This window comes from Coptis chinensis, chromosome 8, assembly GCF_015680905.1.
Source record: "Coptis chinensis isolate HL-2020 chromosome 8, ASM1568090v1, whole genome shotgun sequence".
In the NCBI taxonomy this organism is placed as follows: domain Eukaryota; kingdom Viridiplantae; phylum Streptophyta; class Magnoliopsida; order Ranunculales; family Ranunculaceae; genus Coptis; species Coptis chinensis.
Genome location: NC_141463.1, coordinates 53,398,301 through 53,470,072, shown reverse-complemented (window position 1 = coordinate 53,470,072; position 71,772 = coordinate 53,398,301). Strand labels below are relative to the sequence as shown.

General features: G+C 35.9%; 8 protein-coding genes across 10 annotated transcripts; 3 read left to right on the top strand and 5 right to left on the bottom strand.

The window, feature by feature from the left end:
- Positions 1–1,957: 1,957 nt before the first annotated feature.
- Positions 1,958–2,623, bottom strand: LOC147481920 (uncharacterized). Its single transcript, XM_086579126.1, has one exon. The coding sequence runs from the start codon at positions 2,621–2,623 to the stop codon at positions 1,958–1,960; it is 666 nt and encodes a 221-aa protein (XP_086435252.1).
- A 4,243-nt stretch (positions 2,624–6,866) lies between these two features.
- LOC147481919 (alcohol dehydrogenase-like 7) lies at positions 6,867–7,908 on the top strand. The gene is made up of 4 exons (XM_086579125.1): positions 6,867–6,915; positions 7,006–7,142; positions 7,228–7,274; positions 7,773–7,908. The coding sequence occupies exons 1-4, from the start codon at positions 6,867–6,869 to the stop codon at positions 7,906–7,908; spliced, it is 369 nt and encodes a 122-aa protein (XP_086435251.1).
- A 24,114-nt stretch (positions 7,909–32,022) lies between these two features.
- LOC147481918 (uncharacterized) lies at positions 32,023–32,607 on the bottom strand. Its single transcript, XM_086579124.1, has one exon. It carries the CDS (start codon positions 32,605–32,607, stop codon positions 32,023–32,025), a length of 585 nt encoding a protein of 194 aa, XP_086435250.1.
- Positions 32,608–32,685: 78 nt separating this feature from the next.
- On the bottom strand, positions 32,686–33,612 carry LOC147481917 (uncharacterized). Its single transcript, XM_086579123.1, has 2 exons — positions 33,062–33,612; positions 32,686–32,914 (listed from the first exon to the last, which is right to left on the bottom strand). The coding sequence occupies exons 1-2, from the start codon at positions 33,610–33,612 to the stop codon at positions 32,686–32,688; spliced, it is 780 nt and encodes a 259-aa protein (XP_086435249.1).
- Positions 33,613–33,771: 159 nt separating this feature from the next.
- On the bottom strand, positions 33,772–34,164 carry LOC147481916 (uncharacterized). The gene has a single exon (XM_086579122.1). It carries the CDS (start codon positions 34,162–34,164, stop codon positions 33,772–33,774), a length of 393 nt encoding a protein of 130 aa, XP_086435248.1.
- Positions 34,165–35,428: 1,264 nt separating this feature from the next.
- Positions 35,429–36,169, bottom strand: LOC147481915 (uncharacterized). The gene has a single exon (XM_086579121.1). It carries the CDS (start codon positions 36,167–36,169, stop codon positions 35,429–35,431), a length of 741 nt encoding a protein of 246 aa, XP_086435247.1.
- Positions 36,170–40,957: 4,788 nt separating this feature from the next.
- On the top strand, positions 40,958–41,811 carry LOC147481914 (uncharacterized). Its single transcript, XM_086579120.1, has 2 exons — positions 40,958–41,149; positions 41,233–41,811. The coding sequence occupies exons 1-2, from the start codon at positions 40,958–40,960 to the stop codon at positions 41,809–41,811; spliced, it is 771 nt and encodes a 256-aa protein (XP_086435246.1).
- Positions 41,812–43,551: 1,740 nt separating this feature from the next.
- Positions 43,552–69,693, top strand: LOC147481913 (uncharacterized). 3 transcript variants are annotated; one of them, XM_086575828.1, is made up of 19 exons: positions 43,552–43,930; positions 44,026–44,105; positions 46,686–46,736; positions 49,015–49,542; positions 49,658–49,912; positions 52,340–52,405; positions 56,453–56,632; positions 57,480–57,531; positions 57,621–57,905; positions 58,986–59,096; positions 61,608–61,799; positions 63,288–63,563; positions 64,537–65,160; positions 66,222–66,476; positions 66,589–66,718; positions 66,790–66,850; positions 66,960–67,028; positions 68,383–69,030; positions 69,138–69,693. In XM_086575828.1, the coding sequence occupies exons 1-15, from the start codon at positions 43,670–43,672 to the stop codon at positions 66,655–66,657; spliced, it is 3,285 nt and encodes a 1,094-aa protein (XP_086431954.1). In that variant the 5' UTR covers positions 43,552–43,669; the 3' UTR covers positions 66,658–66,718; positions 66,790–66,850; positions 66,960–67,028; positions 68,383–69,030; positions 69,138–69,693. The 3 variants fall into 3 exon arrangements, with proteins under 3 accessions (XP_086431954.1, XP_086431953.1, XP_086431952.1); XM_086575827.1 differs by having other exon boundaries at positions 43,553–43,930; positions 66,222–66,718; positions 68,383–68,628; positions 68,720–69,030; XM_086575826.1 differs by having other exon boundaries at positions 43,553–43,930; positions 66,222–66,718.
- The last annotated feature ends 2,079 nt before the right edge of the window (positions 69,694–71,772 follow it).

Genomic DNA, 71,772 nt, shown 5'->3' with positions numbered 1-71,772 from the left:
TTGAGGTCGCGTTAAGGATATATTCGAAATAAGTCAGTGTTTTATCATAGACACTAAAAGTGTATGATTTGTAATAGGGAATTAGCTTCTACAAATCACCTATTTTTTAGCAAATTTTTTTTATTTGATCAAATATATATAAGAATTGGAACACTAAAAGTGTTTGATTCGTAATAGGAAATTACCTTCTACAAATCACCCATTTTTTAGCAATTTTATCATTTGATCAAATATATAAGAATTGGAAATATACTCAAACTCTCCAAATATAAGAATTAGAAATACACTCAAACTCTCCAAAGATGTTCCATGTACGTGGGATTGTAGGTTTTTAGAAAAGATTATCTTTCATATTAGAATGCCACATAGGAGAGAGAAAATGTTATCTCTCATATTAGAATGCCACATAGGAAAGAGAAAAATCTCTTTTAGAGGTCTCTACTTTGGTATATAGATAGTAGAAGTAGATATACTTAACAATATTAAAATAATTAATCTGAGATTCGTGACCTTGCTAATCGCGTCCAACTCATTGAGTAGGACCTGGTTGAACTGTCCTTCACTAACACCACTCTTGCAAATTTGAAAAATAATAAATAATATATATATATATACGCACGAGGGGGTTCGGTTTACAATAGATTTGGTACAATACTTCTTACAATAGATCAGGACCCAACACAACTAAAAATCTAGCGGTTTTAAATTTGTGTGAGCTGGCACTCATTTAGCTTGAAAGAAATGTGTGGGAACGGCTCCAGCCAAGCCGAGAAGAAAAAAAAAAAACCCCCACGTAGTTCTTTTACTCTTTTTCCTCTATGTTTTTGGCCTTTAGAAACCTTACACTTCACCTTACTGAGAAATAATATCACCATCGCAGCTCTGTCTCTTTCCATATATTGACACCACTGTCGGGGTAAAGCGCCTGTTATGACCAGCAACAACGCTACTCGACATTGACGACAAAAAGAGATTAAACGAGTAACATAGAAAAGGTATACTTCTCTCAGCCCAATTCACTTTCTCTCTCTTCTTCGTTTTTCGTTTATCTTGTAGCTTTGTCCTTTTCTTTTCATTGAAAACTACCATTGCAGCAGGAATGAAGAATGTGATTATGTGAAACTGCTTATTGCGCAAGATGGGTTTAAATACCATTGTAGCAGGAATCAAGGAATGGGCTGAAATATCGATTGAAATACTAAGGTGGACAATGGGTTGAAGGATTTATGATTTTTAAGTTCGGACTATTTCTTTGGAATAATGGGTTCCAACATTGTAAATCATTTTTTTTTCGTTCAAATTCTGTATTTTGGGGCTACTGTTATGTATAATTTTTTATTATAAAGATTTCTTTTGTCCGTGCACAAAGTACTTGACGAAATGTCATTAAGGATTAATATGATAAATGGGTGTTGTATTTTTTCCAGCTGAATCATTGTGGAATTATATTTAGCTTTAATTTCCAACTGTCAATTTTACAAAGTAATGAACATAAAGGATTGGAGTACACTTTCAGTAGCCATGGGAATGTTGATTGGATGTTGCTTTCACACATCTAAATGGATATGATTTCCTGCTTGTTCATTATACACACCTTTGTGGCTTTGTTATAAAGGCACACTTTCTTTATACAAGCAGTCAACTTGAGAAATTTCAAGAACCAACAACTTGCACACTTCGTCACTACCATGAAGGAGATTGCTCCAAATACACGGCTACTATACTAAAATAGAAAACCATTTACTTGACAGTAGCAATTACAATAAATTATTTGATTAAAATTCAAATTACTTAACAGTAGAAATTACAGGCAATTGCCTGAGAAAAATCCAATTACTTGACAGCAGCAATTACAAGCACTTACTCAAAATATAGCAAATAAAATGACATGCAAATTCCAGAAAACAAAAGCTTCTCAATACTAAGTTATGCCACCACTAGCAACTAGTCATAAAAATCACTTTGTAGCAGCTCCAGGATCACTCTGAGGAACCGACTTTGCTCTTTTTGATGTTGCATTTTGAGGACAATTATGGCTGTCATGGTCAGCATAATTATTGCAAGAATGACACTTCCTTTTGTTTTTGTTTGCTGCTACTTCAATAGGATGCAAATATTTGCCATGTTTTCCTATTGGCCCATCATCTTTTTGTTTGCCCCTACCTTTCATTTGTGAAACATTGGGATCTAAAAGTACTAGAGGCGGTTGAACTGGACAAGGGCCCTCCCTTGAAGAACATGGAACATCTGATTCTTCTTGAACATCTTCTTCATCAACATCTTTATCAGGTATAATTTTCAACATTTGTTTACCGAATTCTCTTAGACCGTCCAAAAATATTTTATAGCTTGTTGGAGTTCGAGATGCAATACACGCCAACTTAGTTGCTTCTTGACACAAATAACCAAGGTTCATGGCATCAACTTGTTCATGACAAATAGACCCTTCCTTCCCACCTCTCCAAAATCTATTAGCCCCTTTCAACCATCTTTTATTAATGAGACTTTCAGGGATTTCATAGACATCAAGTTTTGATAACACCTTTAGTATGTGGGCACAAGGTATTCCAACAAACTCATAACGATTACATTCACAAATACCTTCAATGTCTGGGGATTCCATTGCACAACCTAATGCTCACTCTCACCATCAGTCTTGCTTTTAATGTACTTCACTGCATATGTAAGTGGTTCAGTAGTAACAATGTCAGCTTCGTATAACTGAGCATTCATAAATTGAGTCCTAAACTTTTCAAACATCCTTCATGTATATATCTTGGCTGCATGCTACAAAATATAACTTCTCCCAGTGACAATACAATTCTTTTGTTCTGACTCATAATCTTCTGTTCTCTCATTCAATTCCATAGTCTCCAAAGCTTATTCATATTTTTGAACAAATTCCATTAAATTAGTGGTGCCTTTTATATGATTTTTGAAAAACCCGTTGATTCCCTCACTACGACTAGTAATGTTCATACTAGCAAAGAAAGTAATTTGATTGTACACAGGAACCCATGCCTCACGATCTTCAAATATTCCAATGAGCCAATGATGGTCACTTAATTCATATTTACTCATCAGTGTGTTCCATCTTCTCTCGAAATCTTCAATCCTTAATGTCCATTTTAAGCATTTCTTAACATCTCCTTTAAAATCTGAGCTATGGTGGTACAAATGTTCCAACTTCTCACCAAACTTTTTTTTAATATGCCAATAGCATATCCTATGACGTGTGCTAGGGAACACTTTAGGTATAGCAGCTCTCATGGCCAGGTCTGAGTCAGTAATAAAGGAAATAGGTGCTTTTCCCCCCATTGCTTCTTTCCAAGTTGTAAATAGCCATATGAAACTCTCCTCTGTCTCGTCTTATAGTAACCCACATCCAAACTAGATAGTTTGAAAGTGTTGATTCACACCGATGAATGGTGCAAACGGCAACTTGTACTTATTAGTCTTGTATGTAGTATCAAATGACACTATATCTCCAAACTGTTCATACGACATGTGAGACTTAGCATCAACCCAAAAGAAATTAATTGATCTCCTTTGTCCATCATACTTAATAGCATAGAAAAATTGTGGATTCTCAATTTGCCTTCTTTGGAAGTGGTTAAAGACCCACTGAGCATTCCCAACATCAAGCTTTTGCCTTATGTCACGAAGATGATTCCAACAATTATGATTTGTGAAACCAATGACATCACCTCCAAAAATCGTTGTAACCTTCTTTATTTGCATATTTTCCCTTTGAAAAAGTTTCTCCATGCCTTTCGCCGCAGCTGGCATCATTCGGTTTTGTTTAAGGAATATATTTTTAGACGGCGAGACAAATGTGTGATTGTGTTCATCACAAAACTGTCCAACCTCCCACTTCAGTGTGGTTCGCCTAAGCTTAACGTACATAAGGAAACTATTGAAATTTTGCTATTTTTGCTTTCTTTTGTGCTTTTTTTTTTTGGTGATAACCCTTCCATATATTAAACCAAGGCCCAAAATACTATCGAGATTTTGGAAATATTGCCGATATATATATATATATATATATATATATATATATATATATATATATATATATATATATATATATTATATATATCATTTTTGGGTACACGAGATGGAAATATTCGATATATCTCCACCGAATATTGAATATTTTTGCCGATATATATCACAATTTCTAATATATTGATATATATCGACCGATATAAATTGTTGACTTTGACCAATTTATTAATATATCAACGATATATCAACATACAAAACAAATTTTTGATCGGTCAACAGAAGGATATATATCCACTAATATATCTGATATATCTCAGTTTTTGAAGTACACAATATATTGCTTGAATTCGATATTTTGGTCCCTGTATTAAACTAGTGGTGCCAAATGGGTCGGGCCGGGCTAGCCCAGCCCTCAAACAATGAAGCCCTCATGCTTTGAGGGCGGGGCCAGCTAGCCCTACCCTCATTTACCTCGAGGGCCGGGTTGGGTCGGGCCAATGCTTAAATCCCAAAGCCTTTACCTGCCCCTCAACCCTCTTGCGAGGGCCTGACCGGGCTTGAGGGCCAAACGTGAGGGCCGGATACTATGTTATGCATTTGATTTACAAAATAAATTTAGAAACATTAGTTAAAAATGATAAAATCGAATGCACTTCACAATTAAACCTTCAAACTACTAAAAAAATTTGTTAAAGTTGTATTATTCAATTAAGATCATTTAAATTCATTTCATAAAATATTATAATGAAATTATAAAGTTGGCAAACTTAATAGATAAACGTTCTTTTAAGTGATTTTTAGCATATTAATGCTAAAATAAAATATATTGTAAACAAATTTATTAAAATATATATAATAAATATTGAGGGCCGAGCTTAAGGGAGGGCTTAAGTTTCAAAGTCTAGGCCCTTACCCTCCCCTCAAAGGCTTGAGGGCCGGTAGGCCCAACCCACGAATGTGTGAGGCCCTCATTTTGAGGGCTTTTTCGGCCCATGGACCGGGACGGGCGGGCTAAGGGTTTGAGGGCCATTTTGACACCCCTATATTAAACTGCTCTTAAAGGATTTACAACTTCATAGTTCCACACAGGTGGAGGACCAATACCGGCTTGCTTTAGAGCCCATTTACATAATCCAAAATTTGTACACAACTTATGAGCTCAGAAATTACCACATTTCCTAATCCAACAGAAAAGAAAAATAGAGTTACTAGAGTTTACAGAAGCAGTCTTAAACAATTTAAAGCTCCTAATGGGATCATTTCTTTAAACTGCCATCCCGCTCCAGCTCCTTCCTCTCTTAGCTTCTACATCAAGTATTTGTTGTCTCCCAAAATCAGCATGTGTTGAATCTTTAGGTCCTTGTATAGTCCAGCTGCACTCTCCCTTGAGAGCACTTTTAGCCTTGAATCTCTTAGACACCATTCCCAGCAATTGACCATCTTGCCTCTTACACACACAAGATTGAATAAAAGAATTGTAGAACTCAAGGAAGAAAAACATATAGTTGTAATAGGTTTTGAAGATTTGATAATTTGATAATTTTTTGTTTGAAATATTTTTTGGGTTAAGGCATACCCACACCGGTTACATTGAAGGACCCTAAGCCCGAGGGCTTACGTTGCCCAAAGACTCATCAACCCCGAAGGGAACCTAGCCCGAAGGCTCTCGCCAATACACCATTTTGAGTAGACCTAACCGCTTTGTCCATGAAGACTTGCTTTCGCTTCTTAATCCACCCATCATAGCAACACCCAGTCTCTAGCGTGAAGGTTCACCTAGCCTAAAGGCCTATCACATAATTACACAAGAAAGAAATCCCAACCAACATTTGGTGGGATTCGAAATTGCAACCTCAATCTCCCATGAGGAGAGAGATACACAACCAATTGAGCTAGAAGCTCTTGTGTTGAATGAAATAAACTACAATGGCCTCTTTATCTCAATTAGTAGAGTACACCATAATTAACATGGACATTTAAATTGGACCAACCTTTTTTCTACCACTAAATACCCTTCATAAAATATTCTAACAAATTATTCAATGCCTTTAAGAAGGACTATTTCGTCATCTCAAAATTGATTACCATTTATACCCTTAAGATTATATAGTACTTAAAGGACGTATGTGTAAATTCAAGTTGTAAACCAACTAAACGCCACTATTCAATTGATCGCTACTTAGCCTAAACATTAATTGCCAAATTATTACCATTAATACCGAAATTAAATGAAAGGAAACCAGCCGTCTCTCTCCCAAATCTCTCCTAATTTGCTCTCTTAAAAAAAACTAAAACTGAAAGCCAAAAAAAAAAAAAAAAAAACATATATCCTTGATCCAAGAGGAAGCACAGGTACAAAGTCTGCATACAACAGGAGATTATGATGATTTATCTTTCATTGCATAAATACTCATGGCTAACATGAAGATTAGAGATATCAACAATGGCAATGAAGAAGTTAGATACATGATGATCAACAGCGATAAGGTTACTAGAGGTTTCTAAATATGGTTATTGGTATTTGGGAATTTCATGGGGTTTGCAAATTTAGTATTTCTGTGTATACTGTCATGATTTAGCCACAACTACATATTTTTTTTCCCTATTATTGAAAATTTCTCTTCAATTAGTTTATTTCATTGCTTCTCAATCTGAGCCGGAAGTTTAATATAACCAACTTTGGTTTTTCTTTTCCAATGCAATTTTTTTATTTCTCCTACTGAAAACTGCCTTCATATTAATTGGTGGTAAAGTGAAAGACTGTTAAATATTTATCGCCTTCCTCTGTCTCTCTTGAAACTCCATCTGCAAGAAGTGGAGGTAAGAGACTGTTTCTAATCGTATCTGAACTCTGAAGAATGGGGAGCACATCACCAAACACAACAGGAAAATCTATAAGATGCAAAGGTTAGACTTCTCTCCAACTCTTCACTCAAATTCAAGCCAGTACGCGTTCTTTCATAATTGAGTAATAATATGAAGTTTATAAAAGTGCAGCTGCAATAGGTATAAAGGCAGGGGATCCTCTGGTTATAGAAGAGATTGAAGTAGCTCCACCTAAAGCTTATGAAGTTCATATCAAAATACTTTGTACATCTCTTTGCCATTCTGACATTACCGGTCGGAAAATGGAGGTAAGTTGAACATACAATTAGCAGATAGTACTGAATTTTTGCTTCTATTTTTTCACAGTGAATTTCCTTGATGTGTTCCTTTTAGGCACCTGTAGGAGTATATCTAACGATTTTCGGGCATGAAGCTATTGGGTAACTGCATTTAATTAAAGAATTTCCCTTTCTCTTCCAGTTAGCTAGATAGCCTGCTGTTCTTCATCAAATGACCAGTTGTGATTCTGAAATAATCACGACGACGATGCATTACAAACTTCATCTTTATCGACATTGAACAAAAAGTTATGTGGAAAGTGACCTTCATTTTTATACTTTTGATAGTATGACAAATAATAATTTGCTATAGTCGGCTAAAACTACTGCTCAAGTCTTTAGAAAAACAAATGCAAATGTAGACTAATAGTGAAAGTTCACATTTCCTAAATACTGATTTCTATGGCAAATCATATGTATATGTCAAGACTGATTGAACTGTTATGATTAAAGAACTTAAGACCAAGTCTGACTTAACAAGATTACTGTTTTATTACTTAGACATGTTAAAGAATAAATTAGTCGATTATAAGGCTATTATCCTTTTCTCCAAAAATATCGTTGTCAAGCCGGTAATAATGGATCTTTTTCAACATATAGGGTGGTGGAGAGCGTGGGAGATTATGTAGAGGAAGTGAAGGAAGGAGACAGAGTTGTTCCTTCTTTTCTAGAAAATTGCAATGAATGCATTGATTGTAAGTCGGAGAAGAGCAATATGTGCCAAAATTCGATTTAGAACAGTGCTAGTATGCCGAGGGATAGGACGAGCAGATTTATAGATTCCAATGGTAAGAGAGAAATGAACGGGATAAGCAACTATTAATATCGACCCTCGATAAAACCGATGTGAAAGAGACAAAGACACCTCTCATTGAGCAGAAAGGTACTCTTATCTCTTTGGCTTCAAGTGTTTGTTTTCCCTCTATAGGAAACCTATTATAGCGATATTGTGTTTTTGTCCAGAATTAAATGTTTCTTATGTCCTTTAATTTCTTATGGTGATGCAGGCAATCTATATAATTCTGAGGAAGAGATGAAACTCAAACAAAACCTTGATGGTGACACTAGGATGAGAACCGATAAACAAAACTCGATCCACGAAACCACTACTTTATACAAGACAGCAACTGACAAGAACTTAACAATAGAACTTGAGGAGAAGAAAGGTAGAATGTCATGTTTGTAATTCCATTTTAAGTAGTTGGTTCTGTATCAATGTTGTTGAGTATATTGCGGTGGATATAGCTCATGTAGTGAAGATCAACACAGAAATTGCTCTAGATAAGGCCTGCTTACTTAGTTGTGGTGTCTCAACTGGTAAGATTACTTTAAACACATTGTCAATCATCTAATAGAAAGAAATATTTCATATGGTATTCGTCTGGAGTTCGATCGATTTTTTTTTTTACACAAGCATTTTCAATTGCAAATGTACGTGATTAATCAAAATTGCAAAGAGATTATTGTATGAAATGAACAAGTGATCTTTGTTGAAAATACGATGCCTCGGTAGGTCTCCAGCATTTTCCATACAGATTATTTGATAAATCTATGAATGGAGATCGTGCAGGACACGGTCTTTGCTTGGAAAGTGGCGACATCCAAAAGGATTCAATGGTCGCAATCTTTGGACTTGGAGTTGTTGGAGTGATGGTAATATAAAATGACATATGGAAGTATTTGCTTGGAACAACACATAGTTCGTACGACTTTGTAATGGATATGATTAACATTAAAGAATTAAGACATGATTTCCCAAAATATCTATTCTTCTGGTAGGAGGCATGAGTTTGTTCACATGCTGATCTTAAACACGGCTGAGAAATAGAACTTTTGGCTGATTCTGGAAGTTCTATTTGAGGTCGTGTCATTGTAGTTTTGTTTTTCTTTGTATATATCATATTCTCAGTACTGTATATTGACCATGAAATTCCTGATTTTTTATTTTCATTTATTTAATTTTGTTGCATAGGAATGGTAATGATCAATTGCTACCCTTAACGTACACGTACTTGCTGCAATATTACATTATGTTGTTTTTTTTGTTCGTGTCACTCGAGAATCTAAAAAATCTTGCCTGGAGTTTGAAGCAAAGAGTGATGATTGTAATGTCATAGATGTTGAGTGGCAATCTTTAGCAAAAACAAATACTTCACACAGTCCCTTCCATTTTGTTCATTCTTCTCTTGAGTCGTCGAGCTGAGCTTAGGCCAGAACAAAAGGTATTTCTCATGCTTTCGCATCTCTTTTGTCTGTTATTTTTAACTTCATATGTAGCATCTCTATAGCATTTTCAAGGAATAAAAACTCTTCAATCACTCTTGACATCGTCGTGTTTAGTTGTCGCTTTACACTACAAATGAGCAGCTAGCACCATAGGAGATCCCACAGCACATAGTATATACCATATGCAGAATGCACCACTGGAGATTCTCAACAAGTTTCTTTTTTATTGTATAGAATTCAATATACTCTGAGAATTATAGTATTTTTTTTTAGTTAAGAAAGTTTAGTAATTAGTATATGGTATCTTTCTGGTAAGCTTTTCTATATATATGAGTTCTTTAATGCATATGACTATATGAGTTCTTCCTCTATATATATATATATATATATATATATATATATATATATATATATATATATATATATATATATATATATATATTTTGTTTTATTTTATTGATAGACGACATGAAGCTGGTAATATTTAAGATTGCCTTTGTTTTCTACTGGAGTTATTAATTCATTCCTTTCATCATCAATGAATGCAGCTTGTGATGTTAGACATTTTCATCATTAGGGACACTAGCAAGAAAAGTGCAACTTAGACCAGATCCTTTTATCATTATATTCCTAAGTATTCCACCTCCTAGAATTCATGGCTAGAAACTATATGAGTACAGAACAGGGAGGAAAATCATGAAATAGAATTATTAAGAAACCAAAGTTATGGTGATGATGCAAAGCATTTACTAAATCATTTTAAGCTGGTTAACAGACACCAACCAAATTAACAAAGAGTATCTGAGTAAACCATTCTTTCTCTCCTTGAAGTTTGATTAGACCCACTACAAATAGAGGTAGGTCCTGGACAATTGTTTACTTGAAAGAAGATATGTTTGCACACAATAAATGCTTTCGATTGGGTTGTAATTGGATCGGTTTTGGATGTTATCTTTGAGTTCATACAAACACTTTACTACTTTAGTACCTTTGTAGGACCTGGAACCACACTTGCCTAATATTTATCCAGTCCGTTGACTGCCATATTATATATGCTGCAATTATTGCAGAATCATTATAAGCAGTACTTGGGGCAACCTTTCCCGTTAGATTCTTATCAAACCTTAGAGTGAACTGAATGTTGCAGGGCTCATAACTCTAGAAACTTTTGAAAAATTATGAACCACTTCACTTGTTATGACGAAATTCTCTAATGGATTTTACTTTTATCACAGGTTATATTAGCTACTAACATAGCATAATCTTCAGTCACAATACCTAGAGTAGCATTTGTTATTGATTCATGTCGATCTTTACAAGTCTATTCGGACGGTATCAGAAAAAAAAGGAATCAGCTGAACTTACCTGGGTATCTAAGTTTCAGGTACCCAAAAGAACTTATTATTCAGTTTGAGATTTGCTTGGAAGACCTGATTAATCAATTTCTAGGATTTGTTGTAGGCTGAGCGACGTAAAAGAAGGGCAGGGCGGACTTGTGATGACCATGATCCACCATCTATATTGAGATTATCCTTGAGGCAGCAGGTTCTTATGATTTGCTGTGCAGAATCAAAAGCCATTAATGATCCCAAAGGTATATGGCACTAAGTTTTGGTTAAGAGTATGGAACATTGAACTGCAGGTAGAGTCGACCAGACAATATCTTCTTTCAAACTGAATGTTATTATTTGTAAGTTGTAACAGTGGTCGTCAAAATCTTCATTGCTACGTTTTAAGCTATGTATATGTTATTTCATCATTCCCGTAGTCGACGCGCGTGCTGTTACAATTATACAGAGCAATAATTTTGAAATATGCTTACAAGCACAAGTTCTGAAATGCAAATTAGATTGACTTCTACCATGCCTGAATTGCAGATACATGTTTAAGAGAATTAGAGTTTGAAGGTAAAATAGCATCTCTTACTCCAGGGGTACTTCTAAAGCTTCTCTAGAGCATAAACTCAGTAGCAAGAGATTGTATGGTTTTGATATTTATTTTGTTTTTCCTTAATATTTTGTTGCAGAATGTGGCTATGTTTGGACGAGTTTCTGTTTGTGATTGCCTTTGTTTCGAGATAGGTTTTGGTGCTTAAGTGGGGAGTTTTTTTAACATTCAAGTATGCAAGGTTTTCGACTTTTGTTGTGATTATAGCTTCATAACTATTTTGGGTGTGTAACTGGGGACTTTGATAAGTAAAGGATGTGGGTTTTATTGTTTGTGATATGTTTTGTTCTCGTGCTTCACTGGGATTAGTTGTCTCAATCATGGTGAAAAACTTAGCATCTTATTCTTTTCATTTTTATCTTCTGTAAAAGCCCTTTTATAAAGTATATATGTTTGAATGCTTGAATTTTGAATGACCGGTTGACGATTCCTACTAATCCATTAAATTACTTTTTGCAAGACAAGCTGAATGAAAGAGGGACTGGACTAGAGTTGTTGTTCCTCGATGCAGTCTCTTTTGATTAAGCGGTTAATAGCGATCTTTTAAATATGCTCTTATAGATTCATACTATAATGAGTTATCCATTCCATTAAACTTTTTATCATCTCTCCATTTTCGGGGGCTCAAAAATGTCAATGTTTGACGCAGTTCAAAATTCCAATGAGTTGAGTGATATTATGGTTTCTTTAATTGGTTTGTATTGTTTTTACTTCTACCGTCGGATTAGTTATAACTCTTTTGAGCAGATAACCCTTGGAAATGAGATATACCTGACGACATTGGACAAAACTTATGTCTTTGTGAGTTATAGTTTTCTATCAATTCTCAATTAGACTTTTCGTACACCTTTTTTATAGGAACCGTTATTCAGAATGCAAATATTTCTACAAACCGCGAGAACCCACGCGCACCGGAATCAATGGGGTTCTCACGATTTTGGATTAGAGAACATACCTTTTCGATCCGGTTTAGATAACTCTGAGAATCCAAGCTTAATGAATCCGAAATCAATCCCTTGATCTTTTGATGTATTCCTTTAGAACAGATTGAACGTTGTGTGGGCAACGATCTACCAATCCCCTTCTTTCTCACAAAGCTAGATCCAATTTTGGATCTATCTTTCCTTGCCTCTTTTTCTAAACCAGTGTATAGTCAATTTCGGCCAGAGAGAGAGTATTCTATTTATAGGCTACAATAGGGACCATGAGGAGAAATTAGGGTTGGGCCTCCTGACGGGATTGGGCTTCCCAGAACACACGGCCCAAGTCCATCAACAAATGGCTTATTCCACTAAAGGCCATTGTTGCACTACCGCCCTAATCCCAAATTACGTGTCAGCGTTTATGGGCTCCATATTATATGCTCGTTGATCTCCCCGTGTTTAAGACATCGAATGTCCGTTGATTAAGTCAAGTTACTGACAACTATATTAATCAACTTCTTATGTCCTTGAGTAGTACCACTCAATCTCATTGTCATGTTGAAATAAATCCACCTGCAGGGTTTACATGACAACCTTTTTGTGCTCCTCAAGGGGACATCATCAACCCGACTTCTTGCGGGACACGGATTCCTTCTATAATCAACAGCACACCTTACATACAATGTCATTACCCAATCCATCGAGTTTGTTGATTCACAAATAAATCTCACTCATTGATGATTTAAAGCAATATACAATGCATGTAAGTGCCCGTTATTATATTCGAATTAAGAGGACAAGCATCCATAATAACAGAGGCGTTTGTTCTCTTACACAGTCAGTATAAAGAGAAACAACCTCACTTAGTCCTGTTCAATACACACAAAGTGTACTAGTGTAATCCTATAGTCAAGATAGACTAATACCAGATTATACTACAACCGTACTAATGGTTTGTCTAAATCCATCTAGGTTGTGAACGATTACTTATACTTTATAAGGTATTGATGATATGATCTTCTGTGTGTTCACACCATATCATCCACAACATAAAGTATTAGACACATGCATATAACTAATAACATATATAATATGCATAACATTTGCTCATATGATTCTCATTCAAAATATAAAGAATTAGTGTTAATACAAAAGTAATGATTTTAATATATAACCCTATCATTTTTATCATCTCTCCATCATCCCAAAAGGTCAGGGGCTCAAAATGTTAATGTTTGACTCGATTCAAAATTCCTTTGAGTTGAGTCGATTGTGTTAGCTGATAATGATTAGGTTGGTTTCTCCCATAATATGTTCTACATGAACTCTTAAAGTTATTGTGCTTACCAACGTTGTGGCTCAACTTTTTATTTACATGATGTATTAAGTCATTCACTTTTATACCTTTTGTGCAGCAGATTTGAAGGAAACTCTTTTGAAGGTTAAAAACTATCAAGGCTTTCAAATTTGACATTATTGAATGATCTGTAAGTGGTCAAATGTGAAAAAACTTGGCATCTCTGAATTTTAGTATGCTCTTATGTAGTACTTGATGCTCAGTTTGGCTTTTGATGGCATAACCCCTCAAAAAACGCAAGAAATGTGCTAGAATTGTTTAAATCATATTATGTGATTTATACGTCACATGTTATATTAGTGCTTTACACAACTATGTAAATGAGGATGCTCAAGGGCTAATCCATGTAAGATTTTTAATCTTTAATAATGGGTTTGGCCTTCCTTAACCCAATAACTTTCTTAAAAAAAAACAGAGTAATGCCATGTTAGAAATCATGGTTCAAATAATGACTAACATGAGTAACACACGTGAATGATTTATACTTTGAACATTTGCTTTTTGTCTAGCTTGGCAACCCTTGATGGTGTTAGCCTTATTTAATTAGCAAAGAGAAGTTGACCCAAGGCCAACGGTTGAAGTTGATCTATGGGAGTATGTGACAATAATTCAAGTACAAGACAAAAAGTCCATACACAAGACAATGATCCAAGAACCCTTGACAGGGTTATGTACTCTTAGCTCATTTTTTTGTCTGATCTTGCTCTTCATTCGATTAAGTATGTATTGTGTTAACCTTAAGAAGGCACATCCGTTACATAGTGTCTTGATCTGTTTTTCTTTTGTATATGTCGTTGTTATTTGCAAACTGTGTAATGCCATTAACTTCGGAACCGTTTGGTGTCTAACATTCTGTCTCTACAATATTATTATATTGATATCAATATATCAAATTATCAATGTTTGCCTTTCCGCTTCAGTGCTTTCTTCCCTGAATACCTAAGCTTTGACACTTCAATTTTTGATCCGTTAAGGCAATTGTTCCAAGCCATCTCTCCACTCAATCTCCCAATAGGCCTTTCTTTTTCTTTTTCTTTTTAAATGTCTTACAAATAAGTGCATCCAATCTCTAGGTATGCATGCTGATTTTGTTCATATTTTATATCATTATGCTTAATTAGAGCTGGTGTTAATTTATCTCCCATTAAACTTTTATATCCTTTTCTGCTTAACTTTATCATGTTCTCAACGAGTTGGGCATCTATGATCGTCTTCAGTGGTATGAAATGTTAGTAGCACAATCAATGTGATTAAATAGTTATACAAGTTTTGTGTATGAAACTTCTAATTACTTTAGCTTTAAGCATTCAAATAATAAAAAATGTGTCTTCTTCTACAGAGCGTGTTGAATTTTATCGCGTCCTTTGTTTATATTGGTAAGCGATTTGCTTCTTGACATTCTTTAAAGGTGTTTTTTTTGTCTTAAGCTTTCTATCCTTTCATAACTATATGGAAGACTAAAATGAACATAAAACTACAAGGAGTTTTGAACTTATATATATATGAGCTGTGATATTAATATGAGTAACAATGGAAGTGTAATGTGTATACTAATGCTGATAACAGGCAAGAGCAGTTTGAGAATTTTGCTGTTGGAGTAGCTGCACATGCTTAGATAACTGCAACGTCAAAGCAATCTGTTATGTCTAACAATGGCGAACAAATATCCAAGCTAAGATATTTTCTTGCTTGGTTTAAATGCATGCAAGACACTATTGTAGATTAGGAGGTTGTGATCTAAGGTATCTTGGTTTCTCAAGGATATCCATGGTTCAGTTTGGTGGATCAAGGCACTTTGATGTTGTTCAATTTTTCACGACCTTAAGGTTCATAATATAGTAAAATGTAATATAAATCCAATTTGAATTCAAATGACGTAGGAAGTATTATATTCTTTTTCTAAATTATGACACTGAAGAGTACACAAAGCTGAGTTCCTTCAATGGTTTTTGCTTATGGTTGCAGTGGCAGATGGGATGATGTTTATCTTCTGAGGCATTCAATTTTAATCATTTAAGGTTAGTTGCATTAAGTCTCTCATGTAAAGTTCAGTTAAATTATGTGTTCATTACTACATTTAAGGCTTCGCTATTGGGTGTCTCTGAGGTTTTCGATTTTCTGCCTCAAGTATTTGGTTTGGGATTCTGGGGATTTTTATTGAGCAACTTTATATATACTGGTTAGTGATTTTCTACTTGAGATTCTTTAAGGGTGTATTTTTAGCAAAAACTTCCTATCCTTTTTGTTCGAACTACGCAAAGATTTTCCAGATAGTGGAAGAAGAACTCGAATCCTTTTAATTATGTTTGATTTGGTTATATAGACTTAAAATTGTGAATAGGCATCTAATGCAGTGGGAAAAAAAAGGTTTGTTTGAAGGGTTTGGTATAGTAAATATTGAATCAGTTAATGCTAATATAAGAAATGGTTTATGGTCATCTTGACTCAAAATCACATATTGAACAGGGTTTATTTTTTGTTTGGGAAATAGAGTCGATGATAAAATTTGAGCTCCTTAATTGTAGCTATTGGTTTCGGTGCAGCTTAAACAATAACTAATATCTCAAATATACACAATTTATGATTTTCATTTTACTATATCATGGCCATTAGCCTGTTCTGCTCATGTTGCTTCTTTTTCCATATGTGCTAGAGTTTTTCCCGGACTAGATGTAATAATGATATTCAAATCAGTAGTCGAGGATCTATTTACTTAATATGTTCTATTAGCAGTTGAACTACTTGCCAATGCACTTGCTATAGTTGCTGTAAGACCCGTTTCTCATTTATTGAAAGGTATATAAATTGTTTTTATCATGCATTGATTTAACAATGGTTTTCTTTGTGTTATACAAAGAATAGGTCTTTTCTCATCCTTAGGAGATTCAAAGCGGGATGAATTGGAATGCAACCTCAAGCTTGCACCAATGTATATAGCAAGTCCAAACTTGAGTGACGGCTATCTTTGAATGAGATGCACCCTGTAGCAAGAGTTTAATTTAATGATGTGTCAGTATATATTTTATGTATCTCTATTGATAAAATACACCATAATTAACCTGGTCATTTAAATTACACGAGAATTATTCACATACTTACATATATACAAACTTTGGGCGTTGAGATGCAAAAAGACACGATCTATGACAATTTCGCAGAAGACATTATGGTTAAATATGGAGCAGCTTAACTCTCCTCTTGATAATTATGTATCGTTCATGTGCAGAGCACGTGCATTTTGCTAGTATATATAGATATCCAAACCATACTTGATTAATAAAGAATGAAACTAGACTTCTAAATCTAACCTAGACTTCTAAATCTAATTAAACTCTAAATAGATGTCAAATTGGTCTATTTTTTTTTTGAATAAAATAAGATGTTGTACTATGCTGAATATTAAATTTAGTTTATGCTGCCTTTGTATTGTGTTATATTTTTTTTTTTTTTTTAATAAGTTTGGAGTTTGGGGCAAGGACCAAAATATCAAATTCGAGCAATATATTGTGTACCCCAAAAATTGAGATATATCAAATATATCGAATATATCGGTGGATATATATTCTTTTGTTGATCGGTCAAAATTTTGTTTTGTGTGTCAATATATCGGAAATATCGTCGATTATATCAGAAATATCATCCTCCACGTACTGTGTTATTTTTCTGTGTCAGTGTAGAATTAGTGGAGGCACCCCAAGAGCATGGATAGAGATATGCAACTAGGGGTGGAACTTGGGTCAGGTTAGCCCAAGCCCGGTGGGCTAAAACCCGACTTTTGTTGGTCTGGGCTTGGCCTTGTAAACTCAAAGCCCAACTCAATTTCAGGTTGGGTTCGGGTTAGAATATAAAATTACTGAAAAACTCGAGCCCGTGTGCATATATGTATGTATATATTTCATTCCTTTTATTTTGTTATAGGGTATGCCCGTGCCTACGGCCCGCGAGACCTCGACGCGCCTGCGATATTACCCCGACAACTCATCGCGCCTTCGTCGCAAGGCGTACACGCATCTTAGGCGTAAAATATTCGGCACAAGACCAGCGAAACAACTCAATTTATAAATACAGCCGCAAGGCCATCCCAATTACCCATTATCTATAAGCCCAAATCAATTGGAGGCGCTAACAGTTTATGGGCTAGCCCAACAATTTATAAGTCCAGCTGCAATTGTTGACTTTTGGATAGATCCCATAGTATTGATTACACTTAACAAAATTACACAAACTCTCCAAACACTTGGATCTGCCATGTCACAACTTAGAAAAGACAATGACAACCATTGGATAGAGTCTCTGTGGGCTCTACACCATTGCTTTTTATTAGATAGATTGTTATATTGTTTCCTTATAAGGATTTATTCTTGTCAAAAATAAGGTTCATAATATCAATTTAAGAGAGAATAATTGAATCAATCGGGTTAGTTTCCCTTTCAAATAATCAAATACCTTTGATTTAGTTAGAATATTGCAATTTCGGTGTTATTTACCTCTTAATTTATTTATTTAACAATGAAAAGACGTTGAGTTATTCATTATTTAACATTGAAACCCGAGAAACCCAACCCAACCCGAGTTGGGCTTGAGCTGAAAATTTAAGGACCGACTAGGGCTTGGCCCCGAGCTCAGGTTGAAGCTTTTGAAACTCGGGTTAGGCCTCAACCTGACCCAACCCGCCCTATTTCCACCCCTATATGCAACTATATAAGGATGCCTGAGTGGAAGTATGTCAGGATGATACATAATATATAGCATTCTGTTGAACACCGTTATTAGTTGGTTCGCACCATTGTTACTGGAAGTTTTGGTCTGCCGAAGTAAGGATGATACATACAATGTTTCATACAAACCTGTCATTCGTTGTCTGCAACATGTGAGAAAGATCAATGTATCTACTTGGGTAGCTGCCTCTAAACTAGGCTTCTTGTCATACAAATCCAGAGACATGGTAATTCAAAGACATAATTCCAACAAGTCATGGCATTCCAAAGACAAATAATTCCAACAATTCAGTAATCCGAAGACATACAATTCCAACAAGTCATTGTCATCCAATGACAAAAATTTCACCAAATACATATAGTTAATTACATTAAGCAAGAAATAGTTAATTACTTGTCCAATTCTAAATCACGAAGTTGCAGTAACAGGTCGTGGCATGCACTAGCACTTTCCTGTGCAACACAAAGTTCAACAACCAAGGTGTTCTGTACCGTACAATCGATCGCTTCACAAATACGTAGACGCCTTCCAGATGCAGAATTAGACCCTTGTTCACATCTTTCAGAAGTAGAAATAGAACCTTGTTCTGAGATTGGTGTTTTACTATCAACCCAATAGACAAACCCACAACCTTTTGATTGATCATGTAGTTAAATGTTGGAAGTTTACAACCCAATTAGATAAACATGTTTAATAAGAAATAAAAATAAAATGATACACAATTTATTCCTTACAATTCTGTCATACACAACTGATCTCAGGCAAATACAATATCGATGTTTTTTGTTTTTTCCATTCCCAGTCACACCAAATACCTTACAAAGACCACCTCCACATGGACATAACATGGCTTTTGTTGGCCCATAGGAAAAAATCACAACTTGATTTTTGGGATTTATTTAAAGATTTAAGCATCCTAGGCTTCTAAAATAACCCAAATTACATGTTAAAATCACCAGTTATAATCCAATATATAATTCCTCAATAACTCAAATTAGTAACAATAAACAAAAATGGCTCACCCAATTGGGGTAGTTGTAGTACTGCCGACCTGGATTGTCCTTGCTTCTTGATACGTGTAAACATGATGCATCAAGAGGACAATAATATCTTAAAAATTGGGGGGGGGAGGATTATGTTTTCCTCGGCCATCCTTTTCTGACTTACAAAAAAATCAAACCCTAGTAAAATTAAATAAATAAATCTAACTCACAAATATCAAAATCATTTATTGAAATTAACACCTGAGAGCGGAAGAGCAAACAACCAGAAGTGTACGTTGGTGTTGTGGGTAAAGGAAAGTAGTAGTGGAAAAATTGAAGGAAAAAAAAAACAAACTTTATTAAACAAATGGCACAAAGAGATCGTGACCAACCTTATCGAAGATGTTTATGCTAGCTGATATAGAAACAAATTAACAATGACAAACAACCTTCATATGTATTTACAAGACCAAACCAACCACTGTACACGTAATCAACTAATATGACAACAATCATGAAAAAAATTATGAACTGAGACAAAACAAACAAAATTATTTAAGGATAAGTAAAATCAACTAATATGACAAGAAGGATGGATAAAAGTATGAACCGAGAAAGAACGAACAAAAATTATTACTAAACATGCATATATTATTAGTTTGCTAATAATATAAAAGTAATTGAAAAAACAAGGCGTAACAACTCAACCTTTAGTACAAAGTTAGTTTGCTAATTCAAACATTGCCGAGATAATTTCAATTACTAACATGCATTACATTCCTAATTTCAATTACAAATCATCTGAGAACATTGTTTCTCTATCAGAAATGTCATCCCACAACTCCATCCTTCTTCGTCTAGGCGTCTACCATTGGCCAAGAGGAAAGTAAAAATGTAGCATGCACACAGGTTTCCAATTGACATCCCATAAACCTAAACATTTCTTTCTATATCCACTCATAATTAGTGCCTTAACCTATGCATACAAGCAGTCCAATAACCCATGTACCTTGATTGATACTGTTTTCTTCTCAATGTGTGTCCAGATCCATTTATACTATAACAAAAAAAAAAAAAAAAAAAGTTATACGTAACTTTTAATCCTTTCTACTTTTCTCGATGAAAACAATATAGATCAATAGAGCTTCTAGATTTTGGAAAAACAATAAACTATGATGAGTAATATTAACCAAAAAAGAAATAAACAACAATTATTAAAACCAAAGGCCAACAATCAATCAAATATATAGGGCTTCTATATCAACGCACAAACCAACATCTACCATAAAATATCCACTGGAAACTGATACAATCTTGAAGTGATAGTATCAAAAACACATAACATTAAAGCTTATTGAGGAGCATTTGACCTCCTAATCCACACACAAGTGCAAACTGCAATAATATTTTTCTCTCCTCCCAATGGATGAGATACACTACAATTTATAGCACTAGCTACTTAATAACTAACCACTAACCTACTTACGAGATAATGCTTAAAATGAAGGAAACTAACCAACTGACTAAACAAGACCATAGACCCATGATCCTAGATTATGCACACATAACAACTCCACCCCATTTGGAAAAACAACCTTGTCCTCAAGGTTGAAAACACAATTCTTCTTCCTCGATCCCACAAGTAGCGACAAGATGTTTCATCATCTTGGCAAAGTATGGCAACAACAAATAGATTGGTGGGGAATGACACTACAAGATTAATTTATGGAAGGGACAGGAGACTCCCTACCAAATTGTACCGGGTGAACCATTGTACATGCTCACAATGTTTCTTCTTAGTGCACAAATTGTTTCTTTTGTAATACCCACCTACGTAGGATCAATATAGCCAAACGGCAAGCAGTTCAGCCCCATGTCACACAACCAATAGTTCCATAGTTCATATTGCTTATCAAAGTACACCCACACCAGATCAACATAAAGGATGTTCAAAGGTGTTGTGTTTACAACCGTTTCATCAAAGATCAAAGAGAAATTGTTGAGATACTACGTTATGGAATTCTAAAACTTGGGAGGATTTAGCTTTGCCTTTTCTTCGAAGAAATCCGTTAAGTACCACGTTCGTCACTTCTGAAATTGATTGATTGTCTTGATTGATTCAGCACAGTAACCTTCAATACTTTTCTTCAAGCTTGCCAGGATATCTTTCATTTCAGTGAAATCTTTTTGACTGCATATCATTTTTCTTTATTTGCCCACGCTCTAAAGATCGTATGGTAGATGGGAAGGGATAAATTGGGTAACGACAACCCAAGAATGGAACTGCTCCGATACCATTTGATACAATCTTGAAGTGATTGTATCAAAAACACATAACATTAAGGCTTATTGAGGAGCCTTTGACCTCCTAATCCACACACAAGTGCAAACTATAATAATATTCTTCTCTCCTCCCAATAGATGAGATACACTACAATGTATAGCACTAGCTACTTAATAACTAACCACTAACCTACTTACGAGATAATGCCTAAAATGAAGGAAACTAACCAACTGACTAAACAAGACCATAGACCCATGATCCTAGATTATGCACACATAACAGAAACAAACCCCCAATCCCATCAACCAATTAATGCTTAAACCAAAATGAAATCTTAAACCAAACAATCCCCAATCAAAGTCATAGTTTCTAAAAGAAATCGAGTAAAATAGTAAATTTAACTAATTGCCACAAAACAAAACAAAAAAAAAAAAACCAACTGATTCATGAAGAATTTGGGTTAAAAAGAGATAGAGGGAGAGAGAGAGTGCCTTTTGCGAGCAGACGATGGGTTGACGAGCCAATAACACTCGATGATTGGAATTAGGGATTTGAGAATGTAAGAACACTAAACAAAACTATGGAAATTTTGTGTTTTTTATTTTTTGAATTTTTCATTAACTTGTTTGGCAACTTGTTCACTAATTGTTTCGATTTTACCCTCGCACTACATGTGGCTCAGAAGGCTGCACACCATATCTGTAGTGCGGCATGCGTACTCTAGAAGCTCTAAAACCCTAAAAAGTCCCCAACCAAAAAACTTGTTCAAAAAAAATAGTAACAAGTCATAAAGAAAAAGAAGGGTAAACTCGTCACCAAACGGACAAAATTCTCTATTTATGGTAAAAACAAAACGAACCCAAAAGCCAAAACAAAAACTCGTACTCTTAAAAATGGTTTCAAGAGAAAATGAAAAAGAATAACAAAGTAGAAAGAAGGGTAACAAAGAACATAAACATCATGGTTCTAAAACACAAAACTTCAACATAAATTTTCGTATTATAGTAAAAAAAAAGTTTCATACTTGTTTTCTAGTCTTACAAAGAGAAAAAGAAGGCTAGAAACACAAAGAAAACTCAGAATCGGCATGAATCAGTTACGAAGATCAACAAGGTGAATAGCATATATAACCTAACTCATCTCCATATAAACATCAATAACACTCACATAAAACAAACCGATTCAAACATAACTACCACAAACCACCCTAAAACACAAGATCAACAACATCGAAACCACATAAACACAAAAACAAGTAAACCATACATACATCGTAATGATAAAAGTTATTCTATTTCAACAGGGCCGGCTCAACCATATAGCAAAGTAGGCCTCTGCTTAAGGCCCCACAGCCAAAGCCCCATATAATCCACAATTGCCCACTATTGCTTTATTAGTGGGGAAATAAAGAAAAAAATTAAAACCAAAACCCACTATTACTTTTCATTTATTTTTAACCGTTGGATAAACGTTTTTACATTAGCAAGTTGGAAACTAGAAAATCACGTTAAAGTAGTGTTAAACACTTAAACTCCTTCAGTTCTCTCGACTTCTCCAACATAAAATAGCACACCTCCATAACTAATTAAAGTTTTTCATCACCCCATAACAAATAATCAAATATAACGCCAACAATTCAATCTTACCTATATCATTTTTTTTGCCTTCTATATGTTTTTTTCCTATAATCTCGCTCTCTCTCTTTCTATATTTGTTTTATTTGGTGTAGAATTATTCTGCACTCTCTCTCTCTCTCTCTCTCTCTCTCTCTCTCTCTCTCTCTCTCTCTCTCTCTCTCTCTCTCTCTCTCTCCACAGTTCTTTGTTAAATAAATCTATTGAAGTTTCAAGTTTGTGCGAAGACTATTCAAGAAAGAAAAAAGAAAAAGTTGGGATCATATGAAATAACGTAAACAAATCAATAACATGTTGTGAGAAAAAAAATAAAAAAAGATGTAACAATTTTTATTTGTTAAAGTAGTGTTAAACACTTAAACTCCTTCGGTTCCCTCGCCTTCTCCAATAAAAAATAGCACACCTCCATAACTAATAAAAGTTCTTCATCACCCCATAACAAATAATCAAGTATAACACCAACAATTCAATCTTACCTATATCATTTTTTTGCTTTCTATGGTTTTTCCCTATAATCTCTCTTTCTTTCTATATTTGTTTTATTTGGTGTAAAATTATTTTGCATTCTCTCTCTCTCTATTTGCAATTCTTTGTTTAATGAATCTATTGAAGTTTCAAGTTTGTGCTATTCAAGAAAGAAAAAAGAAAAAGCTGGGATCATATGAAATAATGTAAACAAATCAATAAGATATTGTGAAAAAAAAATAAAAAAGATGTAACAATTTTTATTTGTTAAAGTAGTGTTAAACACTTAAATTCTTTCGGTTCCCTCCTTTTCCAACAAAAAGTAGCACACCTTCATAACTAATTAAAATTCTTCATCACCCCATAACAAATAATCAGGTATAATGCCAACAATTCAATCTTATCTATATTACTTTTTTTGCCTTCTATGGTTTTTTCCTATAATCTCTCTTTCTTTCCATATTTGTTTTATTTGGTGTAGAATTATTCTACATTCTCTCTCTCTCTTTATTTGCAATTCTTTGTTAAATAAATCAATTGAAGTTTCAAGTTTGTGCGAAGACTATTCAAGAAAGAAAAAAAGAAAAAACTGGGATCATATGAAATAACGTAAACAAATCAATAAAATGTTGTTAGAAAAAAAAATAAAAAAGATGTAACAATTTTTATTAGTATATATTAATCATAGAAGGTCCCCTATTCGAACTTTGCTTAGGGCCCCAGATTATCTTGAGCCGCCCTTGTGTTTCAACTAAAGAAGAAAATGGTTCACCTTAACAACACACTTCTTTCGAACTCTTCCCACTCCCAGTCTAGTAGGAAACTTAAAACCTTTTAGAGAAACCAGTGGATTCGCTCCATAAGTCAATACTTGCGGCAAAGTCGGTTTCTTTTCAAGTTCACTACTTAAATGAGAAAAAATACTTCGAAACATTTCAGATGAGAAAAAAAAAGGTACAAATTAGAAGATAGAAAAAGAATAAGAGAGAGTGAAGAAATGAGGAAGGCTTTAAATGGATAAACTGATGAGACGGTGAGAAAAGTGGTCGCGATGTTGTGAAAACCGAACCGGAATCGGCTGATTTTTTGTTGAAATGGTTCAACCATTGTTTCGACTGGGTCAGACCAATTCAGACTTATTTAACAAAAAATTTAACAAATTATCTAATTACAAAATAAAATGAATAAATACATGTTTCAATTCAATATTAATTATTATTATAAATCAAAATGGAAGTATTTTACAAAAAAACACATAAGAGCAAGTCCAATGGGATGCTATATGGGCTCCTAAAGGGCCATATAGCACCCCAAACACCAAAATGTCATTCCAATGGGACTACACCCACTTCAAACAAAAAATGTTCTTTCTTCTTTACATGTATATATGTAATAAAAAATAAGGGTTTCGTGTTAAACTTCTTTTTTCCTTAACATTTTTCTCTTCATAATTTCATTTGAGTTTATGTTATTCTCATAGTTAGATGAGCTTATTTAAAGGGTCATACTATTGACAAACCCCAAATTGTGTTGGGCAGACTCCGGCCCAACTCGGCCCAAACTTGGGGTCTGTAATTATGTTGGGCACAACATAGAGTTCGATACACCACATCCAAAGCCTATTTTCAAATGAAACCAGAAAAACCGATGAAAGCAGGTCTTCTTCTCTTGCTTCTGAACAGATTACACAGAGGTGGCTTGTACAACAACAAAGGATTGGAACTGTAGTTGATCAGGTATTGCTTCAGAGAAAATTTGACCGATCTCGTACGTTCCATGTGGCAAGGAAGGATGTTAAGCTTGCATTTCAACTGGCACAAGGTACAATATATAGATTCTCAAATCACCAGGTCTGCTGAATCTAGTCATGCTAGAAAGTTGAAGGAGACTTCCAACATTTGTTTAGGAGAAATTGATGCAGATCAAATGTTTGTCGTTGATGGTAGCTTGCACCGCTACTGCCTATCTTGCATGAAACATCATGTTGAAGTGAAGTTACTTCATGGCATTTTACCTAGATGCTCCATGAGAATTGCAATACTCAGCTAAATCGCTACTAGAAAAAAGACAATAGATAGCTTTTATTTGATTGCTTTTGTAAAAAAATGCTATTAATTTTTTTGACATAGCGCTTCAGTTCTCCCCACAATTGTTTCCACCACGTTTAATTGCATTTTTAGACATGTATGCAATAATGGGGTACCAAGTAAGTTAACATGTGTGAGTTTTGGTGCTAACACGTGTGAGTGAGGTATATAGTGTTAACATGTGAAACACATAAAACAAGATCTAAAATAAAACATGTTGCCTCTTATAGTCGATAGGTATTCCACTTCCAATTATTCAATTTTTGTGGTTTTATTTTTGTAGATAGATTATGAATCAAAAGTTTGGAAATTGGAGTTTAAAATCGTGTGAACCCATCAAAGTGGAGGGATTTGGAATTAGATAAGAAAGTGTTTGGGCTAATAAGTCTGCAAACAACGAAGCAAAGTATGAAAGAATATGAACCCTCTGAAGGAAGTATCGGTCAAAGGTTTGTTTTTTTGTTGATTTGAACCAACTTTTCTATTGAAGATTTATTTTTATCATTTTTTTTTAATTGGGGATTTGCTCCTCTCTTTGTTGGTGTGGAAAACAGTTATCTATTCATCATAAACTTGTTTTGACATTTGATTGGTGTTTGGTTTCTTTTAGATCAGTTAGGGTAATGTCTCCATCTCTTTAATTTCAGTCCTTAGTTTACTTATACTTATTAGAATTTCTACGGTATTCATCTCTCTTAAGACCTACAAAAAATTGCTTCAACTAACATCTAACCAGTCCTTACTGAAGGTTGGGCAGTACGCACGTTAGTGTCACCTATCAACTCCATTTATTATTTTTGTCCAAACATTCATGAATCAATCCCAAAGTTCACATTGTTTTGATGCCCTTATTTTTAGTTGTTGAAAAACTCTTATGTTTGATATGTATGAGACTTGGATGTAGTTTTGTTGTAGAAGAAAATGGGAGCTGAAGTAGTGAGTGCAGAGTCTTGTGTCAACTTGGGGCTCTCTCTTTTCTCTATAGGTCGGGTAAATTATCTTATGTTTTGAGTTTAGTATTGTTTTATGAAATGGGTAGCTCCTAATTTATATATTTGGTTAATTTTTGAGCATTTAATTAACATACAATTGATTTTAGTTCAGTTATTCATAGGTTGCTTTGTACTGAGGTTCATGCATTAGTTTTTTCATTTGATGCTTAGTGGTATGAATTATTGATACTACCCAGTTTATGATTTAAGCCTTATTATCATCAATTTTTTTCATTTTGATATTTTCTGTGATTCCATGGATTATACATTTATAGCTATTTGCAAAAATACCTCGACGATTACCGACCATTAATACATAGAATCACATAAGCACATCTTGAGTTGGTACGGAAATGGGATCTCCAACAGTTGGAGACAAGATATCCATATGAGAAAATATAAGTAAACGAACCTCCGCTTGAGCCTCCAAAGATAAGGGTATATGAACAACAACTTGTTTGTTTTTCCACCTGCCACTAAGCATTTTGTATAAAGTTCATAGAAGTGTCTGCAAAGGTATACTTTCTTTGATATTCGATACTTTTAGGTGTTTGGGAATGTGGCAAGCCATTTAATCGATAGTATGAACTATTGAATTCTAACACACTTGAGGTATATTGTGCTTCTTGAGAGCACGGTTACAAGTGTAAAAAACAAGTTGTCAGTTTATTCTGAGGAACATAGTTCACTTATTCCCAAACTAAGCACATAATAATTAGGTGTACGTATAAAAACTTTTAGGCTTACTGATTTTAGTAATTCGTAAGTACGAGACACATCTTTTGTTATGCTTTGTGGTCTGCCTTTAATTTACAGCCCCTCCTCCACGTAGCATCTTGAAACTATCCTCAAATTATGGAGGAACTTAATAAGAAAAATGAGTACAAATCTATGGGAATAGTTGAACACAACCTTCAATTTTATTTTATTTTTTGGGTCCTTTTCCCCTCTCTTGCTAGACAAGTGTTAAAGGGGAGCTGAAATGGGAATTCATATTAAGGCAAACTAGACGTGGGTTTGTCCTCTCTAGGTGCAACACTTGTTAATGTTTCTTATTTTCAGGAATATCTTTGGACTAGTTTGTGTTTGAGGTACCCACTACTACAATAAAGTAAATAATCTTTCTCCGTCATCATTGGTGGTGATGAAGTGACTATGGGGAATCCATTTCCAGAAATGCGATATGCACTACAAAATAGTTCTAATTTTTAATATATGAGCTAGGTTCGTTTTCTTATAGAAATGTGAGATGCACTACAAAAGATCTAATTTTGTGTGATTTGTCTGTTCAAGATTGCTTTAAGCAGCTAAAAGGTTAAATGTGGAAGCGTCTGATGCCCGGTCATTAAGGACTCACTATAAGTTGCTATCCATTCCATTTCCTAGCCTCTAGTGCTAATATCTCATTAGTGTTGAGTATCACTTTAAGCATAAATTTGAAATATCTAGTACTTCATGGAAATGCTTGTATTGGGAGAGTTTTACTGTGAATGCTTGCATGAGTTGGAGAAATTTTCTCGATTGCTAATATTGTTCTATTTTTTTTTTTTAATATTGGCGTAAAAGCAAGTTTTTCGAACATGGAGTTCATACCCCGAATGCTAACCGCCACATGTAGTCCTCCTAGTGGCTTGGATATTAGTCTTTTATAGACTCTGTAGTTTGCTTTAGATTAAAAGCACAATTGTCTCCATGATGCTTGTTATATCTAGTTCAAATAGCATCCTTCAAGTTCCAATGAGGTTATTGTTCTTCCCAATGATCCAGTGTTATTTCCCAACAAGAATGACCCGCCACTTATATATGCTATATTTCAGGGAGAAATTTACTATTTGATCTCGCTTTTAGCACTGGTTTTCTGCGGAATTTGTGAACGAAGGGGGCTGAGAAAGGATAAGAATAAGCGGTTGGCGGTTCTACATAATTTTCTGATGATGATGTTTCACAAGGACTCAGGTATACCTTTTCATATATATTGTTGACCTCAACTGGTTAGTTTGTTTGAAAATGATTGTTGGTGGTAAGGGATAGTCAAGAACACTTCCTAACTGAGCTCTCCTATCAACTCTTGGCCAGTTTATATTATACTATGACTGAAAGGGTTGGTGTGCAGTACTAAATGTGTTTTTTTATGATTTAGGTTTGCCTTATGGAAGATAATGTCCAGCAAGCTTTGGACTATATTGAAGGGCTTATTTGATTAGCTATTTGCAAGTCATATCCTCTAGAATAATCACTGCTACAAAAATGGCTGTAGATAGTTTTTATTTAATTGCATTTGTAAAACACGCTATGCTAAAAATAGGCATTGCACTTGCTAAAGCTAGCACTATCCTTTCGCGTTTGGTGTTCCTATATGATCTCTTTGTTATTTTAAATCTCTATTGAGGTTAGTGTAGACCTATTGCCTATTCTATTATGTTTTTTTTTTTAAATTATAACATTCCATTGAATTAGAATAAGCATGAAAATTTTGCATAGTACAGATCTTGCATGTTGGATAAAGATCTTGCATGTTGTATAAGTAGTTTTCATGGATTAACCGTGTTTGTATTTATGTATTATGTGTATAGTGTGGAGATATTGTAATTAAGTAATTCCCTATCATTATAGGTGAACTATGTAAAATGGCAAATTAGGGGGCTAAAATACAATGGATCCATAAGCTCGAAATGGAAAAGCGTTCAATAATTGAGAGGTTGATGGTTCAAATCCATCTGGATCCAATTCCTAATTCATTCACTAATTTAATAATTTTAATATGCATTTGAATTTTCTGATTTTATATTAATAAAAACAATAGCATTTTCCTAACACTATAGAAGTTTAATAGCATGAAATAAATGCTATCGTTTTGAGGTAGAAACGCTATGAAATCTATTACATTTTTAACAAATGCTATAAAAATGCTATCATTTTGATAGCAGTTTCAGACAAAACGCTATTAATTTGATAGCGTTTTAGATACAAACGCTATCTTAAAAAGCATAGCATGGCCATATATAGCGTTTTGCAAATGCTATGAAGTAAAATTCATAGCATTTTTCCTATGCTATCTACGCACTTTTCTGCAGTAGTGAATATACCTAGCTATAGAAGATTCTTGACTCCCGATTTGATTAACAAGATGAACCAACACATGACAGAGGCGTCAATTCCTATAATGGGTAAAATATACTGCCCATATCCAATAAGTGCTCTGTCTTGGTGCATTTCCATCTTTATTCACCATTGTTGAGTGACGAGTTTGATCATTGCTTTGATTACCTTTGTGAAGGAGATGACCAGGAGGATACCCATGAAGTGCATAGCAACGAGCCTTCACGTGTCCGAGCTTTCTACAGTGATCACAAATTAAATGTGGTCGCTCTGTCGAGTGTGCGGTTCCAGATTTGTCACGTTTATCTCGAGTAAAAGAATATTTATCTTGAGTAAAAAATGGGAACGATTGCTAGAATTAGTGAAGAAGGCAGCAGATTCTGTGGCAATTGTTGTTGTACTGGCAGCATCACGTTGTCTCTCTTCCTGAAGAACTAATGCATAAGCTTTAGTCACAGAAGGCAAAGGCTCCATCAGTAAAATCTGTCAATCCCAGTAAGAATTTGAAAAGCTTCTCTTATTGTTGCTGATCAGACCATGTCTTCATTGCACCACATATGCATGTGGGTAATGGAACATAGGATGAAAGTTCATCCCAGTAACTCTTGAGCTTGGTAAAGTATGCTGCAACTAACATTTGTCCTTGCGAAAGTGAAGCAATTGAATCACAGATTTGGAAAAGGCGTGGTCCATTACCTTGAGATCGAGTATTGGTCTGGCAGATTGGTCCAAACTTCATGGGCAGTGGCAGCATAGATCACACTATCGGCAATGTCGCGTGTCACCGAATTGAGTAACCAAGAAAGAACCATGTGGTTACAACACTACCAAGATGATAAATCTATAGAGGTAGAAGCAGGCCGGTGCTTTGATTGTTCCATCAATGAACCCAAGTTTGTTCTTTGCGCTAAGAGTTATCCGTCATGGCATAACTCCAAGTAGGGTAGTTATCGGCGCCATTAACAAGTTCATAAATTAGTATTTCTTCTGGATTGTCAGAATGGTGCAAATAGTATACAGTATACGGATTAGTCGATACCATGACAAATTTCTGAAGATGAATGTCAGTTATCTTTTATTCATAGAGATCAAAGGGATTTATAGCTTACACATTGTTATAATAAAGGAAGGTTCTCTTACTGTAGATCCTTGAAGGTAAGGGCAATGGGAGGTTGTAACAAGTTACTCTTCATCTAGTTGGGGGTGCCCAACACAAAATATGTTTTTTAGGCAATGGCAAATTTGTAATAATAATTTTTTTTTTTTTTTTTTTTTTTGGAGTCTGCCAAACAAAAAATGGATGGTGCCCATAGCGAGTACCTATTTAAATGAGGTATGAGATTCTCAAGTTTGAGAATATGAAATGTCAAATTGTATTAAGTGATGAATAAAAAGATATAGGTTTCTCTCATACGCAAATCAAATTACATTGTCAGTAGATTGCGTAATAAGTTAATGAAGATAATCAATTTATTGATATCACGTGTTAATAATTTATTTCTTTCAAATATTAATGCTCAATGCTCATTTGTTTTTCTCTAATGACCCATCAATTTTACATGCCTAAACTTACAATTTTGCATGGAATCAATTGAAAGTAATTCTTAAAAGTGATTAAATTAAATGAATCAAAGAACTTTTGCTTTATAATATATGTAATTAACTCCCATTTAGATTAGTGAAAAAAATAATAATTAACTCCCAATTTTAGGATTACCATCACAAAGAAAGAGAAACGTGAAGTCTTCAGTGGGTTTATTGAGTAGGTGGGTGCATGATGTTTTAAAGAGTGGGTTTAGTTATAAAATGGGTGCAGTTCATAATAAGGTGGGTGCCAGTATCACCACCCTTTTTTAATTACCTAATTAAACCATTATTTATTGATTTGCTAAATTAATAGAAAATTTAACTATCATTATTTATTGATTTAATAAATTAATGAAAAGTTTTAATTACCAATTAAACCATTATTTATTGATCTGCTTAATTAATAGAAATTTTTAACTATTATTATTTTTTGATTTAATAAATAAAAGTCTTAATGACTATTAATTGATTTGCTAAATTAATGGGAAGTGTTTTTTTTTTTGAAGAAGCTAGAGGTTAGGCCGACCTCGACCTATATTAATGTAAATCATGTTCTCAAGTACAGTTTCCCATGTGCATCCTCCTTTACAATATCTGATAGTGCATAGTCTATAGGAGGCAGGAAATACAAAAGAGAATCCTCATGTTCCTTGCTCAGCTTAGAGAAGTAGTCGGCGACTCGATTTGCTTCCCTGAACACATGCTTGAAGCCTACCCATTCAAACTGTTGTTTCAAACAATCGATAGCAGCCACTAAGTTAAGGCAGTACCAAGGCGGCTCCTCTGTACTAGTTATAGCTCCTACTGCACCCGTAGAGTCAGAGCATACACTAATTTGTCTCGCTCCTATTTGAAGTGCTCCCTTCATTCCAGCCTCAACTGCTAACAACTCTTGGGTGATTACCAATCTTTTAGTCGAACTCCCTGTAAAAGCAAGCTTAACGGCACCAAACTCATCTATGATAGCTCCGCCAAATCCATTAGAATATTCTGATACAGACCCATCAGTGTTGACTATTAATTCACCTGGCTGTGGCTTAGACCATTTGCACCAGATTGGAGCGCGTGAAGTGAATTGAGCTTGAATTCCAATCCTGCCAAGTAGAACTTTGGAAGCCACTGTTTTAGGCATTTCTGTCAGCATAGTTTGAAGATATGTCTTTATCTCCTTCTTGATTTTCGCACATACTTGGGCCTCAAAGTGTCTTTTCTATTGGAACCTCCTCAAATTCCTCTCAATCCATATGGCGTATATAGTGGCAGAGGTTACTGCTCTAGTAATTTCAGATTCGATAGAGGCATTTCGACATATCCTTAGGAGGCTATACCACTCGGCAGTTGATGCTTTCACCTGAGTGTTCAATCCCAGCCATCCTTTCACCCTCGACCAAACATCTTTTGTATATGGGCAATCAAAGAAGAGGTGTTTGGAATGCTCCCTAGAAGCATTGCAGAAACAACATAGCGAGTGCTGAATAATATTCCTCTTAACCAGTCGATCTTGAGTGGGTTAGCAATTTGCAAACAGCTGCCAACCAGTAAAATAGTGTTTTGGTATAACCAACTTACCCCAAACCACTCGATACCATTTAACTCTTGGTCTGAGCTGCTTTAGCTCCATGTACGCTGATTTGACCGTGAATCTGCCTACAGTAGTCGGTGTCCAGATGACTTGGTCCTGCTGAAGCATATGGTTGATTTCAGTGCCTTCTATCTTCTTTTTTAGAGCACTATCTGGCAGACTAGAGACAAGGTGGTTCCATCTACCGTCAAAAATGAGTTCACTGACCAAGGCAGTGTGAGGGACCTGTAGCAGTTGTATTGCTTCAGTCCATTTTATAAGAGTGTCATGGCACCAAGGGTAATGCCATATATATGTTTGCTCGCCTCTCGCTATCTGGTGCCGAACAAGCTTCTGCGTAGCTTTGTGATTCTTTAAGATAGTCTTCCAAACCCAAGAACAATTAGCTTGGATTTCCATCATCCAGAAGTGTTGCTTCCTGACATGATGTTCAACTGTCCATTTGACCGATAAAGAGTCCTCGTAGCTGGCAATCTTGAACACAAGGCCACAGTAGGCAGCCTTATTCCACATGATGGGGTCCACAATTCCTAATCCTCCCTGTTCTTTATCCATTCTAATGAGAGAGTGGCTAACATGGTGTATCTTCGGTGTCATGTCTGGTCCTGCCCATAGGAATTGATTACAAATCTTAGCAATATCCCTCAAAGTTTTTTTTGGGTAAGATAAACGTTCGAGCCCAGTAAACATGAAGAGAGGATAAAACTGATTGAATCAATTGTAGCCTCCCGCATGAGTGAGAGATTTATTCTTCCAATTATATATCTTCTTGGTAACCATTTCTGTTAGAGGCAGACATTCTTTAATCCCCATTCTTGCTGCAGTGAGTGGCAATCCTAAATACGTTACAGGAGGCTGTACCAGCTGCACTTCCATAATATCCGCCAATTCCTGAGCTTCATGATTACTCATACTTCTAGCAAGGAGGGTAGTCTTTTGTCTACTTAGCTTTAGACCAGTGCACTCAGAGAAATCATCAATAGTCTTTTTCACTGCTCTTACTGTCGTATCATCCCCTTTACAGAACACCAAGACATCATCGGCAAAACACAGATGTGTAATGTCTAGTTTCTTACATTTAGAGTGGTAAGAAATTTCTTTTGCCATAACACTACTATTTAACATTCCACCAAGTACCTCCATAACAAGGACAAATAAGTAGGGTGATATAGGGTCCCCTTGTCTGAGCCCCCTACATCCAGCAAAGTAGCCCTGCGGTGTACCATTAACTATAATAGAATAGTATGGTGTGGAATATCACATCTTTGTCCACTCAATGAATTTCTCATGGAATCTAAATCTTGTCATTACTTTCTTAATAGTCTGCCAACTGACTGTGTCATATGCTTTGGTAATATCAATCTTGATGGAGCATCTTTAAAACATATGTGCTCGATTATAGCTTCTGATAAGCTCATGAGCCAGCAAGAGTTTGTCTTGGATCGATCTGTCAGGGATGAACGCAGATTGTTGCATGGAAATGATGTCAGGCATATACGGCTTCATTTGATTAGTGAGTAGTTTTGATACACACTTATAGATGACATTGCAGTAGGCAATAGGCCTGAACTCTTCTACTCTTGAGGGAGTTGCACATTTAGGGATGAGGTAGATGTGGGTAGAGTTGACTCCTCTATTAATAGCCTTTAATGCAAACACAGATGTAACAACTTTAACAAACTCCTCCTTCACATGCTGCCAATTCTTTTTGAAGAAAAATGCATTGAAGCCATCAGGCCCTGGGGCCTTGTTATCTTCCATTTTAAACAAAGCTAGCTGTATTTCTGCCTCAGTAAAATCTTGCACCATTAGCTCTGCCTCATATGTAGTAAGCACCCCTTAGGAAGTGGAGACCCTCAAAGATTGCAGAATCACATAGAACAGGAGCTGGCTGTCCCAACAAGCCTTTGTAGTAGTCAACAAATGCTTCTGATACTCCCACATGACCTTCCCTTCTAACACTAGTGGGATCTTGAACTGCCTATATAAGATTCCTGCCTTTTCTCTCTTTAAGCATCTTGTGGAAAAATTCAGTGCATTTATCCCCGTACTTCATCCAATCACATTTGGTTTTATGTCGGAAATCCTCCCCTTCCATAATAATAAGCTGACAAAGAGTGGTCCTGGCTTCCTTCTCTTGTATGCATAAAAGACTATCCATGGGATTGCTTTGTTGAGCTTTCTGGATGCTCTTGAGCTCTTTCCTTGCTGCTTATGTATGCTTAGTTAAATCTGAGCAGTATAATTTTGCCCATCCTTTAAACTTACTCTTCAGCTTCTTCAAGTTTTGGGTTAGGATGTACATGGGACACCCAAACACTACTTCATTCCAACATGCCAGAAACGTGGCCAAAAAGTCAGGATGTAGAATCTAAAAATTACTGAATCTGAAAGGGAGACTTGCAGAGACATTATTCAAGATAGTAATGATAATAGGTGAGTGGTCAGAAGTGCCAGGTGGCAAGAATTCAGCAAATGAGAAGGAAAAAGAAGAGCTCCAAGAGCTATTGACCAAACACCTATCAATTTTAGACCACTTACTGGCAAAGTTGGTCCAAGTGTAGAAACCCCCGGTAGCTTTGATGTCATACAGTTCAGATTGGACAAGACAGTCAGAAAAGGGGCCTGTCTCCCGAGCATGCACCGCCTCTCCTCCAATACGTTCAAAGGAGTACAAAACATTGTTAAAATCCCCATCAACACACCACTCACCCTGAACTCCAGAATGAATAGAGCAAATATCACTCCATAACCTCAGTCTGTCAGCACTCGAGTTGCTTGCATAAACCATAGTTAAGAAGAACGATTTCATAGTAGGTAGCAGCTCAATCTTACAGTGAATAAGCTGATCCGTTTCCATAATTTTCAACAAGGAGATAATGCCCGGATCCCATGATAGCCATACTCGACCACTAGGACTACTGATGTAATTGTTAACAAAAGCCCATGAAGGGCAACAAATGTTGCTGATGGACTGAAACTTCTCAATCTTAACTTTAGTTTCCAACATACCAAAGAGGCACAATTTATTCACATTTCTAAAACTATTAATGTATCTAGCTTTATTAGTGTCATTAAGTCCCCGCACATTCCATATAGCAAGCTTCGACATTACTAATGTTTGTGTTTTCCTTTCCTACTCGAGCCCTTGTTCTTTCCCTTTCCGTTTTTAATGGAGCTGTCCTTAGCCTGTGACCTTGTTATAACTTGCAAAGGAAGGATAGCCGGTGTGGCTGCATGCTGTGGCTGCTCGTCATTAAAGAGTTCCTTTTCTGGTTTGGAAAGGTCGTCTTCAATGATTCCATCTTCTAGCACTGCTACTTCATAAACTACTTGTTCATCCTGAAATTGAGATTCTTCAACAGGTGGAGAGACTTCACCATGAATGATCAACTCAGTACTCTGTACAATATCTTCTACAGAGTTTTGGAGGATGGCAAATCTACCTCCACTAACATCCAGTGCAGCAGCCTCTGGATTGATGAACCTCATAGTATTGCTAGACTCAGGGATGGATTCAACTATTTCATCTGCTGCGATTCCCTGCATGCTGGTGTTAGCTCTAGTTAAAGGGATTAGCACGCCCAAATTTGGCCCCTCAGTTACTTCGCTCAGGGTATTTTCAGTGTGAGTAAAGCCCACATAAGGAACTAAAGCCCTACTATCATTACAACCTGTCAAGCTCACATCCTCAGTAGTAGTAGCCACCACACTACTCTCTCCCTCTGCTCCATTTTCATTTTTCTTACGCCGATCCCTAATGATATCACCTTCATGAGGACACTCTTGGTCAGTAGTGTCTTCATTTGTTTGTGCATGGCCATTCTGCTGTGTGTTTCATCTTCTCCAAACTCTAGCGTTTCTTCCATTACACTTGTCATCTGTGTGCCCAAATCAGTTACATTTTGTACAAGATACTGGCTTCCATGGGTATTCAAGTGGGATAACAACCTCTCGATTTCCAACTTTCACTGTAATGACCTCCTTGTAATCATGATTCACTGGGAACTCAATGCAAAACCGAGCAAATGATAGTCTTTTTCATTGTGCAATTGCAACATCCATAAACATAGGTGTTCCTCCTACTAGACTCGCTAGATATGACAACCCATTAAATGTCCACATCTCCTTAGGAACATCCATCAACTTGACCCAGACCAGTGCTGAAGCCACCTTATTTCTGTAATTATCCACTTCCACAATCCAAGGTTTAACAACAAACACTTTCCCAGCTATAAACACAGGACCTTCTTCCAGTACCATTTGTCGATCTTCGATGCTAGTGAAACTCATATAGAACAACTCCTTGTCAATGGTAATCTCAAATGAACCCTTTAACTTCCATTTCTTTTCCAGAAACTCCTTAACCATCATGAACGGCAGTCTTGAGTCCGGAAAATACCCCACCAAATATTCATCCCACTGTTGAATACCTTGTTCGATCAGCTCTTGGGGGAATTGCGCTACACTATTAACAGTGACAGGAGTGAAAGATTTAAACGCTACAGTCGCGTCTTGAGCATCGTTTCTATTGAATAGTACACTCCAAGAATTTGGACGATTTCCAGCTTATCTATGTAGATTTGACGAACGAGGGGGGTTGCTAGATAAGGCCATGATGAAGTAGGATGAACTGAGTCACGAAGCTTTTAAATTCCTTCTCTGAACTTGCACTGTTAGCAATGAAGGATTTTACCAGATAAGGAACGAAGCTGGAGGCTGGTTCGGATAAGCGAGGGAAAACTCTATATTTTAACTAAAACAGGAAAGGAGAGGTGTATCGGATCACATTAGCAACTTAAGTTATGTTGCTACCAATCGCCCTAAGAAAGGACCCCATTTTAGTTAGCCACACTACTTGGTATCTCTATTAGCCACACTAGTGTAGAAGTTAATTGTACGGTTTGATTGGCGTAGTGTTAATTACCATCATGGCCACACTGGCATAGTAATCTCTATTAGCCACATTGGCGTAGTGCTAATTACCATCAAACTCCAACACAGTAATCGAGGCGTTATATGCAATCCTAACCACCACTCAGCCCACCTTTGGATGGAATCCAAGCCGTGGATCATAAAACTTCCCTCCCTTGTTGTATTGATACATTCACCAAAATTTAACAAAGATTTTTTAATTTTTATTTCTATTACACTCATCGAAAGTTCACTCCTCACATTTTTATATTTTCAAAATACATGCACGTGGCATTTTACTAGTAATATAGTATAATCTACACTATATGATACCCAGGTCTTCCGGAATACCCTTCCCAATATCGAGTAGGCAATTTAAGATCTCCTTATTTACTTAATTTAGAAACACCACCCTTACTAAATTTAGAATAAGCCCCACTTTTATTAACAAAGTCTTTTTTTTTATTAAAAATTTAGAAACACCTCTCTAATGTCACTTAAATTAAATAATTACCCCCATTTCCCACATTGAAATTAAAACAAGTCCTATTTTATTATTGATAATTTAAAATAACCTCCCTAATATCACTTAAATAACATAATTATCTCCCATTTTATTTTTTTAAAATAAATAGATAAGTCTCCTATATAATTACAATTACCATTTAAAATTAGAATCTAAAGAAACCATGCTAACTATCGATCTCGAGGGACGTGTTTCAAGACTAGCTTAAAAAAACCGATGCGTAGCGGGGCTTCTGGAATACCCTTCCCAATATCGAGTAGGCAATTTAAGATATCCTTATTTACTTAATTTAGAAACACCTCCCTCACTAAATTTAGAATAAGCCCCACTTTTATTAACAAAGTCTTTTTTTATTAAAAATTTAGAAACACCTCTCTAATGTCACTTAAATTAAATAATTACCCCATTTCCCACATTGAAATTAAAACAAGTCCTATTTTATTATTGATAATTTAAAATAACCTCTCTAATATCACTTAAATAATATAATTATCTCCCATTTTATTTTTAAAAAATAAATAGATGAGTATCTCCTATATAATTATAATTACCGCATTTACAATTAGAATCTAAAAAAACCATGCTAACTATCGATCTCGAGGGACAGGTTTCAAGACTTAAAAAAACCGATGCGTAACACGGTTTGCATACTTGTAGTCAAGTGAGCGGAGCGAACGTTCTGGGCAGAAAGGGGGTATATGGACAAAAATGTGTTTGGTTGGTTTCTATCTGTCTGTCCTCATCTCATCTCTTCTCTTCATCCCTCTCCCTCTTCGCCCCTCTCTCTTTCCCTTTCCCTCTCCACACACTCTCAATCTCCACTCCTCCCTCTCCCTCTCCCTCTCCACAGTGGCGGAGCGAGGGGGGCCCCAGGGTAGGCCCTGACTCATCCTTAACTTTCGGCAAACAAAAAAAAGTTTTACTCTTCGCAGAAACTAAAAAGCCATATCCGAATAAAGACTCAACTACTTAACAGTGTAAAGTACTAAAGTACTTGTGTTAACAGTGTTCGCCTCGAAGTCTTGAACTAAAAACCCATAACCGATAAAAGACAAAAAATAAAAGCATGGCACACACTGACACACGCACCGAAACCAAACAAACAATGAAACCCCCCAATATCTTACTATAGTTTGACTCTTTGCCTCTTTATCAAAAAGTTAAGCAAAACCCACGACCCCACATACCCCACTTTTCCACAATTTCACCTTTCTCTCTATTATTCTAATTAGCTATCCATAATTTCTAAAGTTTTCTAGGTAAGCCTAATATTATTAAATTTCTTGTCTTATTTTTTATCTTTTCATTTTAAGTTGATTCCTAAACCATGTTTTTTAATTTTTTTTTTGTATTCTTTTTGTGAATTCATTAAACCACATATTTTTATTTAATTTTATTTTGTGAATATCATAATAACATTGGTAGTTTATTTTAATTAGTGCAATTTCAATTCAGTTGATTAATTGTTTATTTTAATTATTTAAATAGATATGTAAAAGTATTTGATCAAAGGAAAGTCGTTGCACACTTAACCTACTCAACCACGCACCTAATAACACAAATAATGTTGCCAGTGTTGAAGTAGGATCCTCCTCAAAGCGAAGTCACCAAGAATCTGAGGATGGTGGTGTTGAACAACCCACATCAAAGCGGGTTCAATGTGAAAATCCTGAAAAACCTGACTTGTCTAGTCTTCAGGGAGACCCTGCACTGAGGAAAAAGATTTTAGATTATCATCCTAATGATCAAGACTCGGTGAGAAGAGCATATTTGCTTAGGGGTCCTTGCCAGCCTAATCATGCTTTTCCTCTAAGAACAAGAGGTAAGAGAATCTGGCACTTTCAGAAAGAGTGGTATGAGGAGTTTAGTTGGTTGGAATATAGTATTCATGAGGATACCGCGTTTTGTCTATATTGTTATCTCTTTAAACCTAATAAGGGGGCATAAGGAGGTGGGGATGTTTTGTCTCACAGGGGGTTTACTAATTGGGAAAGAAAAACCAAATTAAAAGAGCACGTTGGAGGACCAAATAATGCTTATAATATTGCTTATAGGGCAGCACAGACTTTGTTAAATCATGAGCAGCATATCGAGACATTTCTTCACAGACAATCTGACCAAGCTCGAAGGGATTATCGAATACACCTAACTGCAATAACTGATTGTAGTAGGTTTCTTTTGAGATAAGGTTTAGCTTTTCGTGGTCATGATGAATCAGATGAGTCAATCAATAAAGGTAATTTTCTTGAACTTATACAGTTTATGAAAGATCATAATGAAGTCATTAAGAAAGTTCTTGATAATGCTTCTAAAAATCGAAAATTGACATCGCCTGATATCCAAAAAGATATTGTGAATTCGACTATTGTGGAAACTACAAATGCTATTCTAAAAGATTATGGAAATTCATTGTTTGCTATTTTGGTTGATGAAGCACGTCATATATCAATTAAGGAGTAAATGGCAACTGTTTTGCGTTATGTCGATAAGAAAGGTTGCGTGATTGAGAGATTTTTTGGAGTTGTTCATGTTAAGGAAACTAGTGCATTAACACTTAAAAAGGCAGTCGATGAGTTGTTCTCTAAGCATAGGTTGAGCATATCTAGACTGTGTGGACAAGGGTATGATGGGGCCAACAATATGCAAGTTAAGGTGATTTGAATGGCCTAAAAACACTTGTAATGAAGGAGAATAAGTCCGCATTTTATGTTCATTGTTTTTTCCATCAACTTCAGTTAGCCCTTGTAACAGTTGCAAAGAACTATGAGTCAATCGCTAACCTTTTTAGTATTCTCTCTAATGTGGTAAATAATGTTGGAGCATCATGTAAGCGACGGGATATGTTGCACGATGCAGTGAAGGCTAAAGTTGTTGCAGCATTACAAAGCGGAGAATTTTCAAGTGGCAAAGGGTTGAATCAAGAGACTAGTCTTAAACGATCTGGTGACACTCGATGGGGCTCACACTATTATACACTTCTTGGCACGATAACCACTTATGGTTCAGTAGTTGATGTGCTTGATAATGTAGCGGAAAATAGTTCAAACTCGGAACAAATAGGTGAGGCTTACGGATTATTAGATTCAGTGCAGTCTTTTGAATTTATCTTCAATTTGCATTTGATGAAAGCGATACTAGGAATTAGCAATGATTTGTCAAAGGCTTTGCAACGTGAAGACCAAGACATTATCAATGTCATGGATCTTGTTAAAATAACAAAGGTACGCTTACAGATGATGAGAGATGATGGGTGGGATAGTCTCCTGACTGAAGTTTCTTCACTATGTGCCAGACGTGATAGTAAATGGAATTAGCGGCCTAGCAAAAAAAATAGTTGAGACGAAGAAAGACATTGTGTACCCACTTGTTTATTTGTTAATTAAGTTGGCGCTGATTTTACCTGTTGCTACTGCCATTGTGGAGAGACATTTTCTGCTATGAATATCATAAAGAATCGTCTGCACAATCGGATGGTTGAATGATTGTTTAATAACATACATTAACATACATTGGAAAAGAAGTTTTTGATAGCATTGATACCGAGTTGATCTTACAACGCTTCCAGAAGATGAAGAAGGATGACGAAAAAGAAGGCCACCGAGGACAACTATGAACAAGTACTTGTTTAGATTTGATTTTTTTTTTCTAATACATTAATATATATATATATATATATATATATATATATATATATATATATATATATATATATATATATATATTATATATTTTTTTTGTATGCTTGGTTTTGTTTTGGTCGCTCACCCTCACTTACTATCATCCTTCGGCGCCGCGGCCTCTCCACTCTCCGCTCCGCCCCACTTCTTAGCGAAGATACTAGTAGCAAAGATGGGCGGAGCCAGGAATTTGTTCCAGGGTGAGCTGGCGGTAAACTCCAACTCATATCAAATAGTGTGTACATGTGATTATTAGTTGGTTTTATTTTGGTTAAATAATTGCATATCAAATTGTTTGACAAATTGTTAATTTCTCTAGTTAAATTAATATTTTGAAAATCAAAAGTATATATATATTTTAGATAACAGACATTTCCTTATTTTGAAAGTGTTGGATGACAAATCGTACCTACTAGTTTGGTTAATTAGACTAAATAAAATTGTTAATATATTTTTTGCTTTAAATAAGGTGTTTAACTAATAGTCTTATATAGCCCATAATATGTTTTTTTTCCCTTCTTCATTTGTGAATAAATAATATCACTTGGGCGTAATGCAAAATACGCTTGTGTAATGCGACAACAAAGAAAAATTCACTTGTAAATTTGTCATGTCAGCTGTTCTAAATTCTAACGGCAAAATAAGCTTGCGTAATGTAGCAACAAATAAAAGTTCACTTGTTCTAAATTCTAACTACCAAGATGTTTTGTAGTAATTTAGTTTATACAAAATCTAGTATACGCCTGTTGTACCTGTGCTCCAGCATCTGGGCCCTCTAATAACCAAGGGGGTGAGGGTGTATTGCCACACAAGGAGCATGCAAAATGACCAGACTTATCATATCACTTCTACTTTTCATTCATTGGAGAGACCCATGTGTTATGCATGTGTTATGCATTTGTTTTTCATTCTTTGGAGGACCATGTTTTCGGTTTTTAGGTGAAGCGTAAGTCAAATTAACATGTCAATTACCAAATTACCTTTAGACCCAACAAACTAAAGCCTTTATCTATGGGCAAAATAGACAATTCATGAATATAAAAGAAAGCAACCCAAAAATACCTTTAGACCCATCAGACTAAAGCCTTTATCAATAGGTAAAATAGGCAATTCATGAATATAAAAGAAAGCAACCCAAAAATATTTATGCCAAAATCCAAAATTTAGGGTGAGCCAGGGCGTACCCTGCCCCTGGCTCCACTTACTAGTAGTAGAGAAAGAGGAGATGGACGTGAAATCGATGGGCACGGTGGGAGAGATGATGAATTGGGCCCAAACAAAATTAAGTACGAAAGCCCACATTCTAATTACCGAAATTCACAGCAATGATACCTGGAGTCGCACTAAACTCGCTCTATATAAAATAGGCTAAATAAACCAAATTATAAACACATCGAATAATCTTTTAAGAAGACACTAACAAGTAACTACACGCTTACACCAATTGCTCAAATGTGAACGCAGTGTTAGAGAGAGAGAGAGAGTTTTTGGAGACATGTCAAGAAGCTTTCACAGCCCTACTGGAGGAAGTCCATGTGGAAGTTCAAGATTACAGCAATTTGGAGGAGGGGTTTCACAAAGGTTGAGATCTTCATCTTTGAAAAAACCGCCTGAACCGCTTCGAAGAGCCGTCGCTGATTGTTTATCTTCTTCTTCTACTTTTTCTTCTCCTTCTTCTTCGCTTTCCTCTTCCTCTTCTTCTTTTCTCCCTAATAACCCTTCTACTGTTGCTTCTGAGGCTGCCAAGACTCTTCGGGTTCGTTCCAATTACTCATTTATATTCGGTTTCACTATTGTGTCTGTTAATTTACGAATTAATTTACCTTTATCGATTGTTATTTTATCTGGCAGGATTATTTGGGAGCCTCTTCAACGACTGACCTTGCTTATAGTGTGATTATAGACCACGCACTTGCAGAGAAGGAACGCAGGTACCTCTCCTTTTCTTACCTTTAGATGAATGCTTTTCATACTTGATAATTCAGGTTAAGATGTAGGCATGATCTATATGTTCGAGTCATTGTTTCATTATATGTCAATAAACTACGTGATCTGAACCTCACACATGTTGCTAAGTCTACTAAAACATCGTTTTCTAGAGTTCTTTGACCCAGATTTCCTGTCCCACAAGGTAGATTTAAGTGTCTGAGAGAGGGTGAGGTCGTGAAGGTTATGACTATAGTTGCTCTTGAGCTCGATGAAGATGACCTTTGCATTTCTGTATCTCACAAATCTTAACAACTTCCAGTAATTGGAATATCCATTGCTAGACTCAATTCTTTCACATTATTTGTCATAAAAGATTGCATAATCTGCGTCAAGGACCTAAGCTTCTCGGGAGTATAGATTGAGTAGAAAGGCAAATAAGATTAAAATCTCACGAATATATGTTGAGATATAGAGAATGTAAGGTTTTTTGAGTGGCTGGTAAAATTGTTTCTGTTTATAGTAAGAATTTTTGGTGGAACAAGGCAGTGATACATGTAGATGAAGCAGTCATTTAAGACTAATAAGGCAACTTTGGAAGTAAAGGAGGTGCAGCTTGAATGGATGTTGGTAAGATTTAGTTCGTGGGAACCTAATGCAATCATTTTCTCATTGGAGTGGTTTGAACACAGGGTTAGATGGAATTATTGATTTACTTGATTGGACTTCCCTTCCATATGTGGAGTGTCCATATCATCACACAATTTGAGAGCTGTCAAGGTGTGGTACGAGAAATTGAGTCAAGAGAGTTTTTTTTTTTTTTTTTTCTTCTTTTTCGTTTCTTTTGATCGATAAAAGTCAATTTGATTCATTGATATCTCAAGAATTCCAGTAAGTTACAACAAGGGTGAGACTTCTAGCAAGATGCTATTAGACCTTCGACTAGTATCCATTTACCCAATTACACCAAACATTACATTACAGGAGTATCCAAGTTAGATATAAAATCATGGTAGGTCACCCCTTGAAGCAAGGATTAACACATACCCACATATAGAGCTCGTCCTTGACTAAGGTTTACATAAAAACAAAAATAATAGCTTCAAAGTATCCCATGAGAAGTATCAGTTAAGAAGAATGTGATCCCCACTCTTCTGTTCCTGCATTTGAAGAGCTTGGAAGTTGCAAATGTATAGGTGGTGTTGGAAAAACAAAGATTAAATTTGAGGATATTGTGATTAAGGAGGGTGAAAATGTGTATAGGATGAAATTATTGTCTGTGGTTATACCCGTCTTACTTCAGAGACAGGCCTAGACAAATTAGAGAGGCGGAACTTCTTCGATAAAACATCATGATGACGTGACAATTTATGTGACAAGTCACATAATCTTTACATGAGGGATCAGAGGAGGTTGGGGGGAGGGGGGCGGGGTGAAGGATCCAAGATAAATCAGCCAGAAAGATAGAGTTTGGCACAATGCTACAACTCACATAGGGAGAACTCATAAGAGAAAGAGAGAGGGGCTAGAAGGAGAAGGGGTATAAAGATGGCTGGTAAGACGAAAAAGACGGATAACAGATCCGTGATTGAGAAGTTAGAGGCTTTACTCCAGGAAGCAAAAGAGGTAGAACATCAAAAGTTTGTAAAGGAAAGTAAATGGGATTGTTAGAGAGCTGCAAAGGTGAAAAAGTATTAGAGGAGATCAAAGAGGATGAAGGTAGAAAGAAGATTAAGGCAACAAGAGTTAAAAAAAGTGGGTAATGTAACCGATTAGGATGGGGAATTAAGAAAAGAGAAAAAAACAGTATAGAAATTCAAGAAAGTTAATGAAGCAACTGAAAAGGAGGTAATTAAGTAAAGGAAGAGGCTGTTGAGACTAGGATCTGAGTAGCAGTTGCTTAAATTTGCTAATCACTGGGGGTAAGAGCTGCAGAGAATTGGGGGAAAATGTGAATTGGTCGGCAGGATGGAGAAATAGAGGATGTAGGAGAAATAGGAAGGTGTATATCTATGGAATGAAAAGACTCTGAAGATCTTGAAGACGATGGTGAGGAAAAACTTGATCTAAAATTCTCAAATGTGGTATGGGTTGATGACGATTGATGTCTTTAGTCAGGGTTGGATTAGGTACTTATGGGCTATGAGGGTGGATATGATGGCAGTGGTGGCTTACTTCTACTTTGTTTTAGCCTGGTGGTACCATGGTAGTCTCTTGAATATACATATATCTATGTTTCTTACCTTTTTGTTTTATCGGTGCTGTTATCCCCCTTCTTTTGCTTTGTGGGTATTCCGTGGGTGTATCTGGGATTAATATTTATTGCACCCGTTTTTGGTTTTCCTGTTAACCTTGCCTATAGGTTGAAGTATAAAGATTTAACTGAAAGCCTGTGTAACATTTATTGTTGGAAAATAAAGTACCTATTGACCTGGCCAATGTGAACATGCATATTATTATGTATTCTCTCTTTTTTTTTAGTAAGCTACAGTTTTGTTAGTTGACAAATCTGTCTCTCTCTCTCACACACACACACACACACACACATTCATCTTTTGTCTAACATTCCCTCTCGTTTTCAACAGCCCAGCAGTAGTTGCAAAGTGTGTGGCGCTTCTGAAGCGATACCTTCTAAGGTTCGTTCTTTAAAAAAATGTTTTTTGTTTCATTTAGATGTAGGTATTGTAATGAAGAAGTGAAGAACCTAAATGTGACCGAAACATTCAATGCACAAATCTACTTTGTTGTTTCTTTGGTGATCCGCCCATCGATGTTATAGTCTTAATGTTTATTTGTCGTTGTTTGATAGAAAAAGAAAACAATAAATAACAGGCCTGCTATTGGTTTATCAGTAAATGCTTTTGGAAGCAGTCAACCAGAACATTCAAATGAAATTTACTGATTCAGTTTGACTGATGCATTCATCGACATGCACAAGTGTCTTAACTTTCAACATTGATGCTCTTGTCCTGCTTTTGCAGCATAAATGTCACCATTTAAAAAGGGTGTACGGTTCCATTTTGGAACTGTGAGAAGGAGTTCTGATCAAAGTATAAAATATGGTCTGGCCAGGCCTGATTGTGGTTGTGAATTGATCTCTTGTGAAATAAAGGATATGCGAAAACGTACAAAATAATACCAAGAGTATGTAACAGCTTTTTTGTGTTATTTTTCTATATAAAAAAATTTCAAAGTAAAGGGAATATGAGTTATTAATACTTAAAAAATTGACCTTAATTTCATTATTACATGGTTCGAATAGAATTTTTTTGAGGTTTACAAATTTTTTACTCCAGTAACAAAAAAGCTCTTTGATGGCTAGTACGACTTTCTAAATCTCCATAGCTTTGCCCTCAAAGATGCGTCTACCACGTTCCAACCAAATTCTCCACATGAGTGCAAAGATGTTCCATATCCTCTGCCCCTATGATGCACGAATACTCCTAAAATGTCATTGTACCCGTATTGGTCGGGTACGATACCAATACGGGTACAACATAATTCTAGGATACTTGTTCTTTACCCAAAAAAAGAAGAATCTCAATAAATTTTAAGAAAGAGGCTGGTGGAGGAGATTTAGCAAAATTCTTTCACTAGAATGATCAAAATTTCCAAATCTCTCTTCTTTCTCGAAAGAGATTGAACCTCTCTAAATGGATTCCAGCTGGAATCCCTGAAATAAACCTGATCCGATAGTTCTGCTCCATTGAAAATGTAAATTGTTTCTTGAGGCTTCAAGCTGTATTGAATTTGGCATGTGTTATAATAGTTTTTCACATGCTTCTGACTTATTTTACTCAAAGAACTACTAAGAGAAATTTTAGAATACACATATTTTAAAGTTTTCCTAATAATTAGCCGTACCCGTATCCTAATATTTCATAAAAGCCGTATCGTACCCCGTACCGGTGTCGCCGTATCGGTACCTATACCAAATTCCGTGCATCATGCCTCTGCCCTCTAGATGAAAATGGCCATGTGTGCCACTGAGTTAGGAGTTCAACCACCCGACCATGACAGATCCAAACCAACCTAGACTCCCAATGAAAGAAAGACCAAACCAACCAAGAAAAAGTCCTCAAATTCTCGTAGGGATTTTGGAACCTCAAATTCTTGGCGGAATGGAAACAACCCCATTGTTTGGGGGTACCAAGAACGAAGAGCATGGTAGAACGACTTGGTAGCAAAGATCCCTTTCTTTTTGGGGCGCCAAACCATCGAAACGAAGTCTCGTTGGTTTAGATTTACCTCTCTAAGCTGAGCCATAAAAGAGGCTAACTCATCAACGACCTAATCATTGATAGCCCTATGAAAACTGGGGTTTCAGGAAATATCTTCATCAAATATAACCATGCATTCGCTAATTGTGCGCTCTTTATGCTCGATGAACAAAGTATCAAACACCTCTTTTAGAGGTCTATCTCCCAACCATAGGTCTTACCACAACATGATCTTGTCCCCTGAACCAAGATTATATCTAATACCTCTTTTAAACACCCCTTTTTTCGATCTCACTATTAGTGATGGACTTGACTTTTAGCCAGGGTTCAAGGTATCGTAACTGCTAGTCATGTTGCTGGTATCCATTTGTAGTTTGTTTTTGGCCACTTGATACCGATTTTCTTAAAATATGTTACTGATACTTAAACACATTGCAGTTATTAAAAGGTTAAGCCTATAGTATCCAATTTATAGACGAAGTCACTGATGTATATTGGTTGTTGCGGAATCCAGTACATACAACAATATCGACGTTGTGTTCCTTGCTATAACCAGTTATTTGGTGTATTGTTTTTGATGATCAGGAAACACATGTTTGCGCTACGGGAGCTTATGTTGTAATTTTGACACAGAATTACGACATTGTATGCACCACTAGCATTTCTTACGTGCTTGCATTTCCCTCTACTGCAGGTATGTACCCAGTGAGCAGACGTTACTCCAGATCGATCAGTTCTGTGCAAGTTCAATATCTGAGTGTGACTCTGGCCCAAACCAAAGAGCGACACCATGGTCGAAATCATCAAGCCAGCACTCTGGAGCATCGGTTACAGCTGCAAATACTTTTTCTCCTCTGCCAGCATCTAGATTTCCCTCCGAAGCACTTCTGAAGTCATTAAATTATGTCCGTGCTCTGGTGGCTAGGCACATACCAAAACGTTCATTCCAACCGGAAAATTTTGTTGGATCCACCACTTCCTCAAAACCGTCCCTCCCAACATTATCATCTCTGTTCAGTAGATCCTCCAATTCCCCATTAAGCCCTACAAGTGTCACCTCCAGGGAATCTCCTGAAAGAAAAGATACTTCAAATTTGTCAGTCTCAAAATCATTAAATGTTGAAAATATTGAAAGGAAAGAAGTCTATGAATACATATCTACCGATGTTTTAACTTGGCGGTGGCCTGGGGAACCACAATTGTCGTCGACTAGTACTGCAATGTAATTACTCCTTAGCTTGCTTTTACTGCGCCACAAGCTCAAAGTCTCATTGAGTCGAGATGTTTTTTGTTACTCATATTTTTGTAAAGCTTAACTTGGTCTTTTACATCTTCAGTGATTGTGTCACGAGGCCCCATGACGTTAAACATGGTTTCTTGGAAGTAGGAGCAGCAGCGCTTCTAGTTGGAGACATGGAGGCTAAAAGGAAAGGCCAACCTTGGCAACATTCTAGTAATCGAGAGCTACATGATCTTCATCAATTGTTGCAGCCTTCAACAGTGACAACTGCCACTAATATCGCCTCAGCTCATTCCCACCTGAGAGTGATAACTGCATCAAAGCGCACAAAGCCAGGACCTAATCAAGTTTGGTATGTTGCTTTTTTCTTGCTGCAGGCAATTGTCCAGCTAGTACCTTTGTTTACTTCGTTACTGTGGTCTTTTGGCTTCTACCTGCTATTTGCCGGTTGGTCAGATTTCAACAGAACAGTATAAACTTTACTTTTCAGTCCAGTTCTTTGGTACCTACGTAATTTGCCCATAACATAATAAATGAGAAACATGGTTATTGGTAAACTTAATGATTGTCTGCTGCCTACCAAATTCAGTAGGGGCAGATAAGATTTGTTGGTTGGGATATTACCTGGTTACCAATATATTTGAGTTGCTCCCACATATTCTAATTTATACACCGTAAAATGTTTCATTACTTGTAAAACTTTTAATGTATACGGTAGTGCAGAAACTTTTTTGTTCAAACAGGAGAGTTGCTTCATTTGGACACTAGAGTACCCATCTCCATGGTTAGTCTAGGGTTGATGTAACTTGTGACCAACTTGATATATCAAGAAAATTTAGCTTTACTTCTCCTTTAAAATCAGCAAGAAGTATCAATAAAATTTAGCTTTACTTCTCCTTTAAAAAAATCAGCAAGAAGTGGATTATTATTATCTTCAACGTTAAAGTCTATATTACCTACCAAAAGTCTATATTCAATTGAAATGTCTAGGTATTGATAAATACTTCTCATGCTGTGACCCTTGTTGTCAACTTCCTTTGTTGATGAACTCTAGTAGTGATTCCATGTTCAGATGAATGAGAGTCTTTGTGAAACTTTGATTAATACCCAAAGAGCGGTGTAATTTCTTTGTTTCAAAGCAGTTTTCTCGGCTGGAAGCATGCGCCTTTAAAAGTGCACCATGTCATGCCAATAATGAGTGGCAAAGATATTGTGTATGCTAGTTATGTGCGGGAAATCATGTGTGTATACAATCACCCACCCACACATACTAGTGGGGTGCATGTGAGTTGCACGATTTCCTCAATTGCACCATTATTTTAGTATTTAATCTACGTATCATATTATGAGAAATAGGCGAATGCCATATGCCAAAAAACTACATACTTGGGTACACATACATTGTAGTGTGGATTTTACATTAGTGTATTAAATTTACTAAAATGAGTAAAAACTATTTTTTTTTTAATATTCTTTACTATTCTTAAAGTAATTTATTAAGATTGCAGCAATACTGTTTCTTTAACAACTCAACTACAATTTTTAAGCATTACTTAACTATGCAATAAAGGTGCATTGGCGAGTTTGTGACCAAGAGAGATATTGTTGGCACATGTCTAATATCTATCAATTGGAAAAGCTATGGCTAAATCCAACTTTCAAATACTTACTATGACGGAGGGGGGCGTACCTACCTTGTTCGAGTTTGAGTTGCTTTAATGGGAAATAATAAAGTGCTGAAGTGGACTTTTGTGCATTGTAGAAATACGAGTTGATTGTCCCATATCTTCACGGTGAAGACAACTAGGCATTATTCATAAAATAGATACAACACAGGGTATAATTGGCATCCAGTCAGAGGTTATGTAATTCTTTTTATATCTATCGGTACAGGCATACAAATTTATCCTTTGCACCAATTATTACTTATTCATATTTAACATACACTGCAACACATGTTTACATGCACTTTTTGTTGGAAAATACGTAAGTCATGAGCAAAAATATCCACGTTTGGATGAGGATGAGATCTAAATCATGCATTACTGTTTCCTTTTCTTTTGATTTTTTCCCCACAGAACATTAATATATTAGTATCTATTATTTCCTTTTTCAGTATCGATAATTAGTTTTTCTTATGTTTGTTTCCATTTCCTATGGGGCGGTGAAGAAACTTGAGACGTTTAGAAGTTTCATTTGAGGTAGTGTGGGCGAAAAGAGAAAAGCTCACCTAGTCAGGTGGGATAGGCTGTCTTCCAGATGACCAAGGAAGGTTTGGTTGTAAACATATCTTACTCATAAATAATCCATTGATGGCTAAGTGGTTATGGAGGTATGGGAGGAGGAAGAGGAGAATTTGTAGTGAAATGTGGTGGTGGATAAGTATGGTGAGGGAGCAAGTAAGTGGCTGATCAAAGAACCTACAAATCTACATGGGATCACTCTTTGGAGTGTTGTTGTTAGTGGGTGAAATGATTTTCATACAAGTTTACAATATCACTCCAAGTGGGTGAAATAAAGTTTACTATTATCGTCGTCGTCGTCATCATCATCAGCATCAGCATCAGCATCATATGTGAATGTGTGGAATAAGTTCTCTGAATGAATGACGCATTGCGTATATTTGGAATTATCTGTTTGAGATTTTCTGCACGAAAATTTATCACATATTTTTCTTCTGTTGATGTGCCACCTAGTTCAAGAAGTTTGATACAACAGTAGGTGCACTTTGTGAAACATGCCTTCTTTTGAACATTGTCTTCTCTTTTTCATTTTTCAGGGAAGATTTACCAGTTAGTACTTTCCATCCACGATCTCGTCCGCTTTTTCAGTATCGCCCCTACAGGTATGGGATAGCTGCTGGCATGAATCTTCATTTTAAAGTTTGTCTCTATATGTAACTTTGTGTGTATTGTATTTTGGTTTCGGAAATATTCATTTCCATCGTATTTTAGAATAATTATATGGGCCTTTTCTTATTCTTTGTTTGTTATTTGTGAAAGAAATAGTATTCTGAAACTTTTTATGCTTTTTACGAGTAATCTTTTATGCAAATTTAGCAATGAGCTTTTCCTTTACAATGACGAATATCATGTGCTTTGTTTAGAAGATGAGCATCCAACTTAAAACCAATTGGTGACAAGTGGAGAGGCCCAGGAACTTATATATCTCAATGCAAGGTTTAACATATCCCATGTGGGACTAAATATCAAACCCCCACACACACACACACACACACACATGTGGCAATACTTGAGCCTAACACGTGGACCAACATATTTAGGTGACGTGGAGTAAACCAACAACAATAGGCCGCTCTGGTACCATGTAGAAGATGAGCATCCAACTTTAAACCAATTGGTGACAAATTGGAGAAGCCAATGAATTTATATATCTCAATATAAGGCCTAACACATCCCATGTGGGTAGGGGTGCAACTTGGGCGGGTTGGGTTGGGTTTAGGTCTAACCCTAGCCCAACCCATCATTCAATTACTTCAACCCAAGCCCTACTCGGGCTTGCGTAGGGTTTTAGATTACCAACCTAAGCCCGAGCCCATGTGGAAATACATCAACCCAAGCCCTACTTGGGTTACTCGGGTTGGGTTGGGTAGCTCGGGTTAGTTGGGCTTTTTTCTTTTTTGCGAAGAATTGAATGATACACTTTTATTTTTGCTATTTGATCATTAATATAATGTGACAAATAATTTCTTACTTCTTACTCTACAAGGTAGTAGATAAAAAAAAAATGAATAATTATCATACCTCATCGTGTTGTAAACCTAATTGATTAGTTTCACCACCTTTTTGAATTTGAAAAATGCAAGAAATTTTTATTGAACAAAATCTTATAGATTGGAATTGATAACATAATGCTTACTAAATTTGGCTATATTGTTCTCTAAATAAAAAATATTCATGTATGCATGAAACCCTATTTATTAACATAGGAAAACCTTTGAAGGAAACAATATAAATGTGGAGACATGAAATTTATTTGATTGGGATCGGGTTTTTCGGGTTTTTTGACGTCCCAACCCAAGCCCGACCCAATGAAATTTTATTGAAGCCCAAGCTTGTCAAAATTCGGGTTTTAGCCCGTCGGGCTTGGGTTTACCCGACCCAAGTTGCACCCCTACATGTGGGAATAAACATCTCAACAGTTTTCATATGATTTTGTTCTTTTTCTTTTTGGATAAGTAAGACTTTTTTAATGACTGGATTGGGAAAACCATTCTTGAAATATACATAGAAACTACTAAAGACAGTTCAAACTTATGAATGTCTTTTGGGATAAAGCAAATCTATTACAAACAATCCACATGAGACAAAGGTCTCCAAAAGACCCATGTGTCAAGCAGATGACCTTTTACAAATATAACTATCCAAAACTTCTTTTCTTCCTTCAAGTTTTTGACTAATTCTTCAACCATCATTACTTACTTGTTTATGTGATTGAGCTTATACCAAATTCTCAAATATAACTCTAACGTGAATATCTAACATGATTGCGTGCAAAGACGAGGGGCAGATTGCGATTGCAGATGTGAGGAATGTTAAGACAAAGGTTTAGCAAAATGCATTGAGACGCGCCTTAAGCCTTTTGGGGTTTTGCGCTTGAGGCTTAAGCCTTACATAATTTAGCATGTTGAGGCTACAACCTCAATGGTGTGAGACGTGCACTTTGAGGCTTAAGCATCAAGGCATAGTGAGGCTGGAATTCGGATTTTACCCCAGCCGAACCAGCATTACCCACCCCACCCCCCACTGTTTTGACAGTGTAACCCTTAATAACCTATGTTTTGAGTATCCAAACACCTTATTCCATTAGAAATCAGCAACCTCCGTCATAAAATTCCATTTTCTCTCTGGCAATGTGATGTGATTTTTGTAAGTGCCTTCTAGCTTAGTTGGTAAAACTTTTGGGTGATGATACTAGAGGTCTGGGGTTCCAACCCCGCTCCACACAATTGAGTTACTGATCTCTTTAAAAACAGGCTTGCCCACACATTTTTATCTACCAAAAAAAAAAAATGTGATGTGATTTTGAGTTTGAAAGAATTAGTTAGTCCAACTTCTTTTTTTTAGGTTATTTCTAATTACAAATTTAGGAATTTTTTTTAGCTTCCTTTTCTATTCTAAGGCTATAAATTACCATGTAGGCCTTTGGCCAAGTTAGTATTTTCACTAATCCACTATTCAGGATTAGGGCTATTTGTGCAAATTATGCAACATTTTTTTGTTTCGATTCTTGATGTGTTAAGACTTATAACACGGTTTTAAAGTTTGATTAAGAAATATGTAACTTAATTTTGTGGTTGTTTATCTTAAATAGCTTTGAATTTATAAATTATGGTACATTTAAATTAGTTTCTAATGTTTATTTATATAAAATAAAATTACAATTATTAATTAATTTCCACGACCTTTGCTGTGTCTGCGTCTTACTTTTCTGAGATATAACCGAGTCGCCATGTCTGTGTCCGCGTCCTTGCAACATAGACCCTACACTTTATGGCTATGCAAATTTAAAGTGTGTCCGAATTGTCAGCTAAGTTCCTTCTTTATGGAACTTCTACTCAACGAGTCAACGCCCTTAAAACCATTGCACTTGTGATGTTCCTGTGTTGGCAACAATCTGGTCCAACAGAACGAGAGTAATTTGATGAGGAATATGCAAAGCTGCAAAAGAGAATTGATTGTGTGGGAGATGAGACTGAACCAAGAACGGTTGCCTACGTACCCAAGATTTGTTTCTCTTATACCCTTTGGAGAGTTAGATTCCTTGCTGGACTTGTTTGCTTGTATCTCAAGAAAGCTGGTTTGTATGAAGTTTTTTCCTCATCTCATTTTATAATGAACCTGGACATTATTGAATGGACCAATCACTGGACTTAGTCAATGTGGACTGGACCACAGTAGTGGGCTTGGCCTTGTACTAGGGAGGGTTTGTGGGCTTTATGAGACACAAAGTGGGGTCTGTACAGTTACACTCATTATAATAACCTTGTGTTGGACTAATTACTTTTATTACATTAGTTCCGGCCTTCCGGGTGAGAATTGGTAATGATGTAACACCCTGAACTAATGTAGCAAGTAGTTCGAGACAAGGTGGTGGTGATGAAACTTACTCGGAATACTTTATTGTTAATTTGTTACACTCGTGAGAGTTAGATCCACTCGTGACGGGGACCTTCAGTCGTTCCTCAACACCCTTAATGCACATGACCATAGTTGAGAGGGACAAAACTGGTAATGCTTCTCTTTTGGCGGTGAGAATCTATATGGTTCTTGTTCTTTCACAAACTCCATGTGAGTGCCTTAAGAAGGTTAATTTTGTTTTCGGTTGGTTTTTTGGGTTTCCATTAGAATGCCATGATACTTCTTATTCCTCTTACTAGTATCCACATTTTTGGCTCTGGTTCATATTGTTGCCCAAGCTAGTTTTAACTTTTAAACACACACACGCACAAAATGTAAGTTAGAATTAACACAGATGGGATCGCTCACGTCAAAAGAAAGAGAAGAAAAAGTAATGTCTGCTATTTTGGTGTTATCAAGCTTATAGTTATCATTCCCAAACCTACCAATTTTAGAGACCCATAAGAAATAGTGTTTTGAGGAGAAGGTTGCGTACTTCCACAAATGGTTACAAAATTACATTGAACCTGCAGTCCCAGACTAATTGGAAATTCCAAACGAGTTGATTTATGATGATGATGACTAGTGGTGATTGTTTCAATAAGAAATTAACCGTTACTTTTCTCCGCCTTGCCCCATAACGTGTTTCATTTCTATTTCCGTGTCATATAAACCTGACAATGTCTACTTACATTTGCGTATGAGTACATTCATCCACTTTTCTTCTAATTACTTTATCTTATGTGGATCAGTGAGCAGCAGCCTTTGCGGTTGAATCCTGCAGAAGTTCAAGAAGTTATAGCAGCAGTTTGCTTGGAGACATCGTTACCAAAATCAAATATTATTACAGTTTCATCAAGGCTAAGCAACAACAGTGGAAGACCGTCAATGGATGCTGCAGTCAGTGTCCTTATTAAACTAGTAATTGACATGTATGTTTGCTCGATTCTATCGCTGGTTTCTCTTTCTATTCGTCAAAATACTTAGATATGTGATATTTCTTCGGTCATTAATTTCATATATCTTTTTTACTTTTGAATCCTTAATTCTTTAGAACTTTTCTCTTCTGTACAGCAGTTACATTTAGGTTACATGAGCAAAAGGATACTTATTGTTGAGGCCTAAACAAATTTTAGACCAACTCTGCCTTTGTGGAGCCAAATGAATGGCAGTCAGGAAACAACATTCTTAACATGAGTTAGGAAGACTGAGGATATGGAGATTGGGGTGTAAATTAGGAAAGACAAGAATCAAGTATGTATAAGTTCGATTAAGTATTTGGTATTGAGAGTAATAAACTTCAGCCTCTCTTGTCTCATATAAATATAAGTAACTGGTTTTGCATCCAGAAGATTGCCTAACATAAACAGAAAAGAACTTTAACAGAAAATAATGAGTGTGGGGGTGAATACGAGATAGTCCAGGAGAAATATGACGTACATTTGATTAAAGTAGAATGGGCATTGACAGCGATGGATCCTAACCAAGACAAGTACATGTATGGAGGAGGGAATGATGCTGTGTGAGGTAAAATAAGTGTTCCACAGAAGTATAAATCACAATGAGCTAATAAACTTTTATTTTTACGATCTCCCCATAATCCCAAAGGTCTTCTAAGACTTTGAATGTGAACGAGGATAGTCTTGTTGATTTTCTGCAATTTTATTGAATGCTTTGTCTTTTTAACTTTATGTGTTTGTGTGTATGTGCGTGCACTTTGTTTTCGCTTTCCATATGGGTTAGAGATAAAAAGATGAAAACTCAGCTCCCGTTTTGTAGGTATGTATTGGATTCTCAGACTGCTACTCCTCTCACTCTCTCCATGCTAGAGGTGCTCCATCAATTGAATTTCGATTTGTTATCATGGAAAACGTTAACTTCACATCTTATCATTTTGATATTTCTTAATTAATATTTCAGGAAATGATTAGCTCTCCAAGATTAGCATCTAAGGTTCGTGCATTTGATTTGATTATAAACCTTGGGGTTCATGCTCATTTGTTGGAGCCTATGTTACCTGATGATTCCCCAATAATTGAAGAAGAGTGTCCTCAAGAATTATATCATAGCAATGAAGTACAGCTTCTACCGCAAGTAAAGAAAAGTGTGGCTTCTTTCGAGCAGCAGGGAGTTGCTTCAGCTATGAATACTTTCGAATCTTGGCTTTTGAGTATCCTGTTTGAGATTCTTCTTCTTCTTGTTCAAGTAAATATCACTTATCATCCTTTACTTATCTTGTTCGATAATTTTGTAATTTTGATAAAATTAGTGAATAAAAAGATGGTTGGCTTGTACTCAAAACAAAGATGATTCAACCCAATGATTTTCTTTTGAAGATGATAATCCTCAACTCGAAAGCTCATGTAGTGAAATTGGTATTTTATTTTATTTTTATTTTTTATTAGACTTCTTTTCTCACAATGAATTGCTCATAACTGTGAACCAAAAACTACAAACGATCCCTCACATGTGGAACATGCAACCATCTTCATCTTTCATCCATCCATGAACATTTTCCTGCATCCATCCTTGAAACCGGTAAGCACTAAGCACTAAGCCCTACCCATCTTTTCCAACTTTCCCTATCATACCTCATCTTATCCAGTTCTGGGTGATATTGACTCCCACTTTTTATTTATTTATTTATTTGTTACTATACCCCTTTTATCATAAAACCCAGCAAATCAAAACTTGCACAGTTGCACCCACCTTATTACTGCAGATTGCCTAGGTTCTGGAGTAGAGACTTTGTGTCAAAGGAGTATAATGAATGAATGTTCAAAAAGTATGCTCGTGTAACAGTGGTTTTATCGATAGAACCCATTCCCTTTTTTTTTAGAAACTTATCTATTAAAGATGGGCACGCCAAGATTTATATATTGATTAGCTAGGCTTTAGACTCCTAATGGGATTAGTAATCTCAATATGCCCCCTCACCTGTAGCATCATTTAAGCCTAACACGTGAACTTTGATAAATGTGTGATGCGGAGCAGAAACAGGTCCTTTGGGCCAAAGAAATAGTCTGTTTTGATACCACATTAAAGATGGACATCCAACTCAAAAGCAATTGGTGATGAGTGGAGTGGCCTCAGGATTTATATATTGGTTAGCTAGACTTTAGACTCCCAATGTGGGATTAATAATATCAACATTATCAAATCTATTTTTTTTTGGACTTGTGTCCTTTGAGAGTTATATCAGATCTATTATGCTCTCTTTCTCAACCTTTCTTTTTTTACAGCTTACTTCAATAATGATGGTATATACCTACTTAACTTTTGCAGATCGAAGAGAAAGAAGAGACTGTTTGGGCATCTGCTCTTAGTTGCTTACTCTATTTTGTTTGCGACAGGGGCAAAATCTGTAGACAGAGATTAGAGGGTCTTGACATAAGGGTTAGTTACACCTTTATTTTCTTCCTTGAGTACTAATTTTATCACCTTCATTTTATAACTGCATACAAACATTTTCACAATAACTGAGAAAGATTCAGATGGTGTTGTATGACTGAGATATGAATTTGAAACCGAATTCCAAATACCATGTCGACTTAGGGGTTCGATAATCTTGTTCCTTGGAAGAACAAAAAGAATTTAACTGAAAACCTTTTCTCTAAACTCACAACACTGTATTATTCTTCAAATTGGCCAAAGACCTACAACTTTAGAAGTAAGATTTCTAATTCAATTAGGAAACTAAAAATAACTAATATTTGGAATTAAAATTCAACCTAAAAATAGCCTATGCTAAAAACATCAAAATAGTAATCAAACATGCTTCTGAAATTCTCGAATAAAACATAGGCCAATATGGGACTAAAATCAAAGGTTTGGAACCCTAGATGCATCAGATTATTTGTTGACAAGTTTTGATTTTGTTGAATTCTCTGATAATGACCAATCAAGCAATGATGGTAAACTTTAATTGACTTGCAACTGACCACTGATCAAGACTTGGGAGGTTGGACCGAAGACTTTCACTGGGAAAAGAGGATTCCTGGCTTTAGTGAATAAAAGTCATTATTAAAAGAAGCAGCAGCAGCAGAAGAAGATATTATAATGATATTTAAACAGTTTCATTTTATTTTATTTTTTTTACTATCGTTGTGTCTGTCTGTTTTTGCACGGCTTATTCACCATCGAGTCCGCATTGGCTGGCAACTGTTGCTCAAAGTGTAAAGCTCATGACTAGTGTAATAATGAAAATAGTATTTGTAAATCTTAGATTGGAATGCAGAAACTGATCATTCTCATTCGATGCTCTTTTCCTTGTGTTTGGTAACTTTTACCACCTCTGCAATCACTATTCAGAATTTCAGTTTCTGAGAGAACTATGTGGCTTCTCTAGATCGACCTTTCTCATTCGATGGTCTTTGCTTCCTTGTGGTTGGTAATTTTTACCACATCTATATTCACTATTCTGAATTTCAGTTTATGAGAGAACTATGTAGCTTCTCTAGATCACTTGTTATTTTGGAACTTTTGTTTACACGGAACATAGTCGTTTCCTTAAGGAGTCGTGTTCTAATGTGTATGGAGAGGGTCCTGAAGCAGTCGTATCTTAAACCATATAGGTTAAGAGTTAGATTAAATCTTAAACTGTATCGTAAACCGTAAGATTTTCTTTCTCTAAGTATTTTAATATAATAACAGTTAGATGAAAAATAGCAGTTAAATATAATTAATCTATAATTAAAAATAGCGGTTAAAATAGATTAATTTACATTGCATTTATATTTTATTTCTACTAAAGATCGAGAACTAAAACGAAGGAAGAGGACAAACTCTTACAACATTAGCTTTAAACCACTTGAAAAACGACACCATGTGACAACTAATACATCATTTGTTTTGTACAACTCAGAAGTCAAGAATACATTTCATAAAAAAAACATTGTTTTAATTTTAACAAAAAAAAAAGAATGCATTTAATAAAAATTACATTGCATTTGCATTCTAGAGACTTGGACCGGAGTAATGAGTATGCGTGGCATTGTGACTTGAAAGTAAACACCCCGATCACCCCATGTGACACTTTAGAATAAACACACCCATGTGACATTTTTTTGTTTCGATAAACACATTATTTGCTAAGATGTATGGCTATAGCCTATAGCAACCTACTCTCTTTCAAATTCAGACACCACCACCACACATTAAGACACACCATAGGGCATAGGATAATGGTCCATGAACAAGACCAACACTCCACTATAGACAGTACCTGCTTTATCTCTCGAACAAAACAGCCGTCCCCTAAACCAGCCTCCCCACTCTCTACTATCTCTCCATCTCTCCCATCGATTTCTATGGGGTTTTTCATTCAAAAAATAGTGAGCAAAAATAAATGATGTCTTCTCTGCTATGGATTTTATTTCAATTGTCAAAGCAAACGAGAATCTTTCTTAGTGGGTAATGAAATTGAATGGGTGTGAAATTGGAAGTTATTAATAGAGGTTTTTCATGGTTTATCCATGGAGGTTGCAAATCTCAAAAGTAGGTGCTGTGATTAGTTAATAACGACAAATTAGATCTCTTGCATCTCTTATTCTCTGCTTGGATTTTATTCTCCTTGTTTTTTTTGTTGAAGTTCCAAATAAATTTATTGTATATAAACCGAAAGATTTAAGATTTAACTTGCGATTTGCGATGTTTAGACAAATCGCATGCGTTTTAATGCAGTTTTGACAATTTCCGGTTTTGCCAATGAGTCAACTCGATTTATAACTCGCGAGTCAACTCTTGGTTTTTACCGGTTTCTACAACACTGTCCTGTCCTGAAGTAAGAAACTTTTTATGGTGCTCTGATTTCGCAATTTAGTCATCGAACCTCTTTGTTTTTCTTGCTTGTTTTACAGGCTCGACGTGATTTCTTTCCTTACATTTGACTGTTTGTGATGTATGCAGGTTATTAAGGTTCTATTGGAAATTAGCAGGGAGAATTCATGGGCAGAGTTGGTTCGTTCCAAGCTTATATGCATGTTAGCAAACATGTTTTACCAAGTATCTGAGCAATCTGTGAAGGGTATTCCAAATTCTATGAATTTTCTATTTGAGCAGGTTGATCTGCTTGGAGGAATCGAATTTGTTTGCCTTGAGGTATGCACCTTGGAACTACATAAATCCAGAATTGTTTGAAACCTACCATATTCAAGTTTATATGGTTGAAAGAGCTGAACTTTGTTTCCTCAAGACATGAAAATATGGTGAAGAAATCCAACAAAATGAGCACCAATTGAAATTAACAAAAGACTAAACTTAAATTTAAAGAAGAACACTTTAACAAACAACACTGAATTGAAATAAATCAAACCTAGATTCATCAGTATGGGATAAACCGGATTTAACCCTCAAACACCAAGTTTATAACTCAAACCTAGATTCATCAGTATGAGATGTATAGTACGAGTCACTTTGAGAAGCCTGGCCCACTGACTCATGAGTATTTATATCATGCTCTCCCTCTCTCTCAAGGTTTTTCTTTGTTTAAAATAAATATAAAGGGAATTGTTTGAATAGTAATAGTCCATTTTTTGTACCTTATTACATGTATACATGTGGTACATAATGACTGTTGAGAATTATAATCCCATATCGGGTATCTAAAGTCTTGCATAATATATACAAGTCCTGGCTTCCTGGGGACGCTCCACTCATTGCCAATTGGATTAAGTTGGATGCGCAAGTTTAATAAGGGATCAGAGCATGTCTCTCTGGCCCAAAGGGTTCATGTACACAAAGATTGTCCACGTGTCTGGCTCAAGACCCGAAGCTGAAGGGGTTTGTTGAGATTTATTCTCGTATAGGGTATCTAATTCCTTGTGTAAAGTATGTAAGTCTTGGGGCTGCCCCACTCATTGCCAATTGGTTTTGAGTTGGATGCCCAAATTTAATAATGACACTTTTAATAACTTTGATAAATTAGTTTGGGGCAGCTGTGCTTTCAAAAGGCTGGAAAATACAAGGAAAATTTAAAAATATATTTTTTCTTCCTTTTTTTTTAGATTGGCAAGTTTGTTTTAAATGAGATCAGTAACTCTGGCAAGTCGGATGCTGGCGGGGTTTGAGCCCTCTAGTATCATCACCCAAAGGTTTTACCAACTAAGCTAGCTTGCACATGCAAAAATATATATATATATATATATATATGGGGTAGGCTACCTTGACATCTTATTTTGACACTTTATCCTGACATCCAAAACATAAATGTGGACTTACACACTGAACTAAGGGACAATTTTTGGTAGAGAAGTTCTCCCTACCATGGATAGCATCTCCACCAAAACTCATCTCAATTGAATATGTCTAGCCTTATCAAAAAGAATGCTAAAATTGTGAGCCATTGGATAAATATTGAACTTGAAAGTAACTTTTGACAAGGTTAGGTATGTTCAAAAGTGCTCATATTTTGTGGAGATGATATCCAATCTAAGGAGAACATATTCCCAAAAATCAGCCCTTAGTTCATTGTGTAGGTCGTGGATGTAACGAGTTATAATACATATCTATATTCCTTACTTGTTATATTGTCAATTATGATGGGCAGCAAAGTAAGGAATTTTATGATTTGATGCTATTTCTGTGCAGTATTCACAAGCAAACTCCATGGAAGAAAAGCGAAACCTATTTGTTATTCTTTTGGATTATGTTTTGCATCAAGTAAATGAAACATGTGTGGCTGCTGGAGATTCTGAATTCAGATTTGATGAAATCCAACATATTGCTACAGTTCTTATTCTTTCAGATGCGCCTCAAGCTTTCTACATTTCTGTTAAGCATGGAGTAGAAGGCATTGGAGGAATACTAAAAGGATCAATATTTTCGGCTTTGTATCAATATCCTAATGGGGAGCGGCTTAATTTGGTAATGCTTTGAGACATGATATTTTTCTTTAATGGTTTTTGTGAGATGTTTAGTGTAGTCCTGCTTGGGATGTTTAAAGTCTTGCAGTAAAGTTTGAATGTTCAAAGCCAAGCCTTGCAGTAAAGTTTAAATGTTTCATTGTGAATTGGTTGGAGGTGGATGCTCCAAAGTTTAACATGGTATTAGAGCAAGCTATTGTATTTGGCCATTGGTAGCGGTTCTGGACCTTTTGATCAACAGCTGTAGGTGTAGTCTGTGAGAAATATGCAACCCTAATTCAAATCATGCCGCTGTGAATAGCTACAGTTTGACATGAATCATGAAATTCAAATGACTCTTAATATTTTCAATAATCAAGGATCAAACCGGATAGTTGCTTCATTTGGACACTAGAGTACCCATCTTGATGTTTATTCTAGGGTTGATGTAACTGGTCACCAACTTGATATGTCAGTAACATTTAGCTTGACTTCACCTCTAAAAAATATCAGCAACAATTGGCATATTATTTTCAACGTTAAAGCCCAAAATATGAAATCTGCACTCTTAACTGTTTGGAAGTGGGGACCGAACTGTTATTAGTTCCACGTCAGACAATGAAGCTATGCCCCTATATAAGTAGTCAGCTTTAACCTCTTAACAGTGCCAAGGCCTTTTGAGGTAAAACCCCACACCGTGGTTACAGCCCACTGCCCACCTGAAGTTGGGTCCTAGTGGTGGTTGAAGTTGGCGGCAGTATTGGGCTAGGGTGACAAGTCAGGGCACCATGCCTGGGGCCCAGATCTTTCTGCATGTCAATCCTGATATTAACAATCATAGTGATTCCTGTGACTGGAAATGCTAATACATCAAAGGTTTTTTTGACTGCTTGTGATGTTAAATGCAAGTTATCACTATTTTCATTTTTTTTTCTTTTTGGGCGGGGGAGGAGGTTTCTACTTTCGGTCTCCTAAATTGTTTTTTTCATGTGTAGCTCTTGGATCTAATTACGAAGAAACTTGACTCAATCATAAGCTTTTTCAGTCATTTAGATGAAGATTTCTCTCAGATGATATGGATGACAAAATCGTACAAGTCTTTGGAAACTATCGAGGAAGGAATTCTAGAATACAGTATTGAAATGAAAGCAAAAGTCTCGTGGGCAACTTTGCATTCTCTACTCCACTCTGAGAGAATTTCTTATCGCCAAAATGGGTATATTTGGTTGGTAGAATTGCTTCTTACAGAGATTAATGAGGAAAGGGACAAAAGCATATGGTCAAGTTTTAAAAGCCTGCAGCGGCAGATTGGACTTGCTGGTAGTCAGGACTATTCAACTGATTCCGAAGTCTCCTTACCTATTTGGATATTGTGTGGGCTTCTGAAGTCGAAGCACAACTTCATTAGATGGGGATTCCTTTTTGTTATAGAGAAACTTCTCATAAGGTGCAAACTGCTATTGGATGAGGATGACCTGCAGTCAAGCAGCAGTGAAGTTGTTGGGCATGATCCTGGTAATTGCCGTCTGGAGAAAGCAAATGCGGTGATAGACATAATGAGCAGCGCGTTGTCCCTGGTGGCTCAAATAAATGAAACAGATCGTATCAATATACTAAAGGTACTTTTTTTTTAATTATCCTGTCGAGTACCTAAGTGTCTGTTTGCTGTAGCATAAGGATAGTCTCCCAACAGCCTATCTTGTATGTTTGATCTCCTGGACCAAATTAGCAGATCTTGCAATCCTACTAGCTGTTGTCAATTTCGCCAATGTGTGGTCTTTAAAATTGGTATATCCCTCCTTTTCAGTTGCACAAGGAAGAATATAATTTCCTAGTTCCCATGATACTTCTCTCTTATAAACAGGCCTTATGATTGCATTGTTAAATGGCTGTATGTCCCAGACACCACGTTTTATTTTCTTCATAATTATTTTACGTAATAGATCTTAACTTTTCTATTACATTTTTTTTAATCGTTAGACTAGAAATTGTTAGGGATCATAAACAATCTTTTCCTGCTAATCTTACAGACATAGGAACTAGGAACCATTTGTTCCTCCCAGATCAGATGCATGATTGGTTATTTAGTTACATGTATGAATTCAAGACATCCATCTATATTTTCTTTTATTTATTTTTTTGGACATGATTTTCCCTTGGTCTCCTAGGCATTCACGGATTTTGTTTTTGCTTTTTGCTTTGTGTTTTTGTTTTATTTTTTATCAGTGAAATTCAATTTATACATATAACAAAATTTCAAATATAGTACAATTAACAACAATTCATTCTTGAAATATTTATCCTCTAAAACTAGGACAAGAACTTGCCCAATTAAAGAGTGTTTCCTTAATCTCCCCCACTCCTGTGAGTTTCCTTTTCTTGTTTCTTACCTCATGTTTCTTCAAGGAGGTGCTCCGCTAAGCACTATGCCTTTCTTGAGAGGGGTTGGAATGCACACTCACTAGCCAAGGCCTGCCTAATGTTCGAACTTCACGTCGATGGCTTATTAAAATTCGTGATCGGACTTCATAAGCTGTTGGACATGTGGCAAGAAAATGATCCACAACACTCTCTTTCACCACCTTGTGAAGTGAACTGTTAACTCTAGGCAATCATGGATTTCCATGCCTTATATTGTTTTAACCATGTCGTTCCTGATTTACTCCTGTTCTTGGAGCAGATGTGTGATATGCTATTTTCTCAATTATGCCTGAGACATATCCTTGCTACTGAGATGTCTCTTGGAGATCTAGCATACCTAGATAAATCCTTTGGTTACATGGAGGAAAGTGGAAAGGGTGATAGGTCTCAACGGATAACTCAGCATCACACAGTTGAGTTTCCAGATGAAGTTGATAGCATATCCAGCTCTGATCACAACCGTCTTTTTATTTGCAAGACCGCATCCTTGGCTGCATTGCTTCTTCAAGGACAGGCAATTGTTCCTATGCAACTTGTTGCACGTGTTCCCACGTCTTTACTCTACTGGCCATTGATTCAACTTGCTGGAGCAGCAGCAGATGATATTGCCTTGGGTGTTGCTGTAGGTAGCAAAGGAAGGGGAAATTTGCCTGGTGCAACATCAGACATCCGTGCTGCTCTTCTGTTACTATTGATTGGGAAATGCACCACAGACTCTGCAGCTTTTCAAGAGGTTGGAGGAGAAGAGTTCTTTAGGTAACGTATGGATTACCCTATAATTATCTTTTCCTGTCATTTTATATTTATGAGCTCTTGTCTGTTGGCAGGGAACTCTTGGATGATACAGACTCCAGGGTAGCTTATTACTGTTCAGCTTTTCTTTTGAAGGTGTGGCCATTGTGTTCATCTTTTAATTTGGTTTACGCGTTGACTACTTGTTGTTGCCTTCTCCATCTTGCAATCTGCAAGCTTTCCCTAAATCTTTGGGTTTTAACAGAGAATGATGACTGAGGAACCCGAAAAGTACCAGCGTATGCTTCAGAGTCTTATTTTTAAAGCACAGCAGGTTAGACCTGGCTCACTGAGTTTTTCGAATTGAGAATTTTACGTAGATACAATTCAAAAAAAAAAAAAAAAAAAACTTAGAAAAGAGATTTGCTTCTGTAAATTTGTATGGTATCTATCCTTTTTGATGAGTTTCTATTTATTCTTAATTCATTGAAGTCTTCCATTTTTGTCTACTGTGGGACATATAGGTGTAGTAATTTTAATTTTTATGTTTGTCAGAAAATGTTCTTTGAATTTTTTCTAAGATAAGAGTGGAATGTGGTCATAATTCTATATATTCTCTCGTAGCTAGTAGCTACTGATATCAAAATTTCTACAAATATCAAACAGGAAGTCAAATTTCGTTAGAAAATGGTCACGGTGGTATTCTCTCTAATAGTCAGTAATAACTGCAGAATTATATATCTTTTTTCCCGGTACTAAGAATAAAAATTGAGACTTGTCATTTTTATAAGAAGAATTATGCGTGGTGTAATGTGATGTAGTTGTGACTCTGAAAAGAGAACATTTATCTGATTTTAGTTATACATATTTGGGAATATTAACCCCACCCAACCAAAAAGAACCACTTGGGAAGAATGATAATAATATCTAGGTGTGAAAAGTTCTAACGCATCATTATTTTGTTTAGCAATACATATCAATAATAAAACAAACTAGTGAAGATAAAAATTTTGTGATCATAACCTTGATCGACCTGTTCCTGTTGCCAAACAACACTACTCATAGTTGCTTCAGAGTCCTTAACAGGTATTAAGGCAATAGCAGGGAAGGAGATACCTCCTTGGTACTGCAGTGACATTGGAGGCTTGTCTAGTTCTTCTCAATGTGTTAGCTATGGTCATGTTTTTACATATAGTGTAAATGTGTAATAGGGCAGCAGACACGTTAGCCTCTTATAGTACTGCCCTAGATAAGGAGGGCAAAGAAGGGAACAAAGACCACGTTACTTGGGAAAATATCCAAAAAAAAACAGAAAAAGAAAACCTTGGTTGACCACTTATTTTCTTTTGATAAAGAAAAGGTGGCAATACTTTAACCATAGACTTAGTATGTAACAGAAAGATATAGAACTGGTCATCATATAGAACTGATTCTTGCATTATGCTATACTGTCTCCTTTTATCGTTAAAATACTTTCTAGAATTTATTCCCAGAAGTAGAAAACAAATTCAACCCGAGGGTCAACACCTGCGCTTTGCGCTATATAAGTCACTCTAATTGTATCAATGATTATATCAACTTGTCCTTGTCTCATGCCAGCATTTTTAAATGGTTTTCCTTTTAAAATCTGTTTCAATAAAACACTCCCTTGGTAGGATTTGTTGACAAACCTGTGTTTCCCTCATCAGATTAACAATGAGAAGCTGTTGGAGAATCCATACTTGCAGATAAGAGGCATACTTCAGCTATCAAATGACCTAGGAAGTGGTTTATAAAATGGATTGACGCAGATGTATCAGATAAGTTTTGCTTAATGGAAAGATAGCAATATACAGAAAATGTTGTCTGGTTGTGCTATGCATGACTCTCATTATTGTCTTTGTTTCCGCATCCTGGAAAAATGAACAGAGCTCCCCGCATGAGCAGCACTGGAGGTTAAATTTTCTAGCGTGAAAAATTGGTGTTGGCATGTGGTACTCTGGAAATCCCTCAATTAAGCTAATCTATCAGTGGATTCATCTGCAGTTTATGGTTTGATAATTTTGTGGAAGCAGCTAGAGAGTACTCTGATGATCACAGGGTTATAAGCAGATGAAATTTTGGATGCAATGGATTTTGTTATGTGAATTTTGAAACTGTTGAGGGTTATCGAGCAGCAGTACCATGTCTGAATCTATCCGGGTTGTACACATGCCTGCAAATGTTTCGGGGTCATGCCTGTTCCAGATGTGAAATCTCAAATCAGGTGTTTCTTGGAGATTTAATTGATTGTATTAATGCGAGTGGCAGCTGATGGACTAACATAATTATTTGATTTCATACCAGCAAAAGTTGTGGTACGTCAGGAATGGTGTCTTTTTAGTTACTGCCATATATACTTTTATATGCTTTATTTTTTTATTTTTGTGTTTCTTTAGTTTGATCTTCCCATATATGGATGCAGATGTTCCTAACTCACAAGACCTGCCTTTCACATCCCCAGCAAACTAGGCTCATGCTTTTCTATGCGTGTAGATGCAGTTCTTGTGATGCTTTGGGGAAGACCCGATATCGTGTGTGGCTTGGAGAAGGTTCGCTTGTAGGAGACTTGACTTCTATTTCTTTTGTCGAGCCATCCTTCCCCAGAGATCGAGGTTATTGCAGAAGTTTTAGGATGCATCCTCGGATAATAAGTTACTGAGTAATCTCTAGGGATCTGCTTCATAAAATTCATTGTGAAAGGAAAATTGATTTGGACCCCAAGGGTACCAAGGAAAAAATATGAACTGCAACTTCATCTGTCCCGTCCAACAATGTAAGTTTTGCGTCTGAGGGTCTTGTTTTTCGTTAGTTATTTTTATTTTTATTTATTATTTTTGTATTGTTTGTTATTTTAAGTGGAGTGGGGTTCAAATCCTTTTAATTTCCTTTTTAGGGTCTTAATCAGTTGCAACTATTGTAAAATGTTGTCAAGAATTTTCTTATGGTTTCCAATGAAATTTAGTTCATCATTCTATACAGTATTTTGGTTTCAGCTTTGCAAATTTCGGCCATATGGAATCTCAACTATGTCTAGTGGGCGTAATAACTTCAATCAATTAGGTCTAAGTCTGATGCACAACTATAAATCTCACTACATTGTTTACTTTCATTGATCATAAACAATTTTACACGAATCTCTTCCATAGGTGAGTATCTACATCTTTTCTAAGTGTGGAGGAAGTGTGCATTTTGTGCCCATTTGACAGGTTTAGCAGACATACATGACTCGCCAAAGTAAGTGTGGTCAAAGTATAGAACATTGATTTTTGTTTAAGCGATGCAGTTGAAGGGTGCGTGCAAAGAGATGGATTTTGTTAAAATTTTCAAGATTTTCTAAGTATCACATAAGATATAACCAATTAGCAATTAAAATTCTAACGTAATTTTATATATATTTCCAGACATGTTCAAATGAGCTGATTTTCTTTGGAGATGATCTTCATGTTGTAGATATCATATCCTTAAAAAATCAGCTCTTAGTTCATTGTGTAGGTAGGTAGGATTGCGTATGTCATGTATGTCATTTCTATATGTTGACGTGTGTATATATATATATATACACACACACATGAGGATGACGAACTTAGAGACTCCTTGGCTTCAGCTCCACAAGCATTGGATCCTCTGAATGCTAATCGTTTTTTTAAGTGTGTGTATTCTACACATTCTTGTTCTCATTATCGGTTCTTCCCGGCAACTGAGAAGCGATCTTCGACCACCTGTGAAAGCATTTAGCAACTAAACTAATTGAATATCAAGAAGACTAAAAACAAGAATTAAAAAATAAAAATAAAAATAAAAATCAAGGTCTAAAAAACAGTTGAGTTAACTGATTAAAAATAAAAAAAATAAAAAAATAAAAATGATAAAGTAAAAAGAATTGAGGTCTAAAAAACAGTTAATTGATTAAAAATCAAAATATTTAAAAAATAAAAATTATACTTGCAACGAAAACAAACAAAAACAATTCACAACTTGTTTTTCTACTATTACCGAACCCATTTCATTAAAATCGAAAATAAAATATTGAAAATCAACAAATTACATACCTTCTTCCAATTTGTGCTTGATTTTCTCAATTTGGAGAAGGACAAATCTAGCTATTCGGTTTAATTTGGAGGTATTTCGGTGTTGAATTTGGAGGTGTTGGGTTTGGATTTGGAGAAAATTGGAGAGAGGAATAGGAAAGAGAAATTCCTTTGTAAGAGGTGTTTAGATATAGTTCGGTGTTTTGATTTAAACGTGATCCAACGGTTTGATTTCGACTGTAAGATGGTTGTTTGATTTTTGGCTGTCAACCTAGAAGACTAAATAACCAAGGGAACATAACACCTTGACTCAACTAAATGACATTGTGCGAGAAGACTAGACGAAGGTTTTCATGAACCGATAAGATTATTGTATAAACCCAACAACAGGAAGTCCTTTTGGCCCAAGTCACAATCTTTACAAAAGAAAAAAAAAAAAAAAAAAAGTAGATCAAAGACTATTTTTTATTGTTTTTTAAGGGATCTTACTACAACTTCTGAAAAGCAAGGCTTTGAGAATGAATCTTATTATCGGATTCTTCATTGAAGCTTTGATTTGTGATCTTGTTATCTTTCTCAATGATGGTGAAGTATCCATTACTCTAATTAGAAAAACTTGATAGAGTGAAATTGTTGGTGGTGGGAGATTTAAGAGAGGAGAGAGGGAGATTGGGTTGGTGGGATTGAAGGAGAAAGGGAATGGAAGAAAGAGTGAAATGAGAGAGAAAAGTCTAAACTATTTAATGTGAGAGAGAGTGTGCCTGAGGTCAGAAGTGACAGAGAGGAGAGAGGAGAGAGAGAGAGTGAGAAAAATAGGAGAAATAGTGTGTAGAGTCAGTCAGAAGGGAGAAAAAATTGAGGAGAATGAAAAAGTCACGTAAAATTGTTTAGGTTATCTAACAAAATCCATACTAGAACAAAACTATATATATATATATATATATATATATATATATATATATATATATATATATATACAGTTTTGCTCTAGTATGGACTTCCCGTACCCAACAAAATCCGAACCTAAAC

Excerpts from the sequence above, each read along its gene's own strand:
- LOC147481920 (XM_086579126.1), bottom strand. The coding sequence starts at position 2,623 with ATGGAATCCCCAGACATTGAAGGTATTTGTGAATGTAATCGTTATGAG.
- LOC147481919 (XM_086579125.1), top strand. The coding sequence starts at position 6,867 with ATGGGGAGCACATCACCAAACACAACAGGAAAATCTATAAGATGCAAA. Across the intron at positions 6,916-7,005 it reads AAAATCTATAAGATGCAAAG|CTGCAATAGGTATAAAGGCA; the intron begins GTTAGACTTCTC and ends ATAAAAGTGCAG. Across the intron at positions 7,275-7,772 it reads TTCGGGCATGAAGCTATTGG|GGTGGTGGAGAGCGTGGGAG; the intron begins GTAACTGCATTT and ends TTCAACATATAG.
- LOC147481918 (XM_086579124.1), bottom strand. The coding sequence starts at position 32,607 with ATGCCTAAAACAGTGGCTTCCAAAGTTCTACTTGGCAGGATTGGAATT.
- LOC147481917 (XM_086579123.1), bottom strand. The coding sequence starts at position 33,612 with ATGGATAAAGAACAGGGAGGATTAGGAATTGTGGACCCCATCATGTGG. Across the intron at positions 32,915-33,061 it reads CTCAGACCAAGAGTTAAATG|GGAGCATTCCAAACACCTCT; the intron begins GTATCGAGTGGT and ends CAATGCTTCTAG.
- LOC147481916 (XM_086579122.1), bottom strand. The coding sequence starts at position 34,164 with ATGGCAAAAGAAATTTCTTACCACTCTAAATGTAAGAAACTAGACATT.
- LOC147481915 (XM_086579121.1), bottom strand. The coding sequence starts at position 36,169 with ATGTCGAAGCTTGCTATATGGAATGTGCGGGGACTTAATGACACTAAT.
- LOC147481914 (XM_086579120.1), top strand. The coding sequence starts at position 40,958 with ATGGCAACTGTTTTGCGTTATGTCGATAAGAAAGGTTGCGTGATTGAG. Across the intron at positions 41,150-41,232 it reads CCAACAATATGCAAGTTAAG|TTAGCCCTTGTAACAGTTGC; the intron begins GTGATTTGAATG and ends CATCAACTTCAG.
- LOC147481913 (XM_086575827.1), top strand. The coding sequence starts at position 43,670 with ATGTCAAGAAGCTTTCACAGCCCTACTGGAGGAAGTCCATGTGGAAGT. Across the intron at positions 43,931-44,025 it reads AGGCTGCCAAGACTCTTCGG|GATTATTTGGGAGCCTCTTC; the intron begins GTTCGTTCCAAT and ends TTTATCTGGCAG. Across the intron at positions 56,633-57,479 it reads ATTAAACTAGTAATTGACAT|GTATGTATTGGATTCTCAGA; the intron begins GTATGTTTGCTC and ends CCCGTTTTGTAG.